The sequence below is a fragment of the Daucus carota genome, chromosome 6, assembly GCF_001625215.2.
Source record: "Daucus carota subsp. sativus chromosome 6, DH1 v3.0, whole genome shotgun sequence".
NCBI classification, from domain to species: Eukaryota; Viridiplantae; Streptophyta; class Magnoliopsida; order Apiales; family Apiaceae; genus Daucus; species Daucus carota.
The window spans coordinates 2,984,861-3,056,949 of record NC_030386.2 but is presented as its reverse complement, the minus strand read 5'-3'; the positions used below and the strand labels follow the sequence as shown (position 1 = coordinate 3,056,949).

Below are 72,089 nucleotides of genomic sequence, written 5' to 3'. Positions count from 1 at the left end.
CTAAATATTTGGATTCAGATTCATGAACTACCCACTGCCCCCTGATTTTATGTCATGGATAGTTGGAAAATAATTGGAGAATTTTGTTGGGGAGCCTCTTGAATATGATAGTATGAATATTTGGAGGGAGTGTATATGTATAAAGATCAAGCTGGATGTTCGTCAACCTATTAAGAGAAAAGATCACACGAATAGATGGTTCAGAGTTTGTGACGCGATATAAGTATGAATGTTTGGGTGACATTTATTTCTCATATGGTTTACTATAAAAAAACAAACAGAATCAGCAGAAGTTTTTGGGGAAGCGCATTGTGAAGTATGAAGGAATGTGCTGTTTGGCTACGAGCACCACGATGTTGGACGGGGGACTGGACAAAGACAAGTGGAAAAGGGAGGAGAACAATAAGGACTGAGAAGCAAAATTAAAAATGGATAATGTTTCTCCGGATTTTCAAGACTTTGATAATGTGATTTTAAGATTTATTTTGCATAAGGGGATGGAAAATGGGGATATTGTGTATGGAGAGAATGGCAATGCGGTTAATCAAGGGTCTTAATTAAAATTGTGGACTTTGCTGAGTGAGAAGTGAGAACCCATTTCAAAAAACGTGAATGGGCTTGAAAAAGAGGAGTTATATCGGCATTCTTTAAAACACAAGAAAATGCTTAGGACTGAGTTTGAAACAAATGAAACTATGGATACTGCAAGTGGTTTGGTTATTGTTTAGAAGGAGGCTATTCTTTCCCATGAGGTTTGTATTGTTTCCACCAATATCGTTTTGGCTCAGCTTGCGAGGCAATTGAGTCATTCACAATGAAACTCTTAAACTAAAACTGTCGAGGATTGGGGAGTTCTCGGACAATTTGAATTTTAAGAGATTAATAAAATTCTCATAAACTTGTCTTTTATTTCTATCAAAAATTTTAGTTTGTTCAAATAAAATTTAGGAGTTATATAATAACATTGCCTTTGATCATTGATTTGTAGTTGATATATGAGTTGATTTTACTATTATGTAAGGTTGGCAATTTATATATCGTTTGATATGACACACATTTTTAAGTATTTTAACTACATAGCAAAAAACATAATTTTTAGTGTCCTTTTTGTAAATGTATATATTTATTCACATAAATTTTGAAAATGATATTATTTTTTTACAATAGTAAGAACTTAGAAAATATTGTATCAAAAAGTCAAATGAGGGAGGGAGTAAAATTTTCTTATATGTCCACAGAGGACCAATAATATATATATATATATATATATATATATATATATATATATATATATATATAGAGAGAGAGAGAGAGAGAGAGAGAGAGAGAGAGAGAGTTGGGTTCTATGGAGACCCCAAAATATTGGAGTCCTTGGAGATCACAACATCCACCATTAAAATTAGTTAGCAATTAAGGATCAAGATTAAAGGATAACATAAGAGTTTTATTAAATTCAAAAACTATTCCATACATACCAACGAATACTTATACGGATTAATAGACTCCATATTTTGTTATCCCGCACTTCATTTCGTATTGTTATCCCGCACTTCATTTCATAGAATTACGGTTACAAATTTTACAAGACCCATCTTCTAAACAACTAACGTAGAACATTGCAATTTGGCAAAATAACTTTTTGATGGAGGAGGGTTTAATTGTTGCAGGACATGTCAACATATGAGTTAAAGACTTGTAATTAAAATTATTGTGGCAACTATAGAGGTTTTTTTTTTTTTTTTTGAAGTAAAAGCAGATTTCATCAAAAAGATGACTCTGACAATACAATCCCATCCTCATACGTAGGAAGTGATGTGAAAACATTCTGGCAATTTACTAAACAAGGTATCCTAGCAATTTCATGTGCTACCCTATTAGCTTGATTCCTAACAAAATGGATGGAAGTTGCTGATAATTCATTACAGAGGTTCTTGCATTGTTCTAACACTTCCCCCACTTCAAGAAGATTTGTGATACCATTGTTGATGCTTTGGACCACCACAAGAGAGTCTGATTCCAGCTTAATCTTGCAAGTGTGTAAATGTTGTTCCTTGATCCATGACAAAGCCTCTCGAACTCCAACTGCCTCTGCCTCGAAAGCTGTCGTTGGATTAACAAAAGAGAGATTCTTTCCAGCTACAAAGGACCCATTATGGTCCCTGAGAACCATACCAACTATGCAGGATGAAGAATCCATATAGAAGGAAGCATCTACATTAATTTTTAGCTCACCCTCAATAGGAGGATACCATCTGGATACGTGGTTGTTCATGTTAGTCCGAGCTCCTTCTTTTCGTTTGATTCTTTACCTCCTCCAGTCTTCAATGAGTTTAAAACTATTGTCCATAGCAATAGCAGCTGTAACACCTTTCTCCTCCCAGACTTTTTTATTTCTCCAAAACCATATACCCCATAAGACCGTGCACACTCCAATGTTCTGCACGTAATTAAGTTCTAGATATGAAATATAAATAATCTTAATATGTTCTGCACATGTGTAATCTATTTGTCCTACTCTAGTGATCAAGATGTATAGCCATGTAATGATATAAGAAGGGCGAAAAATTAAACCACTATAACAGGACAACAAATTATAAACAAAAACTGACACTGCAGAACAACAAGCGTGTTTGAAGGACACATAACGAACAAGAGTATATAATCTAATTGAAGTGCTCGCTCAGATTTTGGCATTTTGCTGACAATGTAGCCATCATTTGTTTTTTATAAACGTATACCATAAAGCAAACAATAAATCTACACGTACGTTAGTACAAGATATATGTATAAAATATGAAAATAACTGCCGAGAAATTAGAGCCGTTGGATGGAAAATAAATAAATGGTAGTGATGTTGGTCTCTAATATTCCAAGATTTATGTGGTCTCCGTAGAACTTGATTTCATATATATATATATATATATATATATATATATATATATATATATATATATATATATATAGAGAGAGAGAGAGAGAGAGAGAGAGAGAGCCCTAATAATGTTATTTGGAGTCCTATAATTTGTTGGAGTCTTGAAGTCCCAATCCAAACCCTCCCTTTTGATTTAGATCTAATGGATGATAGGATATTTGATTTAATTTTTTATTTGTATATTTTGTTTTATTTTTACACAGAAAGCCGCGCTCTTTTGAGTAAGATTTGCATGTTGCTTAAGTAGTCATGCGGCAGTTTCAACTGCTCGAACATTTCCAGGAGACTGCCAAGAAGAATTGTCATGCACTCGTTCGTTCGTTTTTTTTTTTTCCTTTTCACCTTTTCGTTCTTTAATACTTAGGAGGCAATATATATATAACTCCTTGAGCAATTTGTATTTTTCTCCATACATCGACAAATATAGTCATATATATAACAGCTTGGCTAAATTTATAGATAAGGGGAGTGTACGGTTGGAGTGGGAGAATTTGAAAAGATAATCTATATATTTTATTTTTGGTATGCCAATTCATTTTTTAGTTAAGAATCCTAAACTTTACAGGGTTGGAGTTGCTCTAAGAACATCTCTAGTTGGGTTGGTTATAATGGTTGGCTAATTTGGATTTGTTGAATGTATAACACATTGTGCTTCGACGATATTGGCGGGCTATATTTTAAATATTAATACTTTAGATTTTTATAAATAGCATTAATCACTTTAATATGATAATAAATTATATAAAATCTTTTTACAGATTTCATTCAACGAACATAGCCAAGGACAATAGTTTGGTTATATTTATAGATAATGGAAATGTACTAAAGTCGAGTTTTTTTTTTTACATGATCTTTATATTTTTTATTTATAATAAGCATCGATTATTTTTAGCTAAGTGTTGTATATGGTTGGAGATGTTTTAACATTATTAAGAAACATGTAGATTATATTTATTTTCAAAAAAATTATAAATATACTCTTTCTATCCCTTATATAGTATATTCTGGGAAACTGTAATTTTAAATATTTATATAAAGAAAAGAAAATTTTAAGATTAAATTATGAAATTATATTTTATATATATCTAAAATGTGGTCAAGTAATGTAAAAATATTGTAAAAAAGTTAGAGGCACATAGGGAGGGGTTAATATCTTAATCTAAAAATAATAATTAATTGAAAACAAAAACATCTGCGAAAGGAGAATTTGAAAGCAACCTCTCACCCGTATTTGTTTGTGCTGGCAATGGAGGCGAGGCTTGACAGCCTGTATTAATGTTGAAACTCAGTCTCCCCTCTTGAAATTTCACAGCAAAACTAAGGAAGCTGCCATCTCTCACCTGATCTTTGCCGATGATGTCATGCTTTTCTGTCATGGGGATAATGACTTGCCAAATGTTTAGTTTTCTTTGATAACGTTCCCTCGGCTGTTGAGGACTTTATTGTTGCGACATCCAGGTTTAATAGGTTTATTTCCGGTAAGCTAAATAATCGAGAATGTCAACCCCTTGTTGCTAGAAAGTTTGAGAAGTGGAATAGCAAGGTTATTAGTCAAGCTGGTTGTGATATATGGGATGATTGGTCACTGGTCTGCGTATCTCTTTTTGCCTAAGATGACTTTCCTGTGGGTAGGTGTTTTCATATATAAAGTTTCCTGGCTGGCTAACTTGTTGCCTCCGTAAAGATGAGGGGGGTCTTGGGTTTAAGGAGTTGTTAAGCTGGAATCATAGTGCTATTCTTCTGCAGTTATGGAGGATTGTTGATGATTCCTTGTGGTTGCGTTGGACTCGTGGTGGTTGGGGAGAATTCTTCTTTTCTCATGTGGCATGATATTTGGACTGGTAGCAGACCCCTTATTGGACGGAGAGCAGTTTCTTTGCTCGAATATTCTAGCAACTTATCTACTGTGGCTTCAATAATTCACGAGGGAAACTGGTTCCTCAACTGACTGCACTCTGCTCCAACTTCGTACTATCTGTGCCGTGATGAAATTCTCTGGGATATATGGTGTTGCCTACACAAATCTTAGTTTTAGCCTGCGTCCTACGGGTGTGACCCCTCCTTGGTTAAATTTTGTTCGGAGCAAGTTTCGGGTTCCTAAATTTGCCTTCACTGCCTGGTTGATAATTCAAGAAAAGCTCCTCACGCGTGACAGGATGGTACATGCGGACCTGCACTAGGTGTGTTCTCTGTAATGTGGCTGATGAGACTTATGCCCACTTGTTCTGTGACTGTACATTCGCTCCTAGTGTACTTTTTGCCTGGTTAATCCCTATCTCTACGGCTTGGGCTGATTTTCAACTTGGCAGAATCGTTGCTACTCCTTGTGCTGATTCGATAAAGAAGGAGATGACATATCTTTATGTCTCTGCGGCTTGGTATGCTATTTGAAGTGAACGAAATCGGCGAATCCACACTAATGACAACCCACATACTGTTGGTAATTTGGTTCTTCGAGCTAAAAGAGCTATTCGAGAAAAGCTGGCGACTAATGTCGCATTTAACAATCGCCTTCACAGGGATCCTCTCCTTGTTACAATTCTGTGTTAAATTGGTTGTTTTAGATAATGCATTCTATGCTTGTCTAGCTGTCTACTTTTGCTGCTAGTAGTTTGAGGTTATTGTTGTACCATTGGTTATCGCGAAGTATGCCCCTAGAATTGTATCTTTTCTTTTCCTTTAATTCATTAACTTGGCAAAAAAAAAAAAAAAAAAGGAGAATTTTAGCGACTGATAAAAAATTATTATTCAACAAAGTTAAGATTTTGTGTTTCAGTGGACCAAATAATAAGCTGCGGAAAGTTGGATACACGAGTCAAAAATTTAGGACACATTTGGGCACTGAGGAACTAGGATTCTTTGGACTTCTAGTACACATCTCGACATGACTACAAGTAAAAGATAGGGTAAATAACGTACAGTACATGGTAAATTTCTAAGACTTCCTAAAGCTGATGACTTCGATTCAGCGGAGGTTGAAATTTGAAATGCATCTTTTACATTTCCCAACAAAATGCAAAAACTACAACAATTGCGGAAGCTTGCAGAGGCTGACATGTCATCTTTCGGTTAACATTGCTACCTAACTATTATTGTACAGTATAAATGGAATTCCCTTGTCATCTTTCTTCGCTCACAAGGAAGACAACTCAACTTCCCTTGTGCAAGGCCGATAAGCAACAAAGGTGCTGTCGTTTGAAAATGAACCAGGATTAAAGCATGTGATTCCTGTGTAATTGAAAGCCTTCTGCTCGCTTTTATCACCCAATACTATCTGCATTCAGATACTCATGCAAGTTATTAACTATTAAGCTCCTAAACATATCTGGCATATGGTAATTTTAACATTGTTGCTGCGGCCTGTTAACCTTTTTAAGCTCTAGATTTACTGGAATTTGCTACAATGTTGAACTTTACAGTATTTACAGCTAATGAAAAAAATTGATATATCTTTTTTGAAACTTATACTTTCTGATTATAATAAATAGAAAAAGGAGTTAGTTTCCTGTACACAGCACTACAAATGCCTAAGTAATCAATAAATTAATAAATAAACAAACACCTTCATGTTCTTACGAGATTAGTCATGTACCGTATGAGGTGTTGGATAGAGATGGAGACAATGATCATAATTCCAGATGACGGGTTGTTTACTTAGGGGAAGAGGACACAAATGGCTTTGATGAGTTATAGTAGCAACAAGCTGCAAAAAAGACAAAACCACAGTGTACGTTTATGAGGAACCTGTGGTCATTCATTCATCTAAAAAATATAACCATATCAGAAGACAGATGCTACAATTGACAACTGAAATTGAACAAATTCTTTCATATCCAAAAGAGAACATAACTCACATGCTCAAAAGGATCACTTGTTTCTTCTGATGAAGGCGGCATTAAACATGACCTACGCATTCGGTATAGCAGATCCTGTCGGAAAAATACGATCTCTTGGGTATAAAACTTGATTCTGATTACAAAATAAAAGGGAAGTGTAAATTAGAGGCTCGAAAATGCATATGGTGGATTAAAAAACAAAATTACGCATCTATTTCAAATTGGATAATAAGCCGACTCATATACTGGTGGATTATAAAGTACAATTACCTGCATGGATTACTTCCAAACACAGCATTTGGAACATGCTTCTGAAGCTCTTCAGTTAGATAATTTGGTAGAGGGCACCTAGGTAGAACTGTCGAAGGACCTACATTTCTTATATGTAAGGATATTTACTCTTGGCCTAGGCAGATTTCACAATTGTTCAAGAATGAGTTAAATACCTGCATCATCAGGCCCAGGGATAAACAAGAACCTGCTATGTTCCAGCAATCTATTATGAGCTGCAATAATTTGCCCCAATTTCTCAAATTGCATTCTGTGGAGCAAGTTTTGCTAATTTTCAGTTGAGCTAAACCAAATTTGAATGAACTGATATTATAAGAAAAAAGATTATTAGAGTACATACCTGACTGTTGAGTAAGAACTAAAAGAAAGGTTACATGGATGGGAGCAGAAATTTCCCATGAAAACAAAAAGAGAAGGAACCACTTCTACATTCTCATAACCATCAAGGACGGTCTGCAGGTTCTTCATTGTCTATGAACAAATAGAACTAGATGTTAGACCATGTTAAAACTTAAAATATATAAAACTGGCAATAAGCAACTGATTGAACGAATTAGCAATTGCATGCATACATCCTCATTGTCCAGCCAAATATCTGAAAGGATGACAAACATGTCATTTACTGCCCTTGTTTCCAGCTCTGCAAGTCTCAGCTATTAAAAAAGTCAAGGAAACATACCAGACGAAGAGGTCATCAAAATTATAGCACAAACTTGAATAATTATGGCCAGTAAAATTAATTCAATTGAATGCATTAGAAAAGGATACAGTTTCCTCCTTTGCAAGTTTACCACTACCAAAGAAGTCAATTCCAGAAAATAATCCAGATGACTTCTCTCTGTCTTCTAGAGGAGGAAATCCACATGTTTTGACCTGCAAATTATATCTAAGTGAACAAAAGGATATTTTTAAAGTATGATATCATATCATAACCTATTCTCAGTGTTAAAATTTTGAATGTTTGTAAGCATGCAAACATTTAAGATCTCTAAAGGTGGGCAAAAACTGTGTTAAAAGCTTTAAAGAGTAAGGTTGAGATTCTATATTCCATCACACTCACCTAAACTTTTTACGCCTGAAGCTTACAGAAGAATAAATGGTCTGTTGCAAGCAAGAGTTCAGAAGCATAGTGATGAAATCCTATGGGTTAAAAGGGGGACATTGATGCTTAGCATAGAGAGGTAATAACAGCTTTAGTTATACTTAATAACAGTACACAATTATGAAGGTGCTCCATTTCAGACCTATTGTAAGATCTAATTTGACTAATTTATTTCCTAAACAGAGGGAGGAATATGATGATACAAGATGAGGAACAATATACAAACCTGAAACATCCCATCCAGAAGCATCTCCCCTTCTGCTAAAACTATAGTGTTCTCTGAAAAGAATCCAGTGGTAATCTTGTATGTCAGGTTAAAGAAACAAAAACCTCAAGCTTTCAGCTCTAGTAGCACCAAAAAATTTATTGACAAATAAACTCATGGATCTGCATGACATAACACTGATACATAAAAAAAGCACAGAACAGAACAGTTGTGGTTACAGAGCAAAACCACTTGGTGAATGCCCTTGTAGACATGAGAGGCGGATCCTAACAACAAACAAACCGACAAACATGATACACATATATGAAGTAATTATTCAGCTCTCATATAAGCTGTACCTAATAATCCAATTATACATCATCTATTTCTGGAATCAATTGCAAATAGGTTTAAGTTCAGGCAAAAGTAGTTGTAATTTAACATTTGTACTGAAGGATTTGGAACTTTTTACGAACTAGCACAGAGAAATAACACAGAACATAGATCAGAAAAAGGAAGTCTTGGGTTGTGTATCCAATGTTAAAATTGAATGCATGGCAGCAAGAATCAAAATCATAACCCTGCTCAGTTCTGTGGCAGATTGTTAAGATTCTGTAGCTCCTTGATGTCTATGAGATTATAGACAGAGTATAAACATTTTCTAACCAAGTATGCAGATAATGAGTTTTCATAACTGAAAGTCTAACCAAGGAACTATTTGTGCCATAGTAGGCATTATGACTATGCACTTAACAATTCTACAGTATACAATATTCCCTTATACTGAAGAGAGGAAGTATCATGGCAATTTGGGTGAGCAAACATTGGTCACTGTTGGAAGTGTATGGAAAAGTGGTTTCAAAGCTTCTACAGGCAAGATTTAAATAAGAACAGATATAGGACCCATTTGCAATTCAAACAGATAATTAACACAGGGAAAAGAAAATCATTTGCCGGTAAGGATATTGCATTTGACAGATTGATTTCAACTGCTGCAGTGAGATCTTCCAAGTAAAAATGTCCATCTTCCAACTGAGATATCACTCCCATCACCCAGCATTTTCCTGTTCGCCCAACCAGAGATTGAATTGGGGATATCTGGATTGGTAAAACATGCAATCATATATTACATCCCCAATCCTAAAAGTACAACTATTGGCAACACGTTTCTCAATGATCTCAAAAGGGGAGAAGTACCTGACAGTTCCCAAACTGTGACAAATCAGTATCAAATGCAGGCCTTGAGAAATGTGGGTCCCGAGAAAGCCTTTGAAACAACAGCAAAAATCTATCTCTGTACAACGTTGCTTTTGCAGAAGCATCTCCGTGAATTGGAAGCCTCCCCGTATGCCTACAATTCAAAAGTAATGGTTAATAGAGCAGATATCAAATCCATGTAAGACATTGTAAAGTTTAACTCGAACAAAATAACAATACGAACCTTAAGAATAACAATCTTCAAAATGGCTAGATAAACAGTTAAACTGTAATTCATATTACTTTCAGAATACAAACATGAACCCACCCATGCAATCACTTTATCAGGATAGATTTCACATAAAGTCAATGTTATGAGAAAGCCAAATTGGTTACCAATAGATTCTTGAATATTCTTTTCAATATCTTATAGCTTGATATACAATTTTTCAATATCCTCTGGAACTAATACGAAAGAAAATGTCCACCTGAAGACTAAATAGATTCATGGTATATGTATGGGTCGCAGCATGAGTGAAGCCTAACTAAAATGGATATACAGAAATGCTTTGAAAAGTGCTGATGGGAGCTTTCCTCATTAAACATAGCTCATTCCTTTATTTAAGTCACGCATGTATCTGATACACACTTATTTTTTAAAAATAGCTCATTCCTTTGTCTAAGTCACTCATGTATCTGATACACACTTATATTTTAAATTTGAATTCACCAACTACTGGTTTACTAACAGCTTCAGCTTTACACTATTTTATACCCTTCCTCTCCTATTTTTGGCAAGTTTGCATTTACAACGGTTTGAAGATCTAGCAAAAACTGTGGTACTTAAATTTAAGACTAGAGAATTACAAATAATATCAGTATCAGAACATGATCAGAAGTGTAGTAAGCGACTGCTAAACTGGAAGGGTGCAGAAAAGCACCTCTAGAATCTTACAATAGAGCATTTTTTATACTGACAAGGACATTACACCGGTAAAGGTCACAAGGCAATATGATTTATATTCACCTGACTAGGACAGTAGCCTAAGCACACACTTGATGATGCTAAAATAATTATAAGATTAATATAAACAAAATAGAAGATATGGCAAGGAAAAAAGAATTGCTGTGAGGATACCAACAAAACAAATTGCATCAACAAGACCCAACCTCACTACCTCAAAGTATTAAACAAGGCATATAACTGGCGGAATCTATATAACCAAAATAGTGTTCTGATATCTGCTGTGAGATTTAAATTTAAAAGTTAATAGGCTAGCTCCGTGAACTTCATGAAGTAAGTATCTACTACAAGTATGCTACACTTAAACATTGCTATCACTTTATTTTACTCTTACCATGATTTAAATGTACATAATTTAAGTATATAACTAGTGGAACATCTATAATGATCATTCAATTTAACAAAAACCAAGATAATGAGATGATTTGGAACACTGTAATTAACATTAATCTTAACATGATCCTACGGCTAACAACAAATGATTTATTGCGGCAACTTTACAAACTAAAAATTCTAGTTTCTTGCCTACTCAAATTTAAAAAAATTGCGCAAGGCCAAACAATCACATGTAACAAATATTTTAAATAACGCTAATCTTACAGTTCAATAAATTTACATTATGAAATAAACAAAAAGAAAGGTACATACTCCAAGAAGATCTTCTTAATCGGATCATATCTATACTTGGGGACAATAAATGCATCAATAATACGAAGAGCGCCAGTAGCACTAGTACTAGCTGGCGTATCCTCAGCAGCTGCCTCCGCTTCCAACAACAAACTAACAACACGACTCACACTCTCCTTGTCCAAAATCGATGACTTCACTGTGAAATTCAAATCACATCACAACAAACAATATTAGACACACACAACATTAGGACATAAATACATTTATACTCAATTGGTTAATCACCTCGATTAAATAACACATTTGTTTTTTCTCGGTTACAATAATTAGTTCTTTTGGTAATTTCTCGAGCCTCGATAATTAACACTGCATTTTAGTAATTTATCGAGGCTCGATAATAAATTATTTTTTTCCAGTCCTAACATAATAACAGATACATCGTATTAATTAAGCTCAGTAAACTAATAACTTAGTTATAGTACGGTGCAAATATAATCTCTACAAATTACTAATCTCGATAAATTAATAAAATTCTTAAAATCAAGGGTACGATTACTTTACAAAATGGGGGAGAGAATGCAAATTACATACAGGATTGATGCTGAAGCTCGTCGAGGAGGAGATCTAGGGCTTCGTCTTCGGCGTCTTTGAATTTGGATAAGAAAGGGAGGATTTCGTTTAAAGCTTCGACTTTGAGAGTGTAGCCTCTCATTTTGAACTTCTTTTGTATCAATTTTCTCATTGCGGCGCTCATCTTCGAGAGAGAGATTGGAGAGAGAGCGAGAGAGAGATGGGAGGGAGAGCGAGAGAGAGGCAGGGAAAGAGATGTTGTAGAGAGAAAAGAAAAGAGCGGGAAAATTATTGCGTTATGAGCCGCCTTTGAGATGTGTGAATAGTGTATAAAAGATATGATCCGATTATTTCAATAGTGTACACTAAAAACTTTTTAAATTAATAATGTTGGGATGAGAAAAATTTATTAATTTAAAAAATTATTAATTTATTAATAAATTAATAATTATTAATTTAAAGAGTTTTTTGCCGATTATACTGTATATACCAAACAAAAAGATATATTGTATGTAAATTAATATATGTCTCTTAGAATTGCATTGCATGAAATCCTGGGACTCAACTTAAATTAGTAACTACTGTGTTCATCTATTGAAAATCAATACAGTAAATGTAAATAAGAGGAATACCTATGTTTAATGTATTTTAAGCAAGTTTGGCATATACAAATTACATGAATATTTCAATAGAGTGTAATATATTTCTTCCAGTTTCTATGAATTATTAATTTATGATTTTCTTAGGATCGAAAATTATAAGGGGATTTTTCAAAAAATTATTATGTTCTTATTTTATCGAGTTTTTCAATTTTTTACATTGGCCCAGGTCGGGATTGGACAAATTTATTATTTTAGAGAGTTTATTAATTTAAAGAGTTTCTATTGTATAAAAGATATTCAAAAACAAGATTAAGTTTGAAAATATTTTTGGAACTATTTTTATTATATAAAAGATATACATAAATTTTTATCTAAAATCAGTCAGTATTATGCGGCATTTACAATATTGACTTTGATTTTTATCATCAAAACATATACTTGTAAATTTGTAATTAAAAAAAAAGAGTTTTGGTGGTTAAAAGAGGTTCCAAGTTATATATTTGAAAACAATTTTACATAAATTTTTAATATTTTAATTCAAGCTCTCTAGATATTAGATGTTAATTTCGGATCCCAAACTCGTATATGATATTTAGTCCAGCAAAAATTTATTTAAAATTCATATTTAAAATTACCACATCTCATCATTTGATTTTTTTATCAAATAATAATGTGTGTACGGAATATGAGCAGAGGAATCAAACTTAATATTATTATTCTTATCATAATTTATTTGTTTAAAAGTTAATAATTGAAAATATTTTTAGAAAAACAAGTAAACTAAATTAATAATTTCAATTTTTTAAATGTATCTTAAATAGTTAAATTGATTAAAAATAATGATTAAAAATATTCTTTTTCCTTTTACGATACTGAAAAATGTACTCGAATATTGGCTCGTACATTTACTCTATCTGTGTATTGTACATAAATACTCCATCTGTCCCTCTCATTTCTTTACGTTAATTTTTGGCACGTTTTTTCACACTCATCTAAAGTATAGTTCCATAATATATTTTTAAAACTTTTTTGCTCTATATAAAAGTTTGATATTTAAACTTGTATTAAAAAAAATTGAAAAAAAGTTATGAAACTATACTTCATAGGAGTCTCAAAATACGTGCAAATAATGAACGTAAACTACCTAGAGGGACGGAAGGAGTATAACTCATTGTTGAATCTACTTCTCTTCATGAATAATCATATAATGACGAAAATGATTTGAAAGATCCGAAAATGTATTATACCTTAATAGCATCCTTTCGAAGTTTGTTCATCATTTTAACACTGATCTTCTCCATTCTCACCTCTTTGATATTGTCTTTGGCGAATTCTGAGTTAATCAACCTAGTCAGGATGATTTTATATCATACCTGAAGCTGAAAATAATCACCAGCTAACCATATTGACTTGATTAAATAAAAGGTTGTGAGTATCAATTTCTTTTGATGTAATACACTATGATGCTTGTGGTTGAGATAAAATTTTATTGCCGCGCTATTTGATATGTCTATTTAACCTTCATGGAAGCAGTTAGTGTCTTTGGTGAATTCTGAGTTAATCAACCTAGCCAGAATAATTTTATATCATACCTAAAAATAATCATCGGCTGACCATACTGACTTGATAAAATAAAAGGTTGTGAGTAACAATTCTCTTTGATGTAATACACTATGATGCTTGTAGTTGAGATAAAATTTTATTGCCACGCTATTTGATATGTCCGCTTCACCTTCATGGAAGCAGTTAGTGTTAAATATTGTAAAACGTTAAAAATCATTATCTGTTTACACATAATGTTACAATATTGGCATTGATTTTTATCATCGACACATATACATACATACATACATACATACATACATACATACATACATACATACATACATACATACATACATACAGTTGTATAACGGGGGGTTTGATTAAGCCATTTTATTCCAATTAGATAGCCAATGTCCACGTTAGATTTATTTTAAGAACACAATATATCATTCTTGCTTTGTGTCTATGTGTCGCCTGAGTATAGCCCTTCAGGTGCTCCTCATTGCTAGTATCCATGAACACCTTTAATCATCTATCATTAATGATTGTGATTGAGTTTTTGTTACGGTAATTTTTGTATGACATTTTGTATATTTATTATCTACTATTTCAACTCCTAACAACAAATTGATATTTCCGCTATCGGAATATCTCTTACTGTGAGGCCAATATTTTATCAAACGTTTACGAGGCTACTTCTGATATCATAAATATGAGTCGGTCTCTATAAAATTAAGTATGTCATCAACGATATAAATTCACTATGTGCTTGATTAAATTATTAAACTAATTCGATTCTTAGGGGTCGTTTAGTTGGAGAGGGGGTATGGGGTTGGAATGAGGAATCGGATTGAGGTGGTATGGGGTTGAGGTATCATTTTTAATATAATGTGTTTGGTTGAGTGTTGGAATGAGCATATCTGATTTAAAATATTTTTAAGTGATTAATTATAATTAATTATTAATAATTTTGAAATAATTATTTTAATATATTTTTGAGCCATCAATCTCATTTAGTACTAATAATTTGAATTTAAGAATATAAACAAAAATGAAAATAAAAGAAAAAAAGTTGATTCCTCAAACTCATGTTTCATACACACCCCTCCCCTTGGATATGAAAATCTCATATCTTGTAGGTTTGAGGTATGGGTTTGAAGAAAAAAAAATTCAACCAAACACCAGGTATGAGTTTGGAATGAATGAAACTCATACTTGATACCAGAAAGGCATGAACGAAAAGATCCTTTAGAGATTTCTATGCATAAAAGAGAAAAGTATTATTAATTCGACTTTGATAATATTTATTATGTGCCTCTCATATGCTTGGTGATCTAAATGTGTTATCTGATAATCATAAAATATGCAATACAATGTCATGAGTATTTACTTCGCATATGGGCTATTATTCTATGTTTTGTTTTATTAAATGTGTCTAGACAATATCTCGATATAATTATCTCCATCAAATTATGAATGTTGTACATTTATAATATAAATGTATAAGGTCATGTTCCAGAGAGAACCATTAGAGAGAGAACCATAGAACCCTTACCTTATTAGGTAAGAGTTCTGCAGCAGAACTTAAGTATTAGTTGGGGTTCTGCAGCAGAATTTCACAAAAAAAATGTCAATATCTATGAACTATATTTTTAAATTATTTTTGAACACACACAACGATGAAAAAACATGAAAAAAACATGTATTTAGATTTAGATCCTAAAAATCTATTTAAATTTTAGGGTTCTGCAGCAGAACCCTAGTGGTTCTATGGTTCTATTTTAATGAGTGGTTCTCTCTTGAGCGCGACCCTGAATGTATAATGTATTCAACAATTTTCTATAGAGATATGTTAATTATATCTTTAGTCCAACTACATAATATATTCATTTGGGATTATATTGTAATTGCATCTGAGAGTTTTATTAGAGTATCTTCAACCATCGAAAACCATTAGCTAAAAGGTGAGTTGGCATACTAAAAATAAAAAATTTAGCCAACAGTTCAAAAAACTCAACTCCAACCATACTCAGCTTCTGTGGATGGCTAAATTTGTCGAACCTCTACGAGTCTGTAAGAAATCTGTAGGGAAGATTGCACATCATTTATTACCATATTGAACTAATATATTCTATTTTAACAATTTAAAATATTAATAATTTACTATTTTTAAATTAAAACCCACCAATATAGCCAATACCGTTGAAGCAAAATGTGTTACAGATTCAGCAAATTTTACATAATGTCTTACAGGTCCCATTTAGCCAACGATTATAGCCAACGCCGTTGGAGATGCTCTTAGCTTTCTTATTGCAAAGATATATTATGAATGTACAACTTTAATAAAATGTCTTGGATTAATTGATTCTGCTTGATATGATTAGGTTTTGCTGTATCATTGTTTATATAAGCAGTTTTTATGATTTCTCTAACTTTATATAGAATGAGAGTCTAAATAAAAACAACATCTTTGCCCCAGATTTGTATTGGTAAGAAGATTTTATTAGTACATAAATGTGTAATTGTAATGATTCAACATAAATGTTATAAATGAAAGATTTTTTTTTTTAACATTTAAAAAAGGAAAGTAGTTCATATCAAATGGGAAAGAGGAAGTAATGCTTTGCCTTATATTTGTATGCATGTTCCGTTGAGAATTCACATGCTAGAACATATTGCTGCAGGTAGAGGTGGCCAAACGGGCCGAACCGGCACGCCCCGAACCGAGTTTTTAACCGCCCGAAATCATCTAAACACGGGCCGGTTTGAAACCGACCTGAACCGATACAGAGTACGTGCCGAATACGGGTTGGGAAATGAGGGACCGAACCGTAACTGGCCCGGAACTGCGAAAACCCGTGGAACCGTAGAACCGCGGAACTGCGGTTTGAACCGTAGAACCGCGGATTGAACAATAAAGTTACTACCTACCCCTACCCCTAGTCACAGTCAGCAAGGTGTTATAGATGGACCAATCTCAGGCTTCAGAATTTGTAATATAATTACAATTTTTTGCTTTCTATTCTTTTTTACATGGGTTTTAATATGTTAATTTTTGTTTTATTTCGTTAATAAGGTTAATTTTAGTTGTTGTTTAGTTAGTTTAGTTTATTTCGTTTATTATAAAAATAATTTACTTAATTTTATTTCGTTTTAGTTTTTAAATTTCAGTAATTTTCTTTAAAAAATAATTTAGTTCATTTTGTTTCGGTTAAGTTTTTAAATTTAGGTAATTTTATTTTTAAAACTTTATTATCCAATTGTTAAAATTCACCTGTTATACATAATAATACTTAACAAAAATAATTTTCAAAACTAATATCTTATAAAACAATTTTATTATCGAATTTTTAAAATTTAAGAATTCTACAAATTTAAACCCGTTACTATTAAACTAAAAAAAATGAAAAAGAAAGACATGCACCTCAACAACAAGACATACTAACTAGACAAGCAAACACATACAATTTACACACTCTGTTGAACCGCGGTCAAGAACCGCGAACCGTTGTTCGGCCCGAACCGTCGAACCGCAGAACCCGTGTAAACCGTATAACACGGTTACGACTTCCACTTTCTTCAGCACGGCACGGCACGAACCGCCAGTGTTGACGGGCCGGTTACGGTTCCACGGCTAACGGTTCGGAACCCGTCTGAACTGGCCCGAACCGACACGGCCCGCCCGTTTGGCCGGCTCTAGCCGCAGGGTCTATACTCTATACTTTTTGACAAAACAAAAGTGCAATCGTTGGTTTTGGGGAAAGGAATAAAGTCCATGCCAGAAAGGGCAAAAAGTTGGTCTTTAATCTTCATAATTGAACTTTATCTGAATATAATTGGCAAGAAATTATCAGGTATTGAAAGAATAGCACCCCAGCCAATTTAAAAAGTGTGACTAGCAATCTGACATAAAATTTAGAAATCAAATTTGATGCTGCTCCTACTAATAAGAGGAGACCCAAATTGTTTAAAAATCATAAAAAATCTAAACACGGATAGGCAAAACATGAACGAAACACTGTACTCTCTTCGTCTTGATGAGTACTACTCCAAAACAAACTCTTTTTTTTTTTGCCAGAACTACAAAACAAACTTTAAAAAAACGAACCACGTATAAATTAGTAACTGTTATTACCCAGTTATTTTCAGTTGACACGTCGTTCGACATGACAAGATGACATGACGCCAGAGACAGGACATGACGCTTAAGCCTGAAGACTGGATAAGGCAGTTTCGAAATATTAACTGATCGGAGAAAATAACGGGTCAAAACAGGAGTGAAGATAGGCAGGGCGCATCGCACGATCTGTTATGGGAGGATAAGGATAAGCAGAGTAACGTTAGAATTCAAGTGTAGAAATTGTATTATAAATAGGACAGAATGATAGATAGAGAAGACAGACAATACACTACAAACTCTTGTAACAATTTACTTAGTGAATATTTTTCTGGCAGGGTTCCGAACCCTCCCGCGGTTTTTACCTCACAAGGGTTTTCCGCGTAACCAATCTCTCGTGTTTTACTTTATTGTTCTTAGTTGATATTCTTTAGCACTTAACCCTGAAATTACAGCACAAACAATTGGCGCCGTCTGTGGGAAATTTGCTAAAGCTCTGATACGAGAACGCACACACATGACGACGGACGATCAACAACACCACGGCTCCACGAGCCAGGGAGACAATCCCACGATACAACAACTCTTGGAAACGATTCGGAAGATGCAGGACGACATGAGTTCTCAACAAGAAGCTTGGAGGACTGAGAGAGAAACATTACAGAGGGAACTCACGACAGCTCGATCCAAATCCAACCCCACGGCAAGAGGAGTGTTGGACACCATGGCCAGACGTCTGAATATGGACGACGAAGAAGAAGAGCAATATGACGAAGAAATCGAGGTGGAACACCCAGAACAAGGGGGTCCTGAAGTTAACGACAATGGCAATGGTGGAGGCCCGAATAATGACGGTGGTGGTCCAGAGAAGCAGGATAGAAACAACGGACATAACAAGGGAGACAGAAAGAAGAAGAAGAAAGGAAGCAAGTCCACAAGGTCACATAGCCATGACACGATGCGCAAGGAGTTACAGGCCCTGAAGGAAATGGTTCAACGCATCCCCGGAGTACCAAAACCACTTGAAAAGGCTGCACCCATGAGCTATGCGGACTCCCCTTTCTCTGACAACATTGCTCTGGTGGAGATGCCAAAACGCTTTGCAGTACCGGCCATGAAAACCTATGACGGGACGACAGACCCACAAGAGCATGTGGCACAATACAAACAACGAATGTTCACGGTGTCGATTACAAAGGAGCTGAGGGAACCGTGCATGTGCAAGGGTTTTGGCTCAACGCTGACTGGCCCAGCACTACAATGGTATGTGAGCCTCCCAAATGGGAGCATTGAGACGTTCGCCGACCTGGTTGATGCCTTCAACCTACAATTTGCAAGCAGCAGAGTGTTTGAAAAAACTACAAGTGATCTCTACAAGATAGTTCAGGGGTTCAGGGAGCCATTGAGAGATTATCTGACGAGGTTCAACCGTGAGAAGGTGACTATCACAAACTGTGACACACCCACGGCAATTGAGGCATTCAGGAGGGGACTGGAAAAGGACTCACCCTTATACGACGAGCTCACCAAATATCCTTGTAAAACCCTAGATGACGTCCAGGCAAAGGCGATGGCTCAGGTGCGCCTTGAAGAGGACAAAAAGGAACGTGACGACAAGTATTATCGTCCAAATCGTAAGATCATGACCACAAGAGACAGGGATTACAAACCATATACTAGAGACTCTAGAAGCTCAAGGGAGGAGACACGTGTGAACTCGACACAAGAGTATGCGGACTGGAGAAAGGACCCAAATCTTCCCCCCACCTACGACAGCTATGGCTTCACAATTACACCCGCCGCCATGATGAGGGAATTTACAAAGATGGGAGACGTGATAAAATGGCCGGTGAAAAGCAATAAACCTAAGGCAAACCCAGAGTCCAAGTTGTGGTGCGACTTTCACGGCGACTATGGTCACAAGGCGTCTGACTGCGTGGCACTGAGGAGAGAAATTCAATACCTCGTGAAAAAAGGATATTTGACGGAATTCATGACGGGAAAGTCAGTGGCCAAGACACCGGAAAAACTACCACCACCACCACCTTATCAGAAGGTCGTAAACTTCATAGCAGGTGGCTCGGAGGTGTGTGGAGCAACCTACTCACAAGCAAAGCGCATAGCGAGACGCAAAGGGAAGCAGGTCAATGTGTTGGACGCAAGAGAAGACGACATGACAGAATTGGTTTTCAATTGGTCAGACAGGAAGACCGTACAAGAACCCCAACAGGATGGCCTAGTTATCTCACTTCAGATAGGGAATTGTCTAATCAAGAGGGTGATGGTTGACAACGGTAGCGCAGCAAACATAATGACTAGAAACACACTTCAGGAGATGGGTTTGGCTGATAGTGACATGATCAAGCAGTCCACGACGCTCGTGGGATTCAGTGGCGAAACGAAGAGGACAATGGGAGAGATTACGTTACCAACTTATGCACAAGGACTCAACATGTTAACAAAATTCCTCATAATAGACTGCGAGATTACATACAACGTGATAATGGGCAGGCCATGGATCCACGATTTAAAAGCAGTACCGTCAACATTTCACCAAGTCATCAAGTTTCCAACACCGTGGGGGGTTCAGCAAATTCGAGGGGAACAGTCCACAGCAAGGGAGTGCTACAAGACCTGTATGAAGCCAACCACCCAACATGAACCTCAATTAACACCAACACCCGTGATGACGGGTCCAGAAAAACTGGCTGAAGTAAACTTAGACACAGGGGACAAAAAAGTGCTAGTGGGGGAGGACCTGTCGCCTAATGTGGAAGCAAACTTGGTGGAATTCTTGACGACTCGGTTGGACGCCTTTGCATGGGAACATGAAGATATCACGGGTATCAGTGCAGATGTGATCACCCACAAGCTGAATGTCGACCCAAACCACAAGCCAGTGCAACAAAGAAGAAGGAAATTTGCAGCAGAGAGAAATAAAATAATCAACGAGGAGGTCTCACGACTACTCAAAGCAGGAATGATCAAAGAAGTGGACTACCCTGAATGGCTGGCTAATGTTGTCATAGTACAGAAGAAGAATGGGAAATGGAGAGTTTGTGTCGACTACACGGACCTGAACAAAGCCTGTCCTAAAGACCCCTTCCCTCTCCCACACATCGACACCATGGTGGACTCTACGGCAGGACATGAACTGCTAACCTTCCTAGACGCCTCAAGTGGCTTCAACCAGATACAAATGGACCCGTCAGATGCTGAGAAGACAGCCTTTGTGACTGAGAGAGGAATCTATTGCTACTTGGCCATGCCATTTGGCCTGAGAAATGCAAGTGCAACGTTCCAAAGGCTCGTCAACAAAATGTTTAAGGACCAGATAGGAAGGACGATGGAAGTTTATATTGATGACATGGTGGTGAAGTCCCTCAATGCGGAAGATCATGTCAGACACCTCGAGGAAGTGTTCGATGTCTTACGACAATACAACATGAAGCTTAATCCGTCAAAGTGCAATTTTGCCGTTTCGTCAGGAAAATTTCTGGGCCACATGGTAACAAGGAGGGGTATAGAGGCGAGTCCAGAGCAGATTAAGGCAATTCACGACCTGACAAGTCCTAGCAACATGAAAGATGTTCAGAAGTTGACGGGAAGGGTGGCCGCACTGAACAGATTCATATCACGATCTTCTGACAGGTGCAAACTGTTTTACAATGTGCTACGCAAGAACAAGGGCTTCAACTGGACGGAAGATCACGAAGCAGCTCTCTCAGAACTAAAACAGTACTTGTCATCACCACCACTCCTTGCAAAGCCGACATTTGGTGAGGACCTTTATGTCTACCTCTCTGTCACAAGCCATGCAGTCAGCAGTGTCCTCGTGAAAGAAGTTGAGGGAACACAATCGCCAGTATACTACGTGAGCAGGAGCCTGGTTGAAGCTGAAACCAGGTACACGCCTCTTGAAAAGCTAGTTCTTGCACTCACAATGACATCTACAAAGTTACGACATTATTTTGAGACTCATAAAATACATGTCTTGACGAATTTTCCTTTAAGGACGGTCTTGAGCAAACCAGAGTTGACAGGACGAATGGCGAAATGGGCAATTCAACTCAGCACCTATGACATAGTCTATGAACCCAGAACGGCCATCAAATCTCAGGCCTTGGCGGATTTTGTGGCTGATTTCAGCCCAAACCAGATGACTCAGGCTGAAGAAGAATTCCGACGCGTCACAGCGTGCCCAGACCCTCTGCCATGGACACTATACACTGACGGGGCCTCTAACATGAACGGAGCAGGACTTGGTCTTGTGCTGAAATCGCCACAAGGGGACAACATGGCATACTCAATATGCTGCGAGTTTAAAGCAACAAACAACGAGGCTGAGTACGAGGCACTGATCATGGGCTTGACGACTGCAAAGGACATGAAGGTCAAAAATATTGATGTATATTGCGACTCTCTCCTAATTGTTAATCACGTAAATGGTTCTTATGAAGCAAAAGATCAAAAAATGCTCACATATCTTGACATAGTGAAAAATTTACAGCTGTCGTTTGACACCTTCAACATTCAACAGGTTCCAAGGGAACACAACACGGAGGCCGATGCACTGGCAGGCTTAGGAGCTGTACTCAAAAACACTGGTATAACATCCATCCCCATAATACATATCATGCAACCTGCAAATCTTAGACTACAAGAACAATTTGCTTTATGCACTGACACCATGCAAACAGATGACAGCACTGAGGACTGGAGACAAGTCTTCATAGACTACCTACAACACGGCACACTGCCAAACAACTCCAGTGATGCACGAGTCCTACGGATGAAAGTCTCACGGTTCACCCTGATTGACGGAGTTCTGTTCAAAAAATCTGCCACAGGACTACTACAAAGATGTCTTGGCAGAGAGGAGGTCGACATGACATTGCGTGATCTTCATGAAGGAGAATGCGGAAACCACGCCGGAGGGAGAAGCTTAGCCATCAAGGCATTACGAATGGGCTACTATTGGCCCACGATGAGGGAAGATGCAGTTGTCTTCGCACAGAAGTGCGACGCCTGTCAACGCCATGCACCAGTGATCCACCAACCCTCAGAATTTTTGCATGTAACGACACCTTCGTGGCCATTCATGAGATGGGGCATGGACATAGTCGGCAAAATGCCCCCAGCACCAGGTCAAAAAGTCTACATGCTGGCCATGACAGACTACTTCTCCAAGTGGATTGAAGCAGAGGCGTTCAAGCAAGTGACATCTAAGGAAGTTATCGGGTTCATCAAGAAAAACATACTGTGCAGATTCGGCATCCCTTCAGAAATTGTTTGTGACAATGGATCTCAATTTATAAGTGAGAAGACGGAATCCTTTTGCAAGAAGTACAACATCAATTTGATAAAGTCTACTCCAAGGTACCCCCAAGCCAACGGCCAAGCAGAATCTAGTAACAAAATTATCATCAATAACTTGAAGAAGAGGTTGACGTCCCACAAAGGCAAATGGGCAGAGGAACTACCATGGGTCCTATGGTCAGACAGGACAACACCTAAGACATCAACTGGACAGACACCATTCAGTCTAGTTTACGGAGCAGAGGCAGTACTCCCCACAGAAGTTCTCACCCCTACTGCAAGATATGGACTACTCACTCCCACAACAAACCAACTCGAGATGGCACACGACATTGACACTGTAGACGAGTTGAGACAGACGGCAAAGATAAGGATGGCATCCTATCAACAGAAGGTGGCCAGGAGCTACAACAAACACGTTCACGTGCGACTATTTCGAGTAGGTGACATGGTGTTAAGAAAGACCTTCCAGAACACAACGGACCCCGCCGCAGGGAAGTTTGCTGACACCTGGGAAGGACCTTATCTCATAGACGCAGTGGTTGGCAAAGGTGCCTATCAATTGTCAACCCTGGACGGCAAGCAGGTCCCCAGAACTTGGAACGCACTTCACTTGAAGTTTTATCATGTTTGAACTTGCTTGTTTTTACTGTTTACTTGAATAAGTCGCTAGGACAAGTCGATTTCATTAGCAATACTTGAGAGCATGCAATTCCTTTTTATATGTTTGGTTATCTGTGAACGTGTTAGCTTCAATAAAATAGACTGTTTGCCGTTTAGAATGCTTATTTGCGAAGAATGCTTACAAAATGTCTCATGTCTTCCAGTATCTAACTTATCTTCATATGCTTATAATAAATTAATACAATGAGCGTGATATAGCATCCTATAAGCGTTCACCTCATGTGAACACCACATACGACACTCCTACTTTCCTACAGCTAAACAACAGTAGTGAGATAACAAAAATTCTAAGACAATGCGTATATCTCGAAAGAAAAATTCTAAACTACAAAGTGCATGCACCTACGAGATAAACAACATGAAATGACACAGTACGCAACAACATCATAAAATTTAAACATTACGAGAAATTAAATTTATCAAAGTCAACACCAAACTGACAAACCCATCGAGTCAACAACAAAAATAAAGTTTAGTCTTAAGACAACAAAAGTACGCCACATAATAAGATTACGAAACAAAACAGAGAACCCAATTTCAATCATCCTTGTTTACCCCATCATCATCATCGACGGGGACATCAGTTTTCTCGGAAGTGAGAACCGCATCCTTGACCTCAACATCACCAGAGGGACTCGCCTCCTCAACAACCAACTCATCCCTTGCAATTCCAGTTTGCACAGTTTGTGACAGAAACGCGTCCTCAGGATAGGCCTCATTGTAGATCCGGATGGTCTCATCCAAATCCCAGCCAGTATGCTCTCCCCGATAATACTCTTGCATCACCTCGACGCGAGTCCGCATCGCCTGCTGGGTGATCGCCTCCTGAGCCTTTCCTGTCATCTCCACCTCCATAATCTTCACTTTCTTAACGAACTCCTCCAACTCCTGTTGAACTTCGCGACCAGCTTTCAGATTGGCAGCTGCTGAATCCTGTGCATTCCTCAACTTCTGGGCGCACGAACCATGGACGGACTGCAAAGCAGACAGCCTAGACCCCAGATCTTTGTGAGCTTTTCGTGCCAAGAGAGAGGCTTGCAGCACCTACCAAAACACGATGACCAGTTAGAATTAACAAAGAGATAAGGAAAAACAAAGCTAGATACCAAAAAGGAAGACTCACATGATAAGCATGACCGGCAACTTCATCCACAAGAACACCACTATCCTTGCCAGAGGAGGAATCCACATACTTGGAAAGCAGTAAACCATCCAGCATATGAGCAAATTCAGAAGGTTTGGCCTCAGGATCATAGCCATCCGAGATCAAGGGAACACATGATCCAGATTGAGTAGTGACAGAAGAGGGTTTAAGCCTCTTGTGATCAGGGCTAGAGCCTGAACCAAAGGAAATCGGGCTCCTGACACAATCAAAACTCTTGGGCTTTTCCTCTCGACATCTCTTGACAAACAATTCTTTGCTAGAACCCTCGAAAGGTTTTAAGACGGGGGGCTTGAATTCTACAACGAGATAATAGGGCTCGACGAGAATTAAGAGAATGATAGAAAGACACATGGACAAGATGAGGAAAGAAAACAGCGAGAAGAGTTTGCGGATACCTTTGGCAAAAATTCTCTCAGAGCTGACTTCCAACCCCTGTTCGATTCTCAGGCTATCAGATGAAGAAGAAGACAGGCTTTGAACTGACCCGGAGGTCTTGACAGCAGCAGCAATTGCCTTACTCCTAGTTCTCTGAGCAATCGTCTTGACGGGAACAGACTTCGACTGGTCAACATCATCATCTTCGACTTCAACTGCCAGATTCAACCGACTGGCATACTCCTCAACGTTCACAGGGCTGGAGTTCCTGACAACACGACCCAGGCAGTTGGGCCAGAGCCGATCTCCAAGGGGAAGTTGTAGTATCTTATTCACAATCTCTTTTGTCTTGACATCATCATCGTCAAATTCAAAATCAGGGTCTACACAAAAACAAGACAAACCGAAACATGAGTACAAGGAAGGCAAATAGAAATTAGCGTCAAGTAAGGAAAAGACAGTCAATTACCAGTAGAATTCCAGCGCTCAACAAAGTAAGAATTAGCCTCTCCAAGTGTAGACTTTTCGACGTAGCAATAGCTTTCTTTCCAGTACCTATCGTTCACCCCTTCCGCATTCAGAATCAAAGGATGGCCCCTCCTTTTGTTTGAAAAACCGAACCTCACACCATAGAACTTCTTGGTGCCATAACAACTTTTCACCACATCCGCGTTGATACCAAAATGATGTTTGTTCTCGATGGCCTCAAGGCATGCGAGTGTCCTCCAAGCAAACGGCATGAGTTGGCCTGGAGACACCCGCATGGCGTTCAACACATCCTGGATGAGGTTTGAATATGGAAAAGGAATGCCAATGTCAAACGAGTAGTAATAGAAGCATACCCAACCTTGCCTGTACCAGTCGGCGCGTTCGTCGGAACTCGGAACGACAACGACTGCCTCCTGACCAAATTGCGATTTCATCTTCTTCAGTGTCGATTTTTTGATGGAGCTTACATTGTTGTCTTTAGCCTCAAGGAGACCGGTAGCTATCCAAAGTGATTTCGAAGGGCTGTTCTTTGATGAGGGATTTTGGGCGCTAGGGCTTTGAGGATTCTTTTTCGCCATGATAGAGAGAAACTGGAGATGCAAGAGAAATGGGAAACTGAAAGGGTGGATGATAGAATGATTTACAAGAAACTAACTTAGTGGAGGAGGTTACGGGAAAATGTAGTGTTGCGGTAAACGAGGGATCGATTAGACCGCGCAGAGACCGAGGTAGAGTATCTAGCTAAAAGATTTGATTTCTGCCAAACATCTTTGATTTTTTATTTGGCAAAAATCAAAGGGCTATTGTTATTACCCAGTTATTTTCAGTTGACACGTCGTTCGACATGACAAGATGACATGACGCCAGAGACAGGACATGACGCTTAAGCCTGAAGACTGGATAAGGCAGTTTCGAAATATTAACTGATCGGAGAAAATAACGGGTCAAAACAGGAGTGAAGATAGGCAGGGCGCATCGCACGATCTGTTATGGGAGGATAAGGATAAGCAGAGTAACGTTAGAATTCAAGTGTAGAAATTGTATTATAAATAGGACAGAATGATAGATAGAGAAGACAGACAATACACTACAAACTCTTGTAACAATTTACTTAGTGAATATTTTTCTGGCAGGGTTCCGAACCCTCCCGCGGTTTTTACCTCACAAGGGTTTTCCGCGTAACCAATCTCTCGTGTTTTACTTTATTGTTCTTAGTTGATATTCTTTAGCACTTAACCCTGAAATTACAGCACAAACAGTAACATTAAAAGCCTGAAATTAAGGCAAAAAGGCAAGATTTTCAGAGGTCAAATCAGCAGGCAACAGAGAGATGCTATGCGAATAAAAAAGCTTATCAGCAATGAGGTGGCATGGCAATTTGCAGCTTTAACTACATGACATGACATAATTGTCTGAAGCAAGTTAATTAAGCAAATTGGCACAAAGTTACTGAAGTTCAAGTTTCAATTAAACGTTGCAGGGGAATCCATTAAGTTTAAGATAAAAAAAACCTACGAAAAAAGTGTAAAACATTTAGGTGTACAATCTGCTGCTGCTAAACCCACATTTTATACTAGGATATACATGAAACATTAATCAAAAACCCCTACTTCTAGGTGCATCTCTCCTCCAGTTACCAGGCGGTGGCTGCCCAGCCTGAGCCACGGGCCCACCTTGGAACTGCCCTATGTTAGGCTGACTTGCTAAACTACTCTGCTGAAAACCTGGCGGCTGTGCCACCCATCTCCCATTACCTTGCTGCCAAGATGAGGGGTTGTTTTGTATCATGGTCATCGGAGGCATAGCCACCTGTGGTGACAGAACATGCTGTGTAGTTGCAGTTTGATTAACCAAGGGAGGCTGCACTGCTTGGTGAAAGCCACGAGCAGGAGGACGAGTCTGTACATGGGTCAGGGGAGCATCAGGGCGCCACTCTGGAATGTCGTCGTCATCATCATCATCCCATGCTTGCACTGCAAGGCCAGCACTTCTTTTACCCTGCCAATTCTTAGTGCTCTGACTTTCTGCAGGTTTTCCATATTTCTGAATAAGCTCTCTAATTTGGTCTACGGGCCGTGATGGGTTTGAGGACAGCCTTGAAGACTGAGTTGGGTTAGAACTGCCAGAAAAGCTGAATTCAGGCAAATCATCGTCATCCCGAGCATTTCCCGGACCAAACCCAGGTGGAATATCATCATCATCATTACCGGATGGTAAAGTTCCAGATCTGATGGGAGCTTGAGTTGAAGGTACAGGAGTTCTTGGGGTCATATTAGCATTAACATTATTGTTCTTTTCCTGTCTCCGAAAGTTTTGTTGCTTTTTTGAGCTATGTTTATGGTGTGAGGTTGAGTTAGGTGAGATTGTAGAACTTAAATGAGCCTTACGCCATACAACTACACCAATTAAACCATTATCTGTCGAATTAATTAGCTCGGTCTGGTCCTTGGAGAGATGTTTGCCAAGCAGTTCGAGTATCTTTGGGTGTGGTGGGCAGAGATAAAGCTCCATTCCTGATGCAGGTTCTGCAAATCCTAGCCTCTCATCCAGAACATAAGAATCTATAGCCTGTCCCAAGAAACAAACCAAGCCGTATAACTTTAGACCAAAAAGGCTCTAATAGTATGGTATGACAAAAGAATTGAAAAGTGTAGAGGTCACCTCACGAAGACTTGCTCGGTCATCTGCAGACGAATCTGCCTTCAAGACAAAGTGTATCACCTGCAGCAAAGAAGAAAGTTCTTAAGATGATAACTCCAGATATCAATTTGTAGCAAGTAGAGACCATTAGCAGATGTATAGATAACAGTTAGCATTTTGCTCCTTAATGCCTACAGGAATGTTTACTTTTACCAGTCAAAAACCAGAAATCTTAACAAGTTATTGTACAGGAACTTTCATTAAGATGATGAGCTTTTTGTGTTTCTCTGCCAGAGCCTGTTCATTTACAATGTGGTTCCCACATATCTGAAAATTTCTTGAAATGGTTCAAGTCATCATTAAATATGTTTACCCTTCTAAATTAGATTTTCCAAGCATCATGTGAAATGAATTTATAAACCAATTTTACTTGATACTCATTTACAAATGAGATGACAAATCTATCCATTTATCCAATTCACATCCAAAACCAAAATGATCATTTCTGAAGTTCCAGAATCCAAATCAAGGTTCTCAGCAACTGCATATATAACTATGGAGACTCCAGATCTCATCAGGCATGTCTACAAGGAGGAATATAGCAGTGCTTCTTTCATCCAATGGTGTGAGATCAAAGTATTCACTCGCTGAGAACACTTCTCTGCAATGGGATGATGTACAGGTGTACAGCCCACCGATCTAAGTAATGACACTATCAGATATTCACTTCGGAGATTGTAAAAAATGGAAAGAAAGGTGAACTTTGGTATTCTTATTATGATATTAATGACAGTAGTTAAAAATCTGCTGTCTGCTCCATATATACGTTGCGCCAAAATATTTAGTCGATGAATCCTCCTGGGAAATAAGTCAATTCCGACCAATGACCTTGAACAAAAGTAAATTGCCACCGATGACAGAATGGCACCCTGTAATTCTCAAAACAACACACTAACAAAACACCTAAGCACAACTTTGAAATACAATGAGATATAAGGAAACTTGATATACCATGACTGCACGACTTCGAGACATGGGAAGCTCTTGGAGAAATTTTTCAAATGCATCAAGTCTAACTCTTCCTTTTATTTCAAGAGAACTTGGCCACTCCTTTGTAGACGTTTTTTCACCACTGTAAAGCAGTAACAGATCATTAAAACACAAACAAGAAAGTGAATCAAGTAATGAACTAATACAGAACATATAGATGCCAGAAAAGTATAAAACTAAATTTCTCAAAAAATGGAAACTGTAAGCTGGTGAAAAGAATAAATATGAACCAAGACAACACAGTAGCTCTGATAGTTATCAAATTTTGAGATGTGAATAGCAAGAGGCATATGCCAATTTATGTGTCTGGCCACTGTTAAACCATAACAGACCACCAATGTACTATCAAGAGTAACAAATCAATACAAAAAATTCCTCAGACAAGAAGTAACTAGATTTGTCAAAAGCAGAAAAAATTGTCAACTAGTGAGAAAAATATAGGTGAACCAAAATAAAATAAATTGCTTCACTAGGTATTCAAATTTTTTGAGGTTGCTGGAAATAAAGGAAGCTACAAAATCTTTTGCATTTTATCATCTATTTTAATATTTATTGCAAAATAAGCATGTCTAGAATTTCAAGAAGTGACGATTTTCCCGCAATCAACATTAAGGCAGTCAGTGTAGTAACTATATACAAAATTTAGGATCAACAGCAGATTACATATATTATAATGTCGATTTAAATAATGCAGGTTAAACAGAAAATAAGGGCAATGAACAATTTATACAACCTCAAGATCAAGATGATTTATCCAGCACAATTAAACTATCATTAACTTTTATCCAATAGGAAGGAAAACTCCAGAAACAAAACCTGCATAACTATAACGTGAATAAGAAAATACCTTCTATACAGGCCAATAACTGTAATAAGGGCAGAAATATGTAGCTGTAATGCACCCTCCCATACACGTTCAGCCATTGATGTCATGTCAGGATTCAATTGTTTTTGCTCCTTTGCATAGTCGCCAGACTTCTCTTCTGCATCCTGCTTTGTCATTTTGGAATCAAGATCTGTAGCCTTTCCTGTCCTGTTATCAACATCTTTGGAAGCTAATTTCGAAGACTCCGAATTCTCACCAGTTTCAGCTGACAACTTATCCAAAGGAGTTTTTGTTTGAGTGTCTGCTGCCAAATTGTCAAACGGTGGCTCAGAGTTGAGGGATTCCATAAATTCATCCAATGAGACAATTGGAGGAAGAAATTCTGCATCTTTAAATTCGTCCTCTATTAACCCTTGCATCAAATCAGTCCCGTCAGCTGGAATAGTAAGACTATATGATGGATCCATAGTTTCCATACTACCCTTCTCACTTTCGACTTTTTTTGAATCTTTAAGTTCATCCTTATCTGATGAGGAGGGAGGTAGTTTCTCCTTATCATTCCTTTGGAACTGTCCCAGAGTAGTTGCCCCGACAGATACCTCAACAGAAATTTCATCATCCTGCTCCACTTCCACTTGGTATTCCCCCTTGTGAGTTTTTTTAACCAAACGTCTTCTATCACCATCTTCAGGCAAGACTATCATTTGTGCGAGCTCTTCAGCCTTTGCTGTTCGCCACTCAGAAAGCTCCTTAGAGGCAAGTTCCTCTGCCGTCATGGAGCACAACTTTTCAGGAGTAATGTCGCCGGACATAACTTTCTCGCGTAGTTCTGGATTGTTCCTGTCTTTCAAATTGAACATGAGAGATCTACCCTTTTCTTTGTACTTCTTATTCACACCCCCAAATAATTTGAAAAGTTCTGCCTCAATTTCAAAAGCCAATTTTTCAGGAGTCCGAAGAGTATAAAAACTCTCATCCCTTCCAGCACCCGCTTGATTGGCAGCCTGAGCCACTTTTTCTTCAGTTTTCAATGTCAAATTATCAGAATGCTTGACCTTTTGCTCATCATCATCTCCCGGAACATTAACCTGTCTGGAAGATTGTAATTGCTGCTTTGCTTCCACCTCCATACCGATTTCCCATTCCCAGGAAAGCCCATGTCCCTGAAGAAGCTCATCTTTGGCAAAGAAACTGTCTGTAAATGCAACATCTTCTTCAGGCAAAACAGCATTGTACATGGAATCTGATACGTCGTTTTTCCAGGTGTCTGGAAGATTTTCAATGCCTTCATGAGTCAAGTTCTCAGCAAATGTGCTTAGGCGATGACTGGGATTATTAACCAAGCTTATATCTTTTGTTTGTATGTCATCCTTGATGTTTTCATGTGCAACAGCAGCATCAACAGGGACCGAAGTAGATTCAGAAAGTTTGACATTCTGCGATATCACCTCTGGGTTGTTATCGTCTTTGTGTAGAGGACTCTTCTCTTGCTTAGGCGAAGAACTCTGGTTCTGATTGACCAAGGCCAATGCAGAAGCTAACGATTCCCTCATTTTGGACCTGACAGCTTCAAATGACTCTGTCTGACGCGGTGTTCCTATCTGAGCAGTACGACCCTTCGGGGTCTGTACCCGCTGACTAGCAGGTTTATTCGAGTTTAAGTCATTCTTTACTGTTCTCCTGTTTGATGCAGGTGTTTGAGACCCAGATACAGCTGAAACAGATTGCAGGGTCCCACCTTTCCTATTTGTACCAGAATGGTTAGGCAGCTCATGTGAGGTTGATAATGAATCCATATGTGTTGCACGCTTGTTAGGCATAGATAACTGTCTTGGGACAGTGCTATTAAACATCGGTTCTACTGCAGCCTTTCGCTTGTTTGGCTGAAACAACTTCTGGGGACCTGGATTGGTAAACATGGCATCCATTTGTACATCTTTCTGGTCTGGCTTAGACTTATGCAAACCCACATTGTCCACCATTGACTCCATGTTTCCTAAATGGGTATTAGACATCGTGTAGCTCTGTGGTCCAGAAATGTAGGATAAAGGGTCTACCAACTGCATCTGCTGATCTGACATCGCAAACTGATGTGATGCATACACATCTGGGATAGATCCCATCACACCCATTTGCATATTCACTGAAGAATCTACTTTCACATAAGTAGGCTCCATCTGGCTCATGTCCGCATTCGACATAGAAAGTTGCTGAGAAACAAGATTGTTTGACATTTTTACTTTTTTTGCTATAATGTATAGGCTGTGAGAGTACTAATTCCAGCTACAAGATAAAATTGTTTCTTTCTCTTGCTATATTCAACATTGTGCAGTAACTTCACATACTGAGCTGTTGGAACATGACACACAACTGTAAGAACACTGCAAACTGCAATCTGCAATCATGAAACAACAGAAAAATGATCAGTAAATTAGCAGGCTACTGCCCAATTGCAAGGCAAACTAGTGCTACTGGTAAGTGACAGAGCAACCAAATTAATAGGGTTCAAAAAAAAATCAAATCACGTTGAGATGCACAAATGAACTGCAGGATGGTGCAGCTAAACGGCCTGATAGCAATCAGGAAAAATCACATATTTAAAGTCATATATGCAAGGACATGTAACTCTTAAATTACTAATTTCAACAAGAAATAACTATAACTTCTCATGGCCTTGGAAACAAAAAATATACAATCTTCAAGTTGTAGATACTCTGTAATTAGAACAGTACAATCATGTCAATAAAAAGTGTGATGACAGTAGAGATACATACAAAAAATGACCAGATTATGACAAACACCAACACTTCACAAGTGATTACCAAAATTACGCTTGACGACAAGTAAGAATAAATATCAGTTAACATAGAAGTAATAAATGATTCACTGTCGACATGTCCCGTACACTTACCTGTCAAAAAATATATAAACAGACTAGTTAATATCATTTAGACAATCATGGTGCAACATAAATATGAACTAACACAAGAGATACAAGTTATTAGCACATTCCACAAAGATCATCCACATACAAGCCGTCCAGCCATCTTATACATAATTTGCAGGTATGGGTCCATTTTTGCTTCAAAACTTAAAGTTTAACTGTATTCTTTATCAAAATCCATTACTGGTCCAAACTATATGATATGTATATACTTTTGTCCTTTTTGATTATCCTACGTAAACTAGCCTGGACACCTCTTGAATATTCTCCATCTATATTTCTCCTCACTGAACTTGCTGCTTCAGTTCAACAGGTTAGCCCTATCATATTTCACCTTTAAAAAGCTAAAAATAACACGAACGAACCAAACACACACATACTAGGAAGCACTGACTCGGATACGGCGACACAGGACACGGGGATTCGCCAATTCTCAAAGAGTCCTGGATACAGGACACGGCAAAAAAAAAAGTAATAAAAAGATATAATATTTATATATGTCAAATATTAAATAACTTCATTCACAATAATAATAGAGTTTCTTTCATAATGAGACACATCTATTCTGCATTTTCATTCGAATGATCATCTTGTGTAAAAAGAACAGCCTCCATCTCCAGTTCATCAAGGGAGAGATTTACAATTTCTAAAACACCTGCACCTTCCACTTGTGAAAAAGCATCGCCACTAACATTCCACATTCCACATCATGCTTTCTCCTTCCATATATGCACGACTTTTCCTTGAGCGAAGACGAAGATTCGTGTGAACAAATACCAAGTCTTCAGCAGTTGGTGGTATTTTATTACTTATCACGGAATGGATAAACGAATATGTGCTCCAATTCCTTTCGCAACAAGAGGAAGATGAAGGCTGTCCAAGTAACTTCAATGCAAGTGATTGCAATGTAGGAAGAATATGAAGATGAAAAGAGGAGAGAGATGTTATAAAAGAGATGACAACTGTGATATTAGGTTAAATAACAAATGGGTTTGGGCCTGACAAAAATAATACGGGTTTGGGATTTTTTTGATGGGCCGAGTCGGTCGCCTGTCGCTCCTGTGTCCACAGTCCACCACATGTCGCGTGTCGACAGGCCACATGGCGAGTCATGAGTCGGTGCCGAGTTGCCGTGTCGGACACGGATTCGGCAGCCTTTCTGGAGTGTCGGTGCTTCCTAGCACACATAGAAAACAAACCATAACACGGACAAAATTCCACACACAAACACCGACAAAGCAAAGTCATTAAACACCTAGAACTAATATACTCACGCATAACCTTATCAGTTTTGTAAATTAATTACTATTACAATTAATATACACAAACATTTTGCTTATCATTTTCATTTGTCGTCTCGCCTAGAGACACCTGCTCCTAACAAAGCTCCTAATTACACCTCAGACATCAAATCAATTCAATTCCTCCAAACAGTATACAAACAAAACAGTAACTAAATTTCCACCACACACACAGACACATATACATGTTGGAATTGACCTATAAATTCATCAAATTTAAAGCAACCAAATACAAACAACACAGAAACTATATCCACACACACACCTGTATGTTCAAATTGACCTAGAAATTCATCGAAATCACAACGAGTACAGATCAATTAATCTGCAGATCAGATGCTCCCAGCACGGACAATTACATCTAACAAGCTCAATAAAAATCAACATAAACATATAAAAACAACAAATAAACATCGAATTCACCTAATTTGTTAGGCTGAACACATACAAACAGCTAATTCAATTCAACGAAAGCTACACATACAAACAGATACATATATACACAAGTAAACATACAGATACATGAATTATAGAAGCAGCGCGAGCGAGAGGGAGGGAGGGAGAGAGTACCCCTGAGGCGGAGAGAGATTGAGGATGGAGGAGAGCTGAAGAGTGAGACGGCTGTATGTATTTTGTATGTATAATCGAGAGAGAGAGAGAGAGCTCGAGATTTAATTAATCTTTGATGAAACAGAAGGAAAGAGAGTAAACCCGAGAAAGATCCGTATAAGGCTGTGACCAAAAACGCCGTGCTGTAATAGCGGTCTACGATATGTGACACGTGTTATAGGATAATATCAAGGGTTCCTTCAAATTTATATCCACTCGGAACATGATCTTTACAAAACTAACCATCCAAAATTTCGTTTTACCAAACAAATACCTTAATTGTTTCACCTCTCAGGCAGACACAACAGAAGATAAATTTTTTTCAAAGCCCCAACAAAGGGCGGACACTAAAGATGTCAACACAGTTGAATTTAAAACCAAGTATTTTATTTTTAAAATCCAAACAGTGCGTTTTTTTGATTTATAAAAAATTCAAAAAAACTAAAAATTGTGATTATTTTATTTATAAAAAATCAAACACGCTATACATTAAATGTGTTGTTTCGTAAATATTGAATTGGGAGTATTTTATTGATTAAAAATGTCATGATTTGAAGTAATAATCGAGTAAATTTTGTTAGGTTAATTGGCATATAATTTGAATATTTAAATATAGGTTAATTATGACGGAAACTATTTTTACATATAGTTAGATTCGTTCTGAGTATTAGAACTAAGCATCTACACATACTCGCACTTCTCATTTGCTCATACTAAAAACATCTGTATGGACACGCATAAAAAATCTAGAAAGCTTGACGACGGGATGGAAGAATGGAGTTGTACAAAAACGAGAAGACTTGTTTCACTTGTCATGGAAAGGGATGCGGAGAAGATGAAGTTTGCTGCGGAGATGCGGTTGTTGGAGTATCGAGAAGCGAGACAGGGCAAACACTTGGGTGCCGACCAAGGATGAGACCCGCATTGAAGTTCTGCATGGAGTCGGTCGGCCGCTAGGTGAATATCATTACAGAAAAGACAGGGATATAAATGATGCCTTCTTGAATAGAAAGATCACGGACGAGGAAAGGATAGGTTTGTTGAGAGAAAGCTCGGCAGAATACGCTGCAAAAGTGAAAGACATTGAGAAATCAAATTTTGATGCTTATGCAAGGCAGTTGTAATGTTGTTTGTGCTAAGTTTTTCCATTTTCATGTTTTGAAATGAAATAATAAAGATGCATTTATTCGTACTTATATTTATTGGAATAAAATACAAATGATATTTGTTAATCAGAATCATCAGCATCGGTTGACTCTTCGTCAAACATGTAGAAATCGGAAATGTAATTTGGATTTTGAAGTAATGCACATTATTTTTCGAAAGACATTTCTTTTCCACTAGAAGTTGCCGAGTCTCTGGCCAACTGATACATGTACATACGACATCGGCGCAACAACATTCTGTTGTTCTCTTTCCTGATCTGCTCCACTGCTGCAATCACTTTCATTCGATATTCACCCCAACTACCCTGGAACCTATATTCCGGATAAATACCTAACGAATCACGGGCTGGGAGTTTTGCACCTAGAGCTATAAGATCATTTCTCAACTGGTCGAATTCTTCAAGACGATATGCCCACTCGCGCCGAACACCAGTAAAATACTCTCTCGGATCGTTGTATTTTAAACTCTCGTAATCATCATTTCTTTCTGGTAGCAACCACTTTCTACTTGGTGAGTACATTGTGGGTGTAAATATAAATTGAAAGTTTGAAGGCGTCGCTATGTACATAAGTTCATAATGTGGAAGTAAATATAGAGTTCAAAAGCACTATAGCCATGTCAAGACTGTTTGGGCATGGTACAAGCTATACACTTTAGGGGATTGTGGCCATGTGAACTTTTCCAGCCAATACAGTGCAATAATAGCAAGGTGCAGAGATTCTGCCCCTGCATGTGATTACTTGGTTCGAGCCATGTGAAATTATTGAGGCCATGTGGAGGTGCAGAGGCATGTGAAATTATTTGGGTATTGTAGCCATGTGAATTGTTTTTGGCTTTTGAAATGATAGTATGCTGCAGAGATATTCGTCCACTGTAGCCATGTGAATTTATTTTGGCCTTTGCAATGATAGTATGATGCAGAGAGATTCGTCCACTGTAGCCATGTGAAGTGTTTTTGGCTTTTGAAATGATAGTATGCTGCAGAGAGATTCATCCACTGTAGCCATGTGAATTTATTTTGGCATTTGCAATGATAGTATGGTGCAGAGAGATTCGTCCACTGTAGCCATGTGAAGTGCTTTTGGCCTTTGCAATGGTAGTATGCTACAGAGATTATGTGACCTTGTTGCGAAATATTGGTTATAAATAGTGGAAAACTCGTTTACACATTTCAAAACATATCTTAATTACATGGAAGGAGTAAATGAGGTTAGCCATATCGAGGGACTGGGCCAAACGCTGGAAGAAAGATGTCACGATGTCCATTGTGGTCGGACGGGTGTGGTTACATGTTTTGGATTGATGATCCACTAGAACCATGTTACACGGCTGTGCTGACTGAGATGACTCGAGAGATGAGTGACCTTATATGGGAGCATTCTTTTGCAAAGGAAAAGATTAGAGAGAAGCATGAGAAAGAATGTGAACGCCTTAAGGGCAAATTTAAAGGGGAGGGTAATTCAACAAAAAAATGCTAGATTGACCGATGTGCAATTATTGTTGTATTCTTTATTAAGTTTATTAAGTCGTGTATGTCTGAAATTTTTAAATATTGTTTTAAAGTTGATACATGAAAGTTGTTGTCATTGTGCTCATTTTTTCACCTATAAATAAGTCCCCCAACACCTCGGTTGTATTCACAACTAAAAACCATTTACACACTTATGGAGCCAGTTGCTGTAGAGAAGTGCTACCGTGACAAAGTCCAAGTCACTAGAGTTTGTCGGGACAACGGTCCCGACGCTGGGAGGCGGATGTTGCAATGTCCTGACGGGTCCAATGGCTGCGGTTATTTATTTTGGCTAGAGGACCGTCATGAGAGCCGTGCTACTGAGGTCATCAGCAAGCTTTCAAATGAAATAAGTGAGCTCAAATGGTGTGTTTGTGTGAGAAACTGATTCATCATATTGTGTGTTTGTGTTCCACTTTTTATCAAGTTCAATGTCATGTCATTTATTATGTTATGTTATCATGTAAGGGTCGTGCTAACATTATACAACATTATGAGAGAACAAAGTACATAACACATAAACATAATCAAAGTACATAAAACCCGAATAAAAGTACATAAAGATAAACAAAAAGCATAATCAAATGCATAATAAAAGTACATAAACATAAACAAAGTACATATGAGGAAAAGCCTACTTCTTCTTATGCCCGAAGAAGTGGCTTCCAGAATGACATCTTCGACCCTTCCCCTTCGCAGCTCTAGGTGGTTGCTGTCTCTGCTCATGCTTAGATGGCTCCTCAGGCTCGGACACCTCCTCAACCTCCGACGGCTGTGCTGCTGCTCTCGGTGGACGCACAGGTGCGTACGCCCAAGGGCTACTATCCCCTGCATATGAAGCAAAAGCGGGTAAAGGTGTGGTAAAACCCTCGCCGGTGGTGGACATCATCGGAGTGAACGTGACAGCTGGACTCCCGAATCTATAAGTAGGGCTCCCAAAGGATGGCACCTGGGTGAATGGAGGAGGTGTGTGGTGATGGTCCTCTAAGAACGACATGTCAGGACGATATACATATGTCTCTGCCAAGTGATCCTGTGACGGACCCTCATCATCCGGTGCCTCGTCATCCCCTAATCTAACCGTATAACCAGCCTCAGAAGTACCCGCTGCTGCATATGTAGGGAGGTTAACCCACTTGGGCCATGCACCCCCCTCAGAAGTATCTGCCTCATATGTAGAAGGCTGAATAAATGGAGACCATCCACCAGCCTCAAGAGTACCTGCTCCCTCAGTAGCTGCAGAATGTGAAGTGCCTGCAAGGTGTGAACTACCCACATGGGTGTAGTAAGTGCCCTCTTCGGGCACTACCAGTGTGACTGGTGGTCGTCCCCTACGTCTAGAAGGAGCTCGTTCCCTAGGTCTGGTAGGGGCCCGTTCCCTAGGTCGACGCTGTGCATGAGAAATCAGATCCTGTAAAATATGGTTTGCCTAACCCAAATCAGAAGCATAAGGGTCAATGGCACGCTCCATAGTTGATAACTGCTCCGCCTGTTTACAAACATGTATACTTAAATCAGAACAATGTACGAAATACGCTGAGAACAACAAGTAAAAGGAGCGGATGTTTACCAGTTCCTGTGTGGAAAGCTGTGTTCCTCGCCATGCATAAGTGGAGGAGATGCGAGGGCACACTCCATACGCGTATCCCAAAGATCAACGAATGGCTGCCTCGCGTACATCCAATCAACGGACTCGTTGTAGTGGTCGTGTAGCCGCTAATGATTTTGGAAGGGAGAGGAAAATGGTACGCCCTGCATAAACCCGAACTGCCTCGTGACCCTGTCTGTGTAGCACCACTCAACGTAGGACATGTACATCATTGGGCCGGGAGCCGTCCATCGTAAGTACATAGTGGCCTCCGGGTGATGCTCCGTAGGTAAATCAGCATATGGCCTCCATCGAAACTGCTGGACAGTCATCGCATCCAACTCGTATCGTGTGATGCGGCTCTGCGATCGCGACACATCACCATGGCTAAGTAGCACCTTCCACCTACAGTAGAAGTTGGCATAAGTGGTAAGAGGTTATACATGCAACAAATATGAATGCATTAATGAATAGAAGGAGTGATAACATACCTCAGCGCAAGTGGGTACTCGAACGCGGGTTCACCCGCGTGTCTAGGCGCTAGTGATGGAAAGCGCTCGTAAATCCACACTTAGGGCCAAGGTTAGTACAAGTGCACATCATGAATAACTGACAAACATAAATCATGCAAAAATAATTAAAGACAAGAAAGCTGTGGTTGGTTTAGTATTACCTGTGGCAATGTGGCGTAGCCGCAAAAATCAAACTTGTCTGCCCGACTAGAATAACATAGCTTTCTGATAGGAAGGCAAGAATAGCACTGCCCAAGCTTGCCCATGTCCCTTAGTAACCAGAGAAGGTCGAGATGCACGCGGTTCTCGCTGCTATCGGGGAACAATGATCCAATAACGCATAGTAGGTGCGCCCGAATATGACAGGTAACCTGTGCACCATAACCTATAGCCGCTGGATCCAACCGCTCACAGGACCCAAAGTTATCCATCAGCCATTTGATCTTTAAACCAGATCTGTTAACATCATCATCGTCTGCTGGAAATAGTCCAAGAAACTCGCGTACCAAGTCGCGCCTATCCTCCACGGTGGTACTTTCTCCACGGAGGATGAGTGGATAACCCTCAGTGGGTAACCCGAGAATGTGATGAACATCCTCGAGAATGATAGTGGCCTCTCCGAACGGTAGGTGGAGAGTGTGCGTCTCTCCACGCCATCTCTCGATTAAGGATGTAAGCAACCCCCTGTCATGCCTCAACTGTCCCAGCCTAAATATGCAATCAAAACCTAAGTCCCTGATAGCATCCATGATCCTCTGATGCGGTCTGAGGGTCCGAACTGTCTTCCAATACTCGCCATAGTTTGTCCTCAGTCTCAAATCAGACGGTGCCTGAAATAATTGCAGTGCACCAAATATTAGTCACTATCGGCTCCTGTTGGCTACACAGCCGTACAAATGTAAAAAAAATAGCACGAAAGGAGGATATTACCTCTCTATTGTCCCACACAGCCTGCGACATGTGCACCGACTGCAATGTCAACAAACGGCCGTCTACAGGGCCGGGACCATTGATTTTTTAATATATATTTGTAATATTAAATAATATAATATTGTAATATATTTATAATTTTCATATCCGACAATAATATAATATTGTAATAATAATATTTATTGTAATAATATAATATAGTAATATATTTATTATTTTATATTGTTTTTTAATTTTAAATTCGAAATATTATTCTTTAACTATTTTTACAAATCCAAAAATTCTTATTTATTATTTTATTTTATATTTTAATTTATTCGAAATATTGTGATTTCATTTTTTTTACAAATCTGAAAAATATGTTCATATTGTAATATTTCATTAATTTATTATATTCGAAATATTGATATGATATTATATTATTTATTTTCATGTATTGTACTTCCCTTATTTTTTTAATTCGAAATTAATTAATTTTTCTAAATTTTCTAAATTTTTTGTCATTACTCTAAATTTACTTTGAAATTCGAATTAATTTAATTTATTTAATTTCACAATCACTAAAATTATGTTGATTATATTTATTGTACTCTTAACGTAAATAATACAAAACTATTCCTCTAAAGCAATATTTTGAATTTTAAAGGTAGCTAACCTATTTTTAAAACTAATTATTTTCTACATTCAAACACAATTCTAAACTAAAATTACCACTACCACTACTCATCAACAACAATCATCATGAACCATCACCAAAAAATATTCAAACAACTCATATGCTTTAGATCTACTACCAACTAACAAGAATCAATATAAATCATCACCAAAAAATAATCAAAAAATTCATATCATTTATATCAACCCATATAGTTTATATAAATACATGCATGCATTTTAATGAGATTGAGAATGGTGAAAAAACCTTGAAAATGGATAAAACAAGCACCCCCTTTCCCCCTTTCCTCTGTCTCGGACCTCCCCTTATTGCTCGAATCAAATAGTGTTGGTGATTTTGAAATTGTGTTTGTGTGTTGTGGATTTTGTTCAGGCTTCAGTACTCCTGCTCGGCGAAAATGAAGGAGGTGGGTTTTTTTGTGGCTTTTTTGGGAGGTTCAAGCACACGTGGCCACCCATGATTGGGTCGGACACGTCATGGCTTCAAGTCGTGTCCGCCCGAGCCAGGGTCGGACACACCACGTTTCCCAGATGTGTCCGCCCTTTCTTGGGGCTAATAAAATTATTTTCCAGCCAGTTGTGTCCGCCCGAGTGTGTAACATGTAGGGTGGTTAGTTTTGTGAATTGAAAATTTGGGTGGTTAGTTTTTGTTTAGATTGTGTTGAAGGTGGTTATAAATTTGAAAGAGCCAATATCATGGCCCCTGCGTTAGGGATGAACACGGGTTGGGTCGGTCGGGTTAGAGCCGATAAAACGACCCAATCCAATTAGTCCAAAAATATATGTCTAACCCAGCCTTACCCTTTTTATATTGGGTTGGGTTGGTTCGGGTTGGTTTGATCGGTTTAAAATTAAATATTATCATGTCAAAAAATTAAGAATTTGACTTGTGAAAAGTAAAAAAAAAAAAATTAATTGTTTGGTTTGCGACATGAATATAAAAATTTATATTTTTGAAAGTAAAATAAAAGTAGATACTCCTTCTATTTCAACTTATATGTCCACTTTTAAGAAAAAAGTTTGTTTCAAATTAGTTGTACACTTCAACTTTCAATGCAAAATCATATTTTCAAAATCTTGTACTTATCAATGAATCTATCAGTTTTCAGTCTTTGAGTGAAAATCCATTTAGTACCAAATGGTTTACATCGCGGAGGAAGATCCAGTAGTTACCATGTATGATTCCGCATAGAAGAATCAACTTCACTTTTTATGGCCTCTTTCCAAAAAGGACCATCCGAACATTGCACAACTTGTGAATAAGACTGTGGCTCATTATCGAGCAAATAAGTTGAAAATTCAGGCTCAAATAATTTCTCAACTCTAGCTCTTTTGTTTCGACGAGGTGTGTCCCCTTTTTCAAGTTCATCCAAATTTTCTTGTCCCTCGTCATCACTATATTCATTTTACGATATAGTTTCACATAATTATTTCGGTGAACTTGAACTTTCTTTGAACTTTTGTGGAAAAACATGTTCAAAAAATGATTCATTTCTTGATTCCATTATTGTATTCTTGTGTATATCAGGGATTTTGGACTCATGCACAAGAAACCTATAAGTAATATTGTTGTGTATATACCCTACAAAAATGCAATCAACTATTTTTGGACCGATTTGTATTTTCTTTGGTTATGATACAAGAAACTTTGCAAGGAACCCCCACAAGCGTAAGAATTTATAGGAAGGCTTTTTATGTTTCCATAATTCATAAGGGGTTTGCTCTTGATTTTTTCAGGATATCCTATTTAATAGGTACCTGACAACACATCATGATCCTCACATATTTTCAGGTAATCTTGAACTTAGCAACATTGCATTCCACATTTCTTTTAATGTCCGATTTTTTTCGCTCGGCAATTCCATTTAACTGAGGCGATTACGGAGCAGTGACTTCGTGAGCAATTCCATGGTTTACACAGAATTCACCTATAGGTGATACATAGTCACTACCTCGGTCCCTTTTTATAACTTTAATTTGACTCTAAAGTTAATGATTTATTTATAATATAACATCTATTGTCATTCTTGTTTTTCTTAACTTAATTTTCAAAATTCATATTTTTTTCCATGATATATTTTTAAATTGACTTAATAAGTTTCTTATAATCGATTAATTTTCGACTGATTCTATCGTGTTTTGGCCGTTTAATATGATATATGACCTTTTCATATGGAAATGGTCTATTAAATAAGATGAAATCCACTCGAACAATGATCAATCGAAAAAATTAATTATATGTTTTTATCCTATAATCAGAAGTAAAATGAAGTACAATTAGTTTGATTGTCTCACACCTCCATATACCCAACAATGCACGTCTTACTATTTCACAAACATTCCCCTGAAATCAATTTGATTAATGCAAGAGAGAACTCTATGAATGAAACAATTACACTTGGAACAACAATCAAAAATATTGAAACGGTGTTTCGTCTAATTTTTGTTCTTTTTATAATTGTTTGCGTACCCGGCAACCCCCTGTTAATCCTGAGATAGGTGACCACAACAATCCCAACATGTTAGGGTCCAGAATATGGATCTAAGATATGTGATCAACCAAAACCCAGACGTCTAGGCTACGCGAGCACTTCGAGCTAGTGAGAAGAGGCCGATAGTCGGTAGAGAGGGGGCAACTCCATCCAAAGCATGTTCAACCGGATATTGCTCCTGCAACTTCAAACGCACCTGTGATCTTAAATCTCCAAAATATGAATCAACAACGAGTCCAAAATATGAATGTCCAAGAAAAGGATGTCATCATTGCATTCTTGAAATCTATTGTACCAAAAGACCATATTATCTAAGCTTAAGTGGGTGGTAATCAAATTTTAGTAAGACCTTCTTAAATTAACAAGGTCCTTCTGAATCAAAACAATATCCCGGATGAAGCTTTCTTAAGTTCTAGGACTTATCCAAATTTAAGTCGACCAAACTTTTAGAAAGACCCTCTCTGGATAACAAGGTCCTATCAAATCAAAACATCCTGTTCAATGACCCTCTCACTTAAGTCCTTGGATCAATCCAAGTCTAAAAGGGGACAACGAAAATTTTACCAACAGTCCCCCATCCCGCTAATGAGAAATTGGGGGGGGGGGCATGTTAGTGTGTATTTTGTAGATGTCAAATTCATTTTTAAACATAATATTTAAGTCTAAAAGTCAATGACATAAAGACTGTATGACCTACAAAGTCAAGCTCTATAAGACCAAGTTTACAAGACTTGTAAAACAAGGGTCTGCAAGATCAATGCTACGAGACTTGCAAAATAAGGGTCTGCAAGATCAAGGTCTACAAAGTCCGTCAAAATATGCTATATAGCTCCGCAATAGAAAAAGAGCATGCAAAAACAAAGTATGCATGGGACAAATTCCTGTCACACTCTACAAATATACAACTAACAAAGACTAAGGTTGACTAAGCCTAAAGAGGACAAAGCGCTAAAAATTGCAACAAGACAACTATAAGTACTTAAAAGCACGTACATTTGACAGAGAGTCAATGTTGATTCTTCATCACTCAGGTGGATGCTTGGTCATCTGCAAAGCTAATGACCCTAGTTTATACATACCCTAAACTATTTCATTGCAAATAATTTTTTCTCTCATTACACTTTTACCATATTCAGTTTTCCGATAAGTTTGATCTAACTTCTCTACTTTCTCTCTCTAGAAATAAATCTCATTCACATGTTTTAATTATGTTTTTCGATCACCGGATATTTATTTTCATGTTGGAGGTGCTTACGAGAACATAATTGTGCGGGCGTTTCCGTTTCAAAGAGTTTGGAGGTGATTCACGTTGTTAGGAATCAATAATTTTTGATGATAACATAAACATTTTTGTAACATGTCTTACTTAGAATCTTTATCAAATTTCAGTTGTAATTGTTACATTTCTTGTCTTTGGGAATTATCAACGGATGGGTAGAATAGGATGGCTAATTGTAAATATCCAATGCCATGTAATTTTATCTAAGTGAAGGATATTCAACTGATGAGATGTAACTGTTCAACTGATAAAGACTGGATGATGTTTCAACTGATGAAGATCAAGCATTCAACTGAAGACAAAGTGTTCAACGGATAATGCTGAGGAATTCAACTGATGAAACTGGAACAGCATTCAACTGATGGAGTCTGTAATTCATTCAACTGATGAGCCAGGCATTCAACTGATAAAGTCAATAGCAGTTGAAAGCAACCAGAACCTTCAACTGATGAAGCAAAGAGCAGTTGAAAGTGACTAGAGCTTAAGTCTGACAAATCACATGGATCGAATTACACTAAAATAGACATGGAAGCCTAATTAGGAAAATAAAGAAGAAGCAGAAACATACTTATCTCATGCAGTGCAATCTGGATCAAATCAAGATGATGGTCAAAGATGAAGACATCTCAGAAAGCATGCATAAGACAAAGTTGTGCAGCATTGTTTTTAGATTAGAGTGCATTTTGTAATCTAGCTAAAAGCTTTGTAAAACTTGGAGTATATAACCAAGTTAGTAGCATCAGTTGAACTTGTTCAATTACTTGAGAGAAAAATCTGAGAGTTAGAACTTGCTTTGAGTGATGAACCAGCAGCTGTGCGAATTGTAAAACAATCCACAGATTCTTCTATATAAAATCTCACGGGTGGATCATTCAATCCACCCGTATTTTTAATACTTGGTGTTTTTCTGTTTAGTGTGTTCTTAGTGTATTATTCTTGAATCTATTAAATTTGTAAAAGATTGTATTCAACCCCCCCTTCTACAATCTTTCTCATAGTTGGTGTAAAATAACAATTGGTATCAGAGCCAGGTTCCCAACAAACAGGGAAAAAGATCAACACTGCTAGAGAAAGATGGGAAAGAAGGATGCTGGAGTGAAGATTCCTGTTCTTGACAAAGACAACTATTTTCACTGGAAAGTGAGAATGCATCTGCATCTGTTGTCCATTGATGAAAGCTATGTGAACTGCATTGAAAAAGGACCTCATGTCCCCATGAAGGTCTGCACAAGTATTGGAGCTGATGGTGAAGACATGGTAGGTAAGATGATTCCAAAACCTATCCATGAATATTCTCAAGAAGATACTGAAGAAGTGCACAAGGACAAGAAAACCATGAATCTTCTGTTCAATGGTTTGGATCAAGAAATGATTGATAGTGTTATTAGCTGCACAAGTGCCAAAGAAGTTTGGGACACCATCAGGACCATCTGTGAAGGAAATGAGCAAGTGAGAGAGAACAAGATGCAGCTTCTGATTCAACAATATGAGTCATTCCATTTCAAGGTTGGTGAAAGTTTGAGTGATACATTTAACAGATTTCAAAAACTGTTAAATGGCCTAAAGCTCTTTGGAAGAGTATATCAAGTTAAGGATTCAAACTTGAAATTCTTAAGAGCTCTTCCTAAAGAATGGAAGCCCATGACAGTCTCTCTCAGAAATACACAAGAGTTTAAAGACTATACTCTAGAGAGACTGTATGGAACCTTAAAAACTTATGAGCTTGAAATGGAGCAAGATGAAGAAATTGAGAAAAGCCAAAAGAAAGGGCATTCATCTGTGGCTCTAGTTGCATCTCTGGAGGATACTGTCAAGGATAAGGGAAAGTCTCAAGTTGAAGAAACTGAGAAGTTGGTCAAAGAGGAGAGCTCAGAGTCAAGCAAAGGAAAAAGAAAAGAGAAAGAAGTAGCTGATTCTGGTGAAGAAAGTGATGGAATTGATGAACATCTAGCCTTCCTGTCAAGAAGATTCTCCAAACTGAAATTCAAAAAGAATTTTAATTCTGCAAAATCTTTTAAAGGCAATCCCAAGTCTGATAGAAGCATGGTAGACAGATCAAAATTCAAGTGCTTCAACTGTGGGAATGCAGGCCACTTTGCAAATGAGTGCAGAAAGCCTAAAGTTGAGAAAAAGTCAAGTGAAAACATTGACTACAAAAAGAAATATTATGAACTTCTCAAACAAAAGGAAAGAGCATTCATCACAAAGGATGATTGGGCAGCTGGAGATGATTCTGATGAAGAGGAGGAGTTTGTCAATCTAGCTCTAATGGCCAACTCCACAGATCAAGAAGAAAACACTGGAAGCAGTAGTCAGGTATTCACTACAAACTTGGTTGAGTTAACTAAAGATGAATGCAATGCTACTATTAATGAAATGTCTACAGAATTATATCATTTGCATGTGTCTTTAAAATCTCTTACTAAGGAAAATAGTAGAATTAAGGAAGCTAACACCTTTCTAAGTGATAGAAACAGTGCCTTAGAAGCTCAATTTATTGAGTTTGAGAAGCTGAAAATTGAGTGTCAAACAGCCAAGGATGATCTCTTGGTTGTTCTGAAAAGAGAAGAGATCATAAGAAAGCAGCTTGATAAGGAACAAGAGATTATTGCCAAATGGAAATCTGGTAGGGATGTTTCCACCAATATCATCAACATGCAAGGTAGAGAGACCTTTGTAGAGAATGAGTGGAAGAGGAATAAGAAAGTTCTTGAGATATCTGAGAACAGTTCAGGTGATGAGAAGACTGATGATGATCATCAGTTGAAGAACAAAGTCTCAACTGATGAGAGTCATCAGTTGAACAAAAAGTCATCAGTTGACAAGAGTGTTCTCAAGAAGCTTAACAAGAAATATGGTCCTGTTAAAAAGAATTTTGTTAAAGGTGAGAATAGTTCTTCTGAGACCAGTGATAGTGTTAATAACACTTTTCATTCCAGTAACAAGAACAAGAAGAAGTTGGATACCAGTGAGCATAAATCTGAGGAGACTAAAAAGAAGAAAGGAAACAGAAATGGCAAAATAGGAATTAACAAGCACACCAATTACACTCCCAATGCTAGTGCTCTTAGGAAAACCTGCAGTAAGTGTGGTAGTGTAAATCATTTATCTGCTAATTGTAAAACTGTGGTTGCCCCTAATTTATCCTTGCCTATTCCTATGACATCTGTTCCTCACATGAATTTATCTGCTATGAATATGATGCCTGGTTTATTGCCTCACAATCCTTATTCTCAGCCTAACATGCCATATATGTTCAATCCTTATTTCAATGCCTTTAACATGCCTCAATTTCATTCAAACTTGCATGGAATGAACAATTTATGCATGTCTCAAAGGCCTGTGTTTGAAAACAGAGTTGATGTTCCAATTTCTCAACCAAAACCAAAGATTGAACCAATTCAATCCAAGGAAAAGGTTGAGAAAGTGGAAAAGGCTGCTAAGACTAACAAATCTGGACCCAAAGCAATTTGGGTACCAAAATCAACTTGATCTGTTTGTAAAATGTGTGCAGGGAAACCACAAGAAGAATTTGTGGTACTTGGATAGTGGATGCTCCAGGCACATGACTGGTGATTCCTCCCTGCTCACAAAGTTTGTGGAGAAAGCTGGCCCTAGCATTACCTTTGGAGATGACAGCAAAGGATATACTATGGGATATGGCTTGATTGCAAAAGAGAATGTCATCATTGATGAAGTTGCATTGGTGTCTGGTCTTAAGCACAACTTGCTTAGCATCAGTCAGCTCTGTGACAAAGGTTACAAAGTCAATTTCACTCCTGAAGCCTGTGTTGTCACCAAAGGAGATGACAACAACAATGTGGTTCTGATTGGACAAAGAAAAGGAAATGTGTATGTAGCTGACTTCAATTCTGTCAAGTCTGAATCTATCACTTGCCTTCTCAGCAAAGCAAGCACAGATGACAGTTGGCTATGGCATAAGAGATTGTCTCATCTAAATTTCAAAACCTTGAATGAGTTAGTAAAGAAGGACTTGGTAAGAGGTCTACCAAAGCTGGAATTCTCAAAAGATGGACTTTGTGGAGCTTGTCAGCTAGGAAAGCAAAAGAGAAGCTCTTTCAAAAGCAAAACTCTTTCATCAATTGTGAAGCCCCTTCAGCTCTTGCATATGGATTTGTTTGGACCAGTCAACATCATGTCTATTTCAAAGAAGAAATATTGCCTAGTGATTGTTGATGATTTTTCAAAATTCACTTGGACTTTCTTCCTGCATTCTAAGGATGAAGCTGGGAAAATCATCATCAATCATATCAAGGCATTAAACAACAATCCAGATGTCAAAGTTGGAAGGATAAGAAGTGACAATGGGACAGAATTCAAGAACTCTGTGATGAAAGAATTTTGTGAAGAAGAGGGAATTATTCATGAGTTCTCTGCACCAAGAACTCCACAACAAAATGGTGTTGTTGAAAGGAAGAATAGAACTCTTATTGAGGCTGCAAGAACCATGATTAATGAAGCTCAACTTCCAACCTATTTTTGGGCTGAAGCTGTGAACACTGCTTGCTTCACTCAAAACATTTCACTAATTACCAAACCTCATAATCTAACTCCCTTTCAACTCTTCAAAGGAAAGAAGCCAACAATTAGCTTTCTTCATGTATTTGGATGCAAGTGTTATGTTCTAAGAAATCAAGGTGAAAAACTTGGAAAATTTGAGGCCAAGGCAGATGAAGCTATTTTTGTTGGATACTCTGATGGAAAATCATTTAGAGTATATAATCTGAGAACCAACATTGTTATGGAATCAATCCATGTGGTTTTTGATGATAAGAAGATTCAAGGATTCTCAGATGAAGGATTTCATGATAATCTCAGATTTGAGAATGAAGGTGAAGGTGATCTGTATGACAGTGATGATGATGATGACATTATTCAAAATGTTGGAATTAATCCTGGAATTAATATTCCAACTGATGACTCTCTGGTGCAAGGAACAACTGCTATTGGAAACTCAACTGAAGCATCAGTTGAAACTACATTGGAAGGATCAGTTGAAACACCTCAAGGATCATCAGTTGAAAGAATATCTCAAAGTTTCAATCAGTCTAGAAATAATGAGATGTCAAATTTAGGGGGAGCTTTCCAACATGGAAACCTGAACTTCAATAATGAAGCCACATCATCAAGACAATCACTTCCACCACAAAGAAAGTGGACAAGGGATCACCCTTTTGAGCTAATTATTGGAGATGCAAATGCATCTGTACAAACAAGAAGAGCAACTCAAGATGAGTGTTTGTACAGTGCATTCCTTTCACAGGATGAACCTAAAGTCATAGAAGATGCTCTCAAAGATGCTGATTGGGTTCTTGCTATGCAAGAAGAATTAAATCAATTTGAGAGAAACAATGTATGGAAGCTGGTACCCAAACCTAAAAACAGAACTATTGTAGGAACAAGGTGGGTATTCAGAAACAAGGTGGATGAGAATGGAGTTGTCACCAGAAACAAGGCTAGGCTTGTTGCTAAAGGGTACTCTCAATCTGAAGGAATTGATTTTGATGAGACCTTTGCACCAGTTGCAAGACTGGAAGCAATAAGAATCTTCCTGGCCTATGCTGCTCATGCAAATTTTAAAGTTTATCAAATGGATGTCAAGAGTGCTTTTCTAAATGGTGAACTGGAAGAGGAGGTATATGTCAGTCAGCCTCCTGGTTTTGAAGATCCAGAATTTCCAGAGTATGTTTACTTTTTATTAAAAGCACTCTATGGACTAAAGCAAGCACCAAGGGCATGGTATGACACTCTGTCTCAATTCTTGTTAGATAATCACTTTTCTAGAGGAACTGTGGATAAAACACTATTTTACAGGAATGTAAATGGTGCCTTCATTCTGGTTCAAATTTATGTAGATGATATAATTTTTGGTTCTACAGATGAGAAACTTTGCAAAAAGTTTGCTAATCTAATGAAAAGTCAGTATGAAATGAGCATGATGGGAGAGCTCACCTACTTTCTTGGTTTACAAGTTAAACAAGTAAAGGAAGGTATATTCATAAATCAAACTAAGTACATTTATGATCTACTTAAAAAGTTTGATTTATTGGATTGCAAAGAAGCTAAGACTCCCATGCCAACAGCCACTAAATTAGAATTAAGTCCTAATGAGAAATCTGTGGACATCTCTAATTACAGAGGCATGGTTGGTTCTCTTCTATATTTGACAGCTAGTAGACCAGATATTATGTTTTCTACATGTCTCTGTGCTAGATTTCAATCTAATCCTAAAGAATCACATCTTATTGCTATAAAAAGAATATTCAGATATCTTAAGGGAACACCAAATCTTGGTATTTGGTACCCTAAAGACTCTGGATTTGATCTAATTGGATATTCAGATGCTGATTTTGCAGGATGCAAAATTGATAGAAAAAGTACAACTGGCACTTGTCAATTTCTTGGTGACAGATTGATTTCTTGGTTTAGCAAAAAGCAAAATTCTGTGTCAACCTCTACAGCTGAGGCTGAGTACATTGCAGCTGGAAGCTGTTGTGCACAATTATTGTGGATGAGAAATCAATTACTTGATTATGGATTAAATCTCTCAAAAATCCCAATATTTTGTGACAACACCAGTGCTATTGCTATAACTGAAAATCCAGTACAACACTCAAGAACCAAGCACATTGACATCAAATATCACTTCATAAGAGAACATGTGATGGCTGGTACTGTTGAAATGCATTTTGTTCCAAGTGAAGAACAGATTGCAGATATTTTCACAAAGCCTCTTGATGAATCCACATTCACAAGGTTGGTAAGTAAATTAGGTATGTTAAATTTCTCCTAATTTAGAGTGAATTTTTCTGTAATTTGGCAGCCAGAATTTGATTAATTTTGATTTATCAAAATTGAATTAATTATATTTCTGGATAAAGTCTATAATATTTCAACTGATGAACTAGTGAAATTGTTTCAACTGATGTTTGAAACAATATCCTTTTGCGTTGTTTTTCATTCAACTGATGACATCAGTTGAAGACGCTTTCAACTGATCTTCATCAGTTGAATAGGAAGTTTAAAGGGGCGCTTATTTCATCCGTTGAAAGTATTATCAGATCTGAGCCGTTGAAATTTCTTTTGTCTCTCTCCCACTTTATACACACGATCGTGTGTGTAATTTTTGTAGAGATAAATAAGAGTAATTTCTTCTCAACGGTAATTTCTCAGCCAATCACAGCAATTTTCTGAGAAAGTATTTAAGCATTTTAATTTATTTTCACTTCTTTTCATCTCACTCTTTCGAATTCTTCAAGTTCTCTCCTCTCTCTCTGTGCAAAAGCAAACTCTAATCTTTCCTCAAGCTTTCTCTGTGACTACAATGGCACCCATGAAGAAGTATACTGCACCAAGTGGGTTTATCTATGAAAAGAACAACTTTGCGTCATTTGTGGATACTAAAGCTGTGGAGGAGAAGGAGTATCACAGGATGATGGAGTTCATCAAGTCAAGCCAGCTCTCTTATGCTATGACTGAAGCTCCCATCATCTACCATGAAATAGTTGAGGAAATGTGGACCTCTGCAGAGTTTAATAGTGAGCATGAAACTCTAACTTTCTCTGTCAATAATAAAACTCACTCTGTCAATGCTGATGTTATGAAAGCATGCTTTAAGATTCCTGAAAATACTGTTTTATCTTTGCCTAGTGATAATCAGTTGGTTAATTTACTTTATGCCATGAATTATGTTTTGCCAACTGATGCCTTAGGTAAAATAGAAAGAAGGGGTCTTAGGAGAGAATGGAGTTACTTATGTGATGCATTTATTAAAGCATTTTCTGGTAAAATTAGTAATTTTAATGCCCTTACTTCCCAGATCTTACAAATGCTTTACATGTACCTGACTAATGAATATTTCAACTTTGGTGGTTTGATGATCCAAGAAATTGGGGAGAAACTAGGTGATAAAACTGATAGACCTAGGAATATTTATTATGTCAGATTTCTTATGATGCTAGCTAATCATCTCAATGATAAGCTAGTTATTACTAACAAGGAAGCCAAGCTTCCCAGTTTTGTGCAGGAAAAGAGAGTCTTTAAAGACCTCTTTAGGATGAATTTATACCCCTCCTTGGAGGTGGTGTACCTGCCAACAATGGAGGCTGGAAAGCACAAAGAGGTACATGGCTTTCCTACTACTCTTTCTCAACCCTCACCTTCTTTGCTTTCTGCCATCAGGGCTGTTGAAGAGGCCCATCAACAGTCCACACAAGTGGCAAAACCTTCTAAAGACAAGTCTTCTAAACCAACCTCAGATGCCTCCCAAAAGACATCTGTTGTAAAATCCAAGAAACACAAACCTGAGGGGAGTGTGATTGGAGGATGTGAGGGGGAGGGAAAGGGTGAACATAAAAGAAACCCTAAGAATAAGGATGGAAAGGTGTGTGCTGACCAGCCTGGCCACTCTGCAGTCTCCCAAAAGACTGTAGATGTTAATATGGAATCAAACTCATCCCTAGCAGCATCCTCCCAAAAGGATGTTGCTATTGAAAATAGTCCTCAACCAGGGACACAGTCAAAAGGGGGAGGGACACCACTTCTTCACCAATAAAAGCTTATGGGAGAAAGAAGCTGAGAAGTGAAAAACTGAAGCACTCTGCACACACACAGGCATCCATTCTGGACTTTATGCCTTTAACTTCTCAAAGTCAGATTGATGTGACTCCAATAAATGTGGAGTCACAGCCCCCCTCTTCATCTCAACCAATCACCCATATTTATGATCTTACCATCTCTACAACTCAAACACAATCCCCAACATCTTCTATGGATGTGGAATTAATTCACACCACACTTGTAAATTCTCCATCTTTGGATTTCATGGAGAAGCCCCCATCTGAGATTGATCATCATCATTTTGATGATTTGTTGGATCTTTCTCTTCCATTTCCTTCCTCTGTGACAATGTGTTCTGTGGATTTTCCTTTAAAATCAATCACTACAGACTCAACTGTCACAGCCTCTAAACCTATTTCTTCATCTTCTTCAACTGATCTCCCTCATCAGTTGACAAGTGTTTGTCCTTCAACTGATATGCTTAACAGCTCTCATCAGTTGAGTGCATCCTCTACTCATGTTTCAACTGATGTCCCTCATCAGTTGACAACTGCTGCTACTTCAATTAATTTACCTTTTTCTACAGCAGTTGATCACATGGTAGCACAGACACTTCTAGGATTGAGTGGAGTGAGCTATGGAGTGGAGAGGCAGCCTAGTGAGCTGGCAAAAGGAGAGGGTGTGGAGAGTCTGGCATTTTCTTCTAGCCAGGAAAAAGGAGAGGATAAGAGTGACCCTTTAGTAAGGGTAAGTGAGGGAGAGGTGAGTTGTGTGGTGAGCCAAGGGGAGCCCTTGATGCAAGAAAAGAGAGATAATGAGAGAAATGCAGGTGTCAATGAAGGGTTTAGTGAACAGGAGATTCAAGCTGAATATAGATCCATATTGGATAGTGTTTCACTAGACCCTGAGACTTTTACTCATGGAATGTCTTCCATTCAAGATTTTGCCAGATTGGATAATCAAGCAGCTGAGAGGCACCTTAATCTGATTCACACTACATCTTCTATGCTTAGAGCAAAGGAGGCATTTACAGCTCTGCCTGCCAATGCTGGAGATGATTTTCATTATGATGATAGTGATGAAGACCTCAATGATGCTCTTGAGGAATCCCTTGGTGAACAACCTACAACCTCTCTACCTTCATGGCTCTCCATGCAATCTGCAAATGCAATTGTTGTTAGCATGGAGCTGGAAAGGCAAGCCTCCACTCTTCTTCAATCACAACCTGGAAGCTCATCCTCCTCTCAAGCCATCTCTGCCACCATTGCCAGTCAAGCTCTGGAAAACCTCAAGCTTCACAAATATCAATCTCTCCACTTTCAGAAAGAGATAGAGCATCTCAATTCTCTCATTGCCTCTGTTAAGACTGATCTGACCAAACAAATTGATGAAAAGCTTCCAGCTCAGGTCAAATCAGCTCTTTCTGGTTCTGAGCAAAAACAACTGCAATTGGAAAAGCAAGTAGAAGCTCTGGAAGGCAATGTCTATATCTTAAACTCTAGAATGGATGAGATGTTGCAGCATCAAAGAATTCAGACTGGACTCCTTCAACATCTTCTTCTTGCCTCTGGTGCTTCTCTTCCCAGTCCATCCCTTACACTTGCTGCTAACAAAAAGGGGGAGAAAGAATTACCAACTCCTGCAGAATTAATCAGTCAAATTCCTCCTCCTTTCCACACTGAAAGGGAAAAGCAAAAGATTGAAAGGATGAAAGAATTGGACTCCATTGCAAAGAGAGTGGCTCAACTGGGCAAGAAATCATCTACATCTCTATCTACAGCAACCACAGCTCAAATCTCTTTTCCAACCACAACCACAATTCTCAGGGTAATTACACCTGAGATTGTTATTCCCTCCAAGACAGAAAAGGGTGAGCCATCATTTTAAATGAGTTCAAGCCAATTCTGTTTCCAAACAATTGTGGTTACTCCAGGCCTGGAAAAGACTCAAGCTCAATCTACTTCCACTAGCCAGGCCTGACAAAAATGAATACAAGCTTTTGGGCCAAGAAATCAAAAGTTATAAAGATTGTGCAGATGTGGCCTTAAAGGCTCATTTTGCAATCATCCACAGAGAAGGCCAGAAGCTGTTTATTGGAACTGGCCATCCTCACTACTCATTTGCAAAAGCTGAAGAGGTGGCCAGAGAATGTGAAAAAGAGGAGTTTGAATCCCAACTCTCTTTGAACCAAATTTTCTGCTAGAATATGATGCCTGGTTTATTGCCTCACAATCCTTATTCTCAGCCTAACAGCCATATGTTCAATCCTTATTTCAATGCCTTTAACATGCCTCAATTTCATTCAAACTTGCATGGAATGAACAATTTATGCATGTCTCAAAGGCTGTGTTTGAAACACGTTGATGTTCCAATTTCTCAACCAAAACCAAAGATTGAACCAATTCAATCCAAGGAAAAGGTTGAGAAAGTGGAAAAGGCTGCTAAGACTAAACAAATCTGGACCCAAAGCAATTTGGGTACCAAAATCAACTTGATCTGTTTGTAAAATGTGTGCAGGGAAACACAAGAAGAATTTGTGGTACTTGGATAGTGGATGCTCCAGGCACATGACTGGTGATTCCTCCCTGTCACAAAGTTTGTGGGAAAAGCTGGCCCTAGCATTACCTTTGGAGATGACAGCAAAGGATATACTATGGGATATGGTTGATTGCAAAAGAGAATGTCATCATTGATGAAGTTGCATTGGTGTCTGGTCTTAAGCACAACTTGCTTAGCATCAGTCAGCTCTGTGACAGGTTACAAAGTCAATTTCACTCCTGAAGCCTGTGTTGTCACCAAAGGAGATGACAACAACCATGTGGTTCTGATTGGACAAAGAAAAGAAATGTGTATGTAGCTGACTTCAATTCTGTCAAGTCTGATCTATCACTTGCCTTCTCAGCCAGCCGCACAGTGACAGTTGGCTATGGCATAAGAGTTGTCTCATCTAAATTTCAAAACCTTGAATGAGTTAGTAAAGAGGACTTGGTAAGAGGTCTACCAAAGCTGGAATTCTCAAAGATGGACTTTTGGAGCTTGTCAGCTAGGAAAGCAAAAGAGAAGCTCTTCAAAAGCAAAACTCTTTCATCAATTGTGAAGCCCCTTCAGCTCTTGCATATGGGTTTGTTTGGACCAGTCAAACATCATGTCTATTTCAAAAGAAAGATTGCCTAGTGATTGTTGATGATTTTTCAAAATTACTTGGACTTTCTTCCTGCATTCTAGGTGAGCTGGGAAAATCATCATCATCATATCAAGGCATAACAACAATCCAGATGTCATTGGAAGGATAGAGTGACAATGGGACAGAATTCAAGAACTCTGTGATGAAAGAATTTTGTGAGAAGAGGGATTATTCATGAGTTCTCTGCACCAAGAACTCCACAACAAAATGGTGTTGTTGAAAGGAAGAATAGAATCTTTTGAGGCTGCAAGAACCATGATTAATGAAGCTCAACTTCCACACCTATTTTTGGGCTGAAGCTGTGAACACTGCTTGCTTCACTCAAAACATTTCACTACTTACCAAACCTCATAATCTAACTCCCTTTCAACTCTTCAAAGGAAAGAAGCCAACAATTAGCTTTCTCATGTATTTGGATGCAAGTGTTATGTTCTAAAAATCAAGGTGAAAAACTTGGAAATTTGAGCCAGGCGCTGAGCTATTTTTGTTGGATACTCTGATGGAAAATCATTTAGAGTATATAATCTGAGAACCAACATTGTTATGGATCAATCCATGTGGTTTTTGATGATAGAAGATTCAAGATTCTCAGATGAGGATTTCATGATAATCTCAGATTTGAGAATGAAGGTGAAGGTGATCTGTATGACAGTGATGATGATGATGCATTATTCAAAATGTTGGAATTAATCCTGGAATTAATATTCCAACTGATGACTCTCTGGTGCAAGGAACAACTGCTATTGGAAACTCAACTGAAGCATCGTTGAAACTACATTGGAAGGATCAGTTGAAACACCCACGGATCATCAGTTGAAAGAATATCTCAAGTTTCAATCAGTCTAGAAATAATGAGTGTCAAATTTAGGGGGGCTTTCCAACATGGAAACCTGAACTTCAATAATGAAGCCACATCATCAAGACAATCACTTCCACACACGAAAGAGGGACAAGGGATCACCCTTTTGAGCTAATTATTGGAGATGCAAATGCATCTGTACAAACAAGAAGAGCACTCAGATGAGTGTTTGTACAGTGCCTTCCTTTCACAGGATGAACCTAGTCATAGGTGCTCTCAAAGATGCTGATTGGGTTCTTGCTATGACAGAGAATTAAATCAATTTGAGGACAATGTATGGAGCTGGTACCCAACACTAAAAACAGAACTATTGTAGGACAAGGTGGGTATTCAAGAAACAAGGTGGATGAGAATGGGTTGTCACCAGAACACAGGCTAGGCTTGTTGCTAAAGGGTACTCTCAATCTGAAGGAATTGATTTTGTGAGACCTTTGGCACCAGTTGCAAGACTGGAAGCAATAAGAATCTTCCTGGCCTATGCTGCTCATGCAAATTTTAAGTTTATCAAATGGATGTCAAGGTGCTTTTCTAAATGGTGAACTGGAAGAGAGGTATATGTCAGTCAGCCTCCTGGTTTTGAAGATCCAGAATTTCCAGAGTATGTTTACTTTTTATTAAAAGCACTCTATGGACTAAAGCAAGCACCAAGGGCATGGTATGACACTCTGTCTCCTTCTGTTGATAATCACTTTTCTAGAGGAACTGTGGATAAAACACTATTTACAGGAATGTAAATGGTGCCTTCATCTGGTTCAATTTATGTAGATGATATAATTTTTGGTTCTACAGATGAGAAACTTTGCAAAAGTTTGCTAATCTAATGAAAAGTCAGTATGAAATGAGCTGATGGGAGGCTCACCTACTTTCTTGGTTTACAGTTAAACAAGTAAAGGAAGGTATATTCATAAATCCAACTAGTACATTTATGATCTACTTAAAAAGTTTGATTTATTGGATTGCAAAGAAGCTAAGACTCCCATGCCAACAGCCACTAATTAGAATAAGTCCTAATGAGAAATCTGTGGACATCTCTAATTAACAGAGGCATTGTGGTTCTCTTCTATATTTGACAGCTAGTAGACCAGATATTATGTTTTCTACATGTCTCTGCTAGATTTCAATCTATCCTAAGATCCCATCTTATGCTATAAAAAGAATATTCAGATATCTAAGGGAACACCAAATCTTGGTATTGTGTACCCTACAAGACTCTGGATTTGATCTAATTGGATATTCGATGCTGATTTTGCAGGATGCAAAATTGATAGAAAAGTATACACTGGCACTTGTCAATTTCTGGTGACAGATTGATTTCTTGGTTTAGCAAAAAGCAAAATTCTGTTAACCTCTACAGCTGAGGCTGAGTACATTGCAGCTGGAAGCTGTGTGCACAATTATTGTGGATGAGAAATCATTACTTGATTATGGATTATCTCTCAAAAATCCCAATATTTTGTGACACACAGTGCTATTGCTATAACTGAAATCCCGTACAACACTCAAGAACCAAGCACATTGACATCAAATATCACTTCATAAGGAACATGTGATGGCTGGTACTGTTGAAATGCATTTTGTTCCAAGTGAAGCAGATTGCAGATATTTTCACAAAGCCTCTTGAATCCACATTCACAAGGTTGGTAAGTAATTAGGTATGTTAAATTTCTCCTAATTTAGAGTGAATTTTTCTGTAATTTGGCAGCCAGAATTTGATTAATTTTGATTTATCAAAATTGAATTAATTATTTTCTGGATAAGTCTATAATATTTCAACTGATGAACTAGTGAAATTGTTTCAACTGATTTGAAACAATATCCTTTTGCGTTTTTTTCATTCAACTTGACTCAGTTGAAGACGCTTTCAACTGATCTTCATCAGTTGAAATAGGAAGTTTAAGGGGCGCTTATTTCATCCGTTGAAAGTATATCAGATCTGAGCCGTTGAAATTCTTTGTTCTCTCTCCCACTTTATACCACGATCGTGTGTGTAATTTTTGTAGAGATAAATAAGAGTATTTCTTCTCACGGTATATTCTCAGCCAATCACAGCAATTTTTCTGAGAAAGTATTAAGCATTTTAATTTATTTTCACTTCTTTTCATCTCACTCTTTCGAATTCTTCAAGTTCTCTCCTCTCTCTCTGTGCAAAAGCAAACTCTAATCTTTCCTCAAGCTTTCTCTGTGACTACAATGGCACCCATGAAGAAGTATACTGCACCAAGTGGGTTTACTATGAAAAGAACAACTTTGCGTCATTTGTGGATACTAAAGCTGTGGAGGAGAAGGAGTATCACAGGATGATGGAGTTCATCAAGTCAAGCCAGCTCTCTTTGCTATGACTGAAGCTCCCATCATCTACCATGAAATAGTTGAGGAATGTGGACCTCTGCAGAGTTTAATAGTGAGATGAACTCTAACTTTCTCTGTCAATAATAAAACTCACTCTGTCATGCTGATGTTATGAAAGCATGCTTTAAGATTCCTGAAAATACTGTTTATCTTTGCCTAGTGATAATCATTGGTAATTTACTTATGCCATGAATTATGTTTTGCCAACTGATGCTAGGTAAAAATAGAAAGAAGGGGTCTTAGGAGAGAATGGAGTTACTTATGTGATGCATTATTAAAGCATTTTCTGGTAAAATTAGTAATTTAATGCCCTTACTTCCCAGATCTTACAAATGCTTTACTGTACCTGAATGAATATTTCAACTTGGTGGTGTGATGATCCAGAAATGGGGAGAAACTAGGTGATAAAACTGATGACCTAGGAATATTTATTTGTCAGATTTCTTTATGATGCTAGCTATCATCTCATGATAAGCTGTTATTACTAACAAGGAAGCCAAGCTTCCCAGTTTTGTGAGAAAAGAGAGTCTTTAAGACCTCTTTAGGATGAATTTTACCCCTCCTTGGAGGTGGTGTAACTGCCACACATGGAGGCTGGAAAGCACAAAGAGGTACGGCTTTCCTACTACTCTTTTCTCAACCCTCACCTTCTTTGCTTTCTGCCATCAGGGCTGTTGAAGAGGCCCATCACAGTCCACACAATGGCAAAACCTTCTAACAGACAAGTCTTCTAAAACCCAACTGCATTTTGTAATCTAGCTAAAAGCTTTGTAAAACTTGGAGTATATACCAAGTTAGTAGCATCAGTTGAACTTGTTCAATTACTGAAGAAAAATCTGAAGTTTAGAACTGCTTTGAGTGATGAACCAGCAGCTGTGGCGAATTGTAAAACAATCCACAGATTCTTCTATATAAAATCTCACGGGTGGATCATTCAATCCACCCGTATTTTTAATACTTGGTGTTTTTCTGTTTAGTGTGTTCTTAGTGTATTATTCTTGAATCTATTAAATTTGTAAAAGATTGTATTCAACCCCCCCTTCTACAATCTTTCTCATAGTTGGTGTAAAATAACAATTGGTATCAGAGCCAGGTTCCCAACAAACAGGGAAAAAGATCAACACTGCTAGAGAAAGATGGGAAAGAAGGATGCTGGAGTGAAGATTCCTGTTCTGACAAAGACAACTATTTTCACTGGAAAGTGAGAATGCATCTGCATCTGTTGTCCATTGATGAAAGCTATGTGAACTGCATTGAAAAAGGACCTCATGTCCCCATGAAGGTCTGCACAAGTATTGGAGCTGATGGTGAAGACATGGTAGGTAAGATGATTCCAAAACCTATCCATGAATATTCTCAAGAAGATACTGAAGAAGTGCACAAGGGACAAGAAAACCATGAATCTTCTGTTCAATGGTTTGGATCAAGAAATGATTGATAGTGTTATTAGCTGCACAAGTGCCAAAGAAGTTTGGGACACCATCAGGACCATCTGTGAAGGAAATGAGCAAGTGAGAGAGAACAAGATGCAGCTTCTGATTCAACAATATGAGTCATTCCATTTCAAGGTTGGTGAAAGTTGAGTGATACATTTAACAGATTTCAAAAACTGTTAAATGGCCTAAAGCTCTTTGGAAGAGTATATCAAGTTAAGGATTCAAACTTGAAATTCTTAAGAGCTCTTCCTAAAGAATGGAAGCCCATGACAGTCTCTCTCAGAAATACACAAGAGTTTAAAGACTATACTCTAGAGAGACTGTATGGAACCTTAAAACTTATGAGCTTGAAATGGAGCAAGATGAAGAAATTGAGAAAAGCCAAAAGAAAGGGCATTCATCTGTGGCTCTAGTTGCATCTCTGGAGGATACTGTCAAGGATAAGGGAAAGTCTCAAGTTGAAGAAACTGAGAAGTTGGTCAAAGAGGAGAGCTCAGAGTCAAGCAAAGGAAAAGAAAAGAGAAAGAAGTAGCTGATTCTGGTGAAGAAAGTGATGGAATTGATGAACATCTAGCCTTCCTGTCAAGAAGATTCTCCAAACTGAAATTCAAAAAGAATTTTAATTCTGCAAAATCTTTTAAAGGCAATCCCAAGTCTGATAGAAGCATGGTAGACAGATCAAAATTCAAGTGCTTCAACTGTGGGAATGCAGGCCACTTTGCAAATGAGTGCAGAAAGCCTAAAGTTGAGAAAAAGTCAAGTGAAAACATTGACTACAAAAAGAAATATTATGAACTTCTCAAACAAAAGGAAAGAGCATTCATCACAAAGGATGATTGGGCAGCTGGAGATGATTCTGATGAAGAGGAGGAGTTTGTCAATCTAGCTCTAATGGCCAACTCCACAGATCAAGAAGAAAACACTGGAAGCAGTAGTCAGGTATTCACTACAAACTTGGTTGAGTTAACTAAAGATGAATGCAATGCTACTATTAATGAAATGTCTACAGAATTATATCATTTGCATGTGTCTTTAAAATCTCTTACTAAGGAAAATAGTAGAATTAAGGAAGCTAACACCTTTCTAAGTGATAGAAACAGTGCCTTAGAAGCTCAATTTATTGAGTTTGAGAAGCTGAAAATTGAGTGTCAAACAGCCAAGGATGATCTCTTGGTTGTTCTGAAAAGAGAAGAGATCATAAGAAAGCAGCTTGATAAGGAACAAGAGATTATTGCCAAATGGAAATCTGGTAGGGATGTTTCCACCAATATCATCAACATGCAAGGTAGAGAGACCTTTGTAGAGAATGAGTGGAAGAGGAATAAGAAAGTTCTTGAGATATCTGAGAACAGTTCAGGTGATGAGAAGACTGATGATGATCATCAGTTGAAGAACAAAGTCTCAACTGATGAGAGTCATCAGTTGAACAAAAAGTCATCAGTTGACAAGAGTGTTCTCAAGAAGCTTAACAAGAAATATGGTCCTGTTAAAAAGAATTTTGTTAAAGGTGAGAATAGTTCTTCTGAGACCAGTGATAGTGTTAATAACACTTTTCATTCCAGTAACAAGAACAAGAAGAAGTTGGATACCAGTGAGCATAAATCTGAGGAGACTAAAAAGAAGAAAGGAAACAGAAATGGCAAAATAGGAATTAACAAGCACACCAATTACACTCCCAATGCTAGTGCTCTTAGGAAAACCTGCAGTAAGTGTGGTAGTGTAAATCATTTATCTGCTAATTGTAAAACTGTGGTTGCCCCTAATTTATCCTTGCCTATTCCTATGACATCTGTTCCTCACATGAATTTATCTGCTATGAATATGATGCCTGGTTTATTGCCTCACAATCCTTATTCTCAGCCTAACATGCCATATATGTTCAATCCTTATTTCAATGCCTTTAACATGCCTCAATTTCATTCAAACTTGCATGGAATGAACAATTTATGCATGTCTCAAAGGCCTGTGTTTGAAAACAGAGTTGATGTTCCAATTTCTCAACCAAAACCAAAGATTGAACCAATTCAATCCAAGGAAAAGGTTGAGAAAGTGGAAAAGGCTGCTAAGACTAACAAATCTGGACCCAAAGCAATTTGGGTACCAAAATCAACTTGATCTGTTTGTAAAATGTGTGCAGGGAAACCACAAGAAGAATTTGTGGTACTTGGATAGTGGATGCTCCAGGCACATGACTGGTGATTCCTCCCTGCTCACAAAGTTTGTGGAGAAAGCTGGCCCTAGCATTACCTTTGGAGATGACAGCAAAGGATATACTATGGGATATGGCTTGATTGCAAAAGAGAATGTCATCATTGATGAAGTTGCATTGGTGTCTGGTCTTAAGCACAACTTGCTTAGCATCAGTCAGCTCTGTGACAAAGGTTACAAAGTCAATTTCACTCCTGAAGCCTGTGTTGTCACCAAAGGAGATGACAACAACAATGTGGTTCTGATTGGACAAAGAAAAGGAAATGTGTATGTAGCTGACTTCAATTCTGTCAAGTCTGAATCTATCACTTGCCTTCTCAGCAAAGCAAGCACAGATGACAGTTGGCTATGGCATAAGAGATTGTCTCATCTAAATTTCAAAACCTTGAATGAGTTAGTAAAGAAGGACTTGGTAAGAGGTCTACCAAAGCTGGAATTCTCAAAAGATGGACTTTGTGGAGCTTGTCAGCTAGGAAAGCAAAAGAGAAGCTCTTTCAAAAGCAAAACTCTTTCATCAATTGTGAAGCCCCTTCAGCTCTTGCATATGGATTTGTTTGGACCAGTCAACATCATGTCTATTTCAAAGAAGAAATATTGCCTAGTGATTGTTGATGATTTTTCAAAATTCACTTGGACTTTCTTCCTGCATTCTAAGGATGAAGCTGGGAAAATCATCATCAATCATATCAAGGCATTAAACAACAATCCAGATGTCAAAGTTGGAAGGATAAGAAGTGACAATGGGACAGAATTCAAGAACTCTGTGATGAAAGAATTTTGTGAAGAAGAGGGAATTATTCATGAGTTCTCTGCACCAAGAACTCCACAACAAAATGGTGTTGTTGAAAGGAAGAATAGAACTCTTATTGAGGCTGCAAGAACCATGATTAATGAAGCTCAACTTCCAACCTATTTTTGGGCTGAAGCTGTGAACACTGCTTGCTTCACTCAAAACATTTCACTAATTACCAAACCTCATAATCTAACTCCCTTTCAACTCTTCAAAGGAAAGAAGCCAACAATTAGCTTTCTTCATGTATTTGGATGCAAGTGTTATGTTCTAAGAAATCAAGGTGAAAAACTTGGAAAATTTGAGGCCAAGGCAGATGAAGCTATTTTTGTTGGATACTCTGATGGAAAATCATTTAGAGTATATAATCTGAGAACCAACATTGTTATGGAATCAATCCATGTGGTTTTTGATGATAAGAAGATTCAAGGATTCTCAGATGAAGGATTTCATGATAATCTCAGATTTGAGAATGAAGGTGAAGGTGATCTGTATGACAGTGATGATGATGATGACATTATTCAAAATGTTGGAATTAATCCTGGAATTAATATTCCAACTGATGACTCTCTGGTGCAAGGAACAACTGCTATTGGAAACTCAACTGAAGCATCAGTTGAAACTACATTGGAAGGATCAGTTGAAACACCTCAAGGATCATCAGTTGAAAGAATATCTCAAAGTTTCAATCAGTCTAGAAATAATGAGATGTCAAATTTAGGGGGAGCTTTCCAACATGGAAACCTGAACTTCAATAATGAAGCCACATCATCAAGACAATCACTTCCACCACAAAGAAAGTGGACAAGGGATCACCCTTTTGAGCTAATTATTGGAGATGCAAATGCATCTGTACAAACAAGAAGAGCAACTCAAGATGAGTGTTTGTACAGTGCATTCCTTTCACAGGATGAACCTAAAGTCATAGAAGATGCTCTCAAAGATGCTGATTGGGTTCTTGCTATGCAAGAAGAATTAAATCAATTTGAGAGAAACAATGTATGGAAGCTGGTACCCAAACCTAAAAACAGAACTATTGTAGGAACAAGGTGGGTATTCAGAAACAAGGTGGATGAGAATGGAGTTGTCACCAGAAACAAGGCTAGGCTTGTTGCTAAAGGGTACTCTCAATCTGAAGGAATTGATTTTGATGAGACCTTTGCACCAGTTGCAAGACTGGAAGCAATAAGAATCTTCCTGGCCTATGCTGCTCATGCAAATTTTAAAGTTTATCAAATGGATGTCAAGAGTGCTTTTCTAAATGGTGAACTGGAAGAGGAGGTATATGTCAGTCAGCCTCCTGGTTTTGAAGATCCAGAATTTCCAGAGTATGTTTACTTTTATTAAAAGCACTCTATGGACTAAAGCAAGCACCAAGGGCATGGTATGACACTCTGTCTCAATTCTTGTTAGATAATCACTTTTCTAGAGGAACTGTGGATAAAACACTATTTTACAGGAATGTAAATGGTGCCTTCATTCTGGTTCAAATTTATGTAGATGATATAATTTTTGGTTCTACAGATGAGAAACTTTGCAAAAAGTTTGCTAATCTAATGAAAAGTCAGTATGAAATGAGCATGATGGGAGAGCTCACCTACTTTCTTGGTTTACAAGTTAAACAAGTAAAGGAAGGTATATTCATAAATCAAACTAAGTACATTTATGATCTACTTAAAAAGTTTGATTTATTGGATTGCAAAGAAGCTAAGACTCCCATGCCAACAGCCACTAAATTAGAATTAAGTCCTAATGAGAAATCTGTGGACATCTCTAATTACAGAGGCATGGTTGGTTCTCTTCTATATTTGACAGCTAGTAGACCAGATATTATGTTTTCTACATGTCTCTGTGCTAGATTTCAATCTAATCCTAAAGAATCACATCTTATTGCTATAAAAAGAATATTCAGATATCTTAAGGGAACACCAAATCTTGGTATTTGGTACCCTAAAGACTCTGGATTTGATCTAATTGGATATTCAGATGCTGATTTTGCAGGATGCAAAATTGATAGAAAAAGTACAACTGGCACTTGTCAATTTCTTGGTGACAGATTGATTTCTTGGTTTAGCAAAAAGCAAAATTCTGTGTCAACCTCTACAGCTGAGGCTGAGTACATTGCAGCTGGAAGCTGTTGTGCACAATTATTGTGGATGAGAAATCAATTACTTGATTATGGATTAAATCTCTCAAAAATCCCAATATTTTGTGACAACACCAGTGCTATTGCTATAACTGAAAATCCAGTACAACACTCAAGAACCAAGCACATTGACATCAAATATCACTTCATAAGAGAACATGTGATGGCTGGTACTGTTGAAATGCATTTTGTTCCAAGTGAAGAACAGATTGCAGATATTTTCACAAAGCCTCTTGATGAATCCACATTCACAAGGTTGGTAAGTAAATTAGGTATGTTAAATTTCTCCTAATTTAGAGTGAATTTTTCTGTAATTTGGCAGCCAGAATTTGATTAATTTTGATTTATCAAAATTGAATTAATTATATTTCTGGATAAAGTCTATAATATTTCAACTGATGAACTAGTGAAATTGTTTCAACTGATGTTTGAAACAATATCCTTTTGCGTTGTTTTTCATTCAACTGATGACATCAGTTGAAGACGCTTTCAACTGATCTTCATCAGTTGAATAGGAAGTTTAAAGGGGCGCTTATTTCATCCGTTGAAAGTATTATCAGATCTGAGCCGTTGAAATTTCTTTTGTCTCTCTCCCACTTTATACACACGATCGTGTGTGTAATTTTTGTAGAGATAAATAAGAGTAATTTCTTCTCAACGGTAATTTCTCAGCCAATCACAGCAATTTTCTGAGAAAGTATTTAAGCATTTTAATTTATTTTCACTTCTTTTCATCTCACTCTTTCGAATTCTTCAAGTTCTCTCCTCTCTCTCTGTGCAAAAGCAAACTCTAATCTTTCCTCAAGCTTTCTCTGTGACTACAATGGCACCCATGAAGAAGTATACTGCACCAAGTGGGTTTATCTATGAAAAGAACAACTTTGCGTCATTTGTGGATACTAAAGCTGTGGAGGAGAAGGAGTATCACAGGATGATGGAGTTCATCAAGTCAAGCCAGCTCTCTTATGCTATGACTGAAGCTCCCATCATCTACCATGAAATAGTTGAGGAAATGTGGACCTCTGCAGAGTTTAATAGTGAGCATGAAACTCTAACTTTCTCTGTCAATAATAAAACTCACTCTGTCAATGCTGATGTTATGAAAGCATGCTTTAAGATTCCTGAAAATACTGTTTTATCTTTGCCTAGTGATAATCAGTTGGTTAATTTACTTTATGCCATGAATTATGTTTTGCCAACTGATGCCTTAGGTAAAATAGAAAGAAGGGGTCTTAGGAGAGAATGGAGTTACTTATGTGATGCATTTATTAAAGCATTTTCTGGTAAAATTAGTAATTTTAATGCCCTTACTTCCCAGATCTTACAAATGCTTTACATGTACCTGACTAATGAATATTTCAACTTTGGTGGTTTGATGATCCAAGAAATTGGGGAGAAACTAGGTGATAAAACTGATAGACCTAGGAATATTTATTATGTCAGATTTCTTATGATGCTAGCTAATCATCTCAATGATAAGCTAGTTATTACTAACAAGGAAGCCAAGCTTCCCAGTTTTGTGCAGGAAAAGAGAGTCTTTAAAGACCTCTTTAGGATGAATTTATACCCCTCCTTGGAGGTGGTGTACCTGCCAACAATGGAGGCTGGAAAGCACAAAGAGGTACATGGCTTTCCTACTACTCTTTCTCAACCCTCACCTTCTTTGCTTTCTGCCATCAGGGCTGTTGAAGAGGCCCATCAACAGTCCACACAAGTGGCAAAACCTTCTAAAGACAAGTCTTCTAAACCAACCTCAGATGCCTCCCAAAAGACATCTGTTGTAAAATCCAAGAAACACAAACCTGAGGGGAGTGTGATTGGAGGATGTGAGGGGGAGGGAAAGGGTGAACATAAAAGAAACCCTAAGAATAAGGATGGAAAGGTGTGTGCTGACCAGCCTGGCCACTCTGCAGTCTCCCAAAAGACTGTAGATGTTAATATGGAATCAAACTCATCCCTAGCAGCATCCTCCCAAAAGGATGTTGCTATTGAAAATAGTCCTCAACCAGGGACACAGTCAAAAAGGGGGAGGGACACCACTTCTTCACCAATAAAAGCTTATGGGAGAAAGAAGCTGAGAAGTGAAAAACTGAAGCACTCTGCACACACACAGGCATCCATTCTGGACTTTATGCCTTTAACTTCTCAAAGTCAGATTGATGTGACTCCAATAAATGTGGAGTCACAGCCCCCCTCTTCATCTCAACCAATCACCCATATTTATGATCTTACCATCTCTACAACTCAAACACAATCCCCAACATCTTCTATGGATGTGGAATTAATTCACACCACACTTGTAAATTCTCCATCTTTGGATTTCATGGAGAAGCCCCCATCTGAGATTGATCATCATCATTTTGATGATTTGTTGGATCTTTCTCTTCCATTTCCTTCCTCTGTGACAATGTGTTCTGTGGATTTTCCTTTAAAATCAATCACTACAGACTCAACTGTCACAGCCTCTAAACCTATTTCTTCATCTTCTTCAACTGATCTCCCTCATCAGTTGACAAGTGTTTGTCCTTCAACTGATATGCTTAACAGCTCTCATCAGTTGAGTGCATCCTCTACTCATGTTTCAACTGATGTCCCTCATCAGTTGACAACTGCTGCTACTTCAATTAATTTACCTTTTTCTACAGCAGTTGATCACATGGTAGCACAGACACTTCTAGGATTGAGTGGAGTGAGCTATGGAGTGGAGAGGCAGCCTAGTGAGCTGGCAAAAGGAGAGGGTGTGGAGAGTCTGGCATTTTCTTCTAGCCAGGAAAAAGGAGAGGATAAGAGTGACCCTTTAGTAAGGGTAAGTGAGGGAGAGGTGAGTTGTGTGGTGAGCCAAGGGGAGCCCTTGATGCAAGAAAAGAGAGATAATGAGAGAAATGCAGGTGTCAATGAAGGGTTTAGTGAACAGGAGATTCAAGCTGAATATAGATCCATATTGGATAGTGTTTCACTAGACCCTGAGACTTTTACTCATGGAATGTCTTCCATTCAAGATTTTGCCAGATTGGATAATCAAGCAGCTGAGAGGCACCTTAATCTGATTCACACTACATCTTCTATGCTTAGAGCAAAGGAGGCATTTACAGCTCTGCCTGCCAATGCTGGAGATGATTTTCATTATGATGATAGTGATGAAGACCTCAATGATGCTCTTGAGGAATCCCTTGGTGAACAACCTACAACCTCTCTACCTTCATGGCTCTCCATGCAATCTGCAAATGCAATTGTTGTTAGCATGGAGCTGGAAAGGCAAGCCTCCACTCTTCTTCAATCACAACCTGGAAGCTCATCCTCCTCTCAAGCCATCTCTGCCACCATTGCCAGTCAAGCTCTGGAAAACCTCAAGCTTCACAAATATCAATCTCTCCACTTTCAGAAAGAGATAGAGCATCTCAATTCTCTCATTGCCTCTGTTAAGACTGATCTGACCAAACAAATTGATGAAAAGCTTCCAGCTCAGGTCAAATCAGCTCTTTCTGGTTCTGAGCAAAAACAACTGCAATTGGAAAAGCAAGTAGAAGCTCTGGAAGGCAATGTCTATATCTTAAACTCTAGAATGGATGAGATGTTGCAGCATCAAAGAATTCAGACTGGACTCCTTCAACATCTTCTTCTTGCCTCTGGTGCTTCTCTTCCCAGTCCATCCCTTACACTTGCTGCTAACAAAAAGGGGGAGAAAGAATTACCAACTCCTGCAGAATTAATCAGTCAAATTCCTCCTCCTTTCCACACTGAAAGGGAAAAGCAAAAGATTGAAAGGATGAAAGAATTGGACTCCATTGCAAAGAGAGTGGCTCAACTGGGCAAGAAATCATCTACATCTTCTACAGCAACCACAGCTCAAATCTCTTTTCCAACCACAACCACAATTCTCAGGGTAATTACACCTGAGATTGTTATTCCCTCCAAGACAGAAAAGGGTGAGCCATCATTTTTAAATGAGTTCAAGCCAATTCTGTTTCCAAACAATTGTGGTTACTCCAGGCCTGGAAAAGACTCAAGCTCAATCTACTTTCCACTAGCCAGGCCTGACAAAAATGAATACAAGCTTTTGGGCCAAGAAATCAAAAGTTATAAAGATTGTGCAGATGTGGCCTTAAAGGCTCATTTTGCAATCATCCACAGAGAAGGCCAGAAGCTGTTTATTGGAACTGGCCATCCTCACTACTCATTTGCAAAAGCTGAAGAGGTGGCCAGAGAATGTGAAAAAGAGGAGTTTGAATCCCAACTCTCTTTGAACCAAATAGAGGTGGATGAAAGGTATGCTATTGAGCTGGAAGAGGAGTTGGCAGCTGAGTTTTTAAATGAGAAAGGATTGCCTCTTGAATCTTCTCCCAAGAAAAAGAGAGTCAAATCTAAAACTAAGATGCCTGAGGCAGCCAAGAGAAGAGAAGAAGTGCCAGAAAAGCCTATCTCAAAGCCTTCTTCTCCAATCAAGGATACCACAGTAGTACATCCAGATGTCAACTTCCATGATGAGCCAATAATGCCAAAGGAGGAGCCAATTGACTTGGAAGATATTCCAATTCCAGCTTTTCTTGTCCAAGAATCTTCCAAGCCAAAGAAGAAAGTCAAATCTGTGGCTAAAAGGATGGCTAACCCTCCCAAACCTCCAAAAGAACCTGAGAACTCTGATGACTATCTCATCATTGCTAACATTGAAGAAATTTCTGAGTTGGATCTGGAGCTGGATGATCTTCAAGAAGTAAGGGGAATAGAAGCAACTTCAAAGTTACCTGAAAGATTGGTATTCTCTTACAAAAACAAGGGTGATGTCATCTGGCCTCTTCACAGAGTTCTGAATTCTGAGGGATTCAGTTCTCTAACAAAAATATATGGATCTATGAAGAGGACTGGAGGATTTACACCACCTGCAAAGCAAATGGTATTAAAGAGAATCCTTGAGATCAGGAAGGAATGGAATT

The 72,089-nt window shown here is 38.0% G+C and overlaps 3 protein-coding genes across 5 annotated transcripts; 1 reads left to right on the top strand and 2 right to left on the bottom strand.

Annotated features, from left to right (window-relative positions):
• Positions 1 to 5,673: 5,673 nt before the first annotated feature.
• Positions 5,674 to 12,101, bottom strand: LOC108225327 (DNA polymerase epsilon subunit B). Of its 2 annotated transcripts, none has more exons than XM_017400168.2 (13): positions 11,809 to 12,101; positions 11,236 to 11,413; positions 9,564 to 9,717; positions 9,333 to 9,464; positions 8,388 to 8,465; positions 7,828 to 7,932; positions 7,632 to 7,712; positions 7,400 to 7,530; positions 7,215 to 7,309; positions 7,039 to 7,138; positions 6,787 to 6,901; positions 6,525 to 6,635; positions 5,674 to 6,206 (listed from the first exon to the last, which is right to left on the bottom strand). In XM_017400168.2, the coding sequence occupies exons 1-13, from the start codon at positions 11,969 to 11,971 to the stop codon at positions 6,066 to 6,068; spliced, it is 1,584 nt and encodes a 527-aa protein (XP_017255657.1). In that variant the 5' UTR covers positions 11,972 to 12,101; the 3' UTR covers positions 5,674 to 6,065. The 2 variants fall into 2 exon arrangements, with proteins under 2 accessions (XP_017255657.1, XP_063936586.1); XM_064080516.1 differs by having other exon boundaries at positions 6,067 to 6,206; positions 6,509 to 6,635.
• Positions 12,102 to 18,568: 6,467 nt separating this feature from the next.
• LOC135147082 (uncharacterized) lies at positions 18,569 to 24,004 on the top strand. The gene has a single exon (XM_064079509.1). The coding sequence runs from the start codon at positions 18,569 to 18,571 to the stop codon at positions 24,002 to 24,004; it is 5,436 nt and encodes a 1,811-aa protein (XP_063935579.1).
• Positions 24,005 to 27,529: 3,525 nt separating this feature from the next.
• On the bottom strand, positions 27,530 to 35,611 carry LOC108227414 (uncharacterized). 2 transcript variants are annotated; one of them, XM_017402539.2, is made up of 6 exons: positions 35,415 to 35,611; positions 33,422 to 33,510; positions 30,621 to 32,994; positions 29,735 to 29,855; positions 28,745 to 28,804; positions 27,530 to 28,651 (listed from the first exon to the last, which is right to left on the bottom strand). In XM_017402539.2, exons 3-6 carry the CDS (start codon positions 32,831 to 32,833, stop codon positions 27,680 to 27,682), a joined length of 3,366 nt encoding a protein of 1,121 aa, XP_017258028.1. In that variant the 5' UTR covers positions 32,834 to 32,994; positions 33,422 to 33,510; positions 35,415 to 35,611; the 3' UTR covers positions 27,530 to 27,679. The 2 variants fall into 2 exon arrangements, with proteins under 2 accessions (XP_017258028.1, XP_017258027.1); XM_017402538.2 differs by lacking the exon at positions 33,422 to 33,510.
• Positions 35,612 to 72,089: the final 36,478 nt, after the last annotated feature.

Bases quoted from the DNA above. Each gene is read 5' to 3' on its own strand.
- LOC108225327 (XM_017400168.2), bottom strand. From the start codon at position 11,971: ATGAGCGCCGCAATGAGAAAATTGATACAAAAGAAGTTCAAAATGAGA. The intron at 8,466-9,332 runs ATATCCTTACCG...AACCTGACATAC, and splicing joins AAATCAATCTGTCAAATGCA to AAGATTACCACTGGATTCTT. The intron at 6,636-6,786 runs GTGAGTTATGTT...TCTTTTTTGCAG, and splicing joins CAAGTGATCCTTTTGAGCAT to CTTGTTGCTACTATAACTCA.
- LOC108227414 (XM_017402539.2), bottom strand. From the start codon at position 32,833: ATGTCAAACAATCTTGTTTCTCAGCAACTTTCTATGTCGAATGCGGAC. The intron at 28,805-29,734 runs GTATATCAAGTT...TCTTTGCTGCAG, and splicing joins CTCGAAGTCGTGCAGTCATG to GTGATACACTTTGTCTTGAA. The intron at 28,652-28,744 runs GTGACCTCTACA...TTCTTGGGACAG, and splicing joins ACCGAGCAAGTCTTCGTGAG to GCTATAGATTCTTATGTTCT.
- LOC135147082 (XM_064079509.1), top strand. From the start codon at position 18,569: ATGACGACGGACGATCAACAACACCACGGCTCCACGAGCCAGGGAGAC.